The sequence below is a fragment of the Sinohyriopsis cumingii genome, chromosome 19, assembly GCF_028554795.1.
Source record: "Sinohyriopsis cumingii isolate HCF-2022 chromosome 19, ASM2855479v2, whole genome shotgun sequence".
Classification (NCBI taxonomy): domain Eukaryota; kingdom Metazoa; phylum Mollusca; class Bivalvia; order Unionida; family Unionidae; genus Sinohyriopsis; species Sinohyriopsis cumingii.
Window position 1 is genome coordinate 62,119,422 of NC_142979.1, and position 72,089 is coordinate 62,191,510.

At 34.9% G+C, this 72,089-nt stretch overlaps 1 protein-coding gene across 2 annotated transcripts; it reads left to right on the top strand.

Moving 5' to 3' along the window:
- The first annotated feature begins 5,281 nt into the window (after nt 1–5,281).
- On the top strand, nt 5,282–38,609 carry LOC149775816 (uncharacterized). Of its 2 annotated transcripts, none has more exons than XM_089943687.1 (5): nt 5,282–5,387; nt 20,951–21,118; nt 28,694–28,959; nt 35,914–36,764; nt 37,467–38,609. In XM_089943687.1, the coding sequence occupies exons 2-5, from the start codon at nt 20,968–20,970 to the stop codon at nt 38,392–38,394; spliced, it is 2,196 nt and encodes a 731-aa protein (XP_089799813.1). In that variant the 5' UTR covers nt 5,282–5,387; nt 20,951–20,967; the 3' UTR covers nt 38,395–38,609. The 2 variants fall into 2 exon arrangements, with proteins under 2 accessions (XP_089799813.1, XP_089799814.1); XM_089943688.1 differs by lacking the exon at nt 5,282–5,387 and adding an exon at nt 9,072–9,336.
- The last annotated feature ends 33,480 nt before the right edge of the window (nt 38,610–72,089 follow it).

Sequence of the window (72,089 nt, forward strand, 5' to 3'; positions counted from 1 at the left end):
CATAATTTAATTAATATATATTGGAAGAACCCCACCCCAATGCGTGCAACCGTCACACTGTCCCAAATAATGCCCACTTAACACACCCACAACATGAGATGAAGTTTCAGAAAACTTAGTAAAAATTTTCAAATAACATTTTGTGCATGCGAAGCGCAGATGTCCACACTTACCTGCTGGACTATTCAATGTAAAATGAAATATGTGTTTTGCTATCTTAAGTATGTTATTACAAACTCGAATATGATTAATATTCCTATATATGGTGCAGCAGAATACGATCTACATATAGTACAGCAAAATAATATGTACATGCAGTACAGCACAATAAGGTGTACATATAGGACATCACAATAAGATGTACGTACAGTACAGCACAGCAAGATGTACATATAGTACAGCAAAATATGTACATATAGTACATCACAATAAGGTGTACATATAGTACAGCACAATAAGGTGTACATACAGTACAGCACAATAAAGTGTACATATAGTATAGCACAACAAGATGTACATATAGTACAGCAAAATAATATGTACATATAGTACATCACAATAAGGTGTACATACAGTACATCACAATAAGGTGTACATATAGTATAGCACAACAAGATGTACATATAGTACAGCAAAATAATATGTACATATAGTACATCACAATAAGGTGTACATATAGTATAGCACAATAAGGTGTACATACAGTACAGCACAATAAAGTGTACAAAAAAACAACACTTTGAATTAATACAAGTCTTTGACAATTCCATAAAATATTCAGAATAGTCATGGAATCTTTGGTAATTTATCACACTATATTTAACTTTCCATATTGTCATTAATTTGCATACATCACCTATATCAATATATATATATATATATATATATATATATATATATATATATATATATATATATATATAGGTATATATTTTTTTACCGTTTACTGATTATACATTTTTATTATACCCAAAAACAACATCACGCCTTAAGTAATTCTTCCTTTATGTACTTTGACCAAGAAATGACCATCAGTAAGAGAAATATAACAACATATACACTGGGTTTCTTGATTGTTGGAAGCGCGCGAAACTGACAGGATTAGATTTTTGGAGAGAGCGCTGATATTGGTTATCTTAAAATGAAGCAGTATTGAAAAGCTAGAAGCTACCACTACCAATGATAATAATAATAATAATAATATTATTATTATTATTATTATCATCATCATCATCATTATTATTATTATTATTATTATTATTATTATTATTATTATTATTATTAGCAGTAGTAGTAGTAGTAGTAGAAGAAGAAGAAGACGAAGAAGAACCAGAACAAGAAGAAGAAAAGCAAGAACAAGAAGGAAATTAATTATCTAAATTGATATAATGGTATGGTGATGACAACTGTGATGATAGTGCTGCTGATGGTAATGAAGATGATGTAGCTGGAGTTTGCTTATTTTGTGGGTAAACATTATTTTTAACCTGATTGTATATATCCATCATCACCAAAAAAAACCCATCCAACTTTTCTCTTAAAGCACTTTTGGGAACCGAAGAAAATTGGACTTAAATATTTGAAGAGGTACAGTGCTTTTGTGGAAACTGGTTTTTATATTTGTGTGTATGTGACACAATTACACAAACGTGTCAATCATTGTTTCTCACTTCCGCAGATTCTCACATCATCAGCCAAGGGACATTCACCATAGCTACCTTATGTTTCAACGTCTCTGAGTACATAAGGATAATAATGTCCTACTTAAGTTCAAAGTTTGAATTGCTTTTGACTGAAATGGGCTATTCGATTCCCGTCCGAGTCATACCAGAGACTTACAAAAATGGTACTAACAGCTGCATCGCTTGGCGTTCAGCATTAAGAGGTTAGTGTTAGGACTGGTCGGCCTGGTGTCAGGATAATGTGACTCGGTGGGACATCATGCTACATGTCTGCGGAATGACATCACTATAAACTGCCACACTGCAGACATCGTAGCGATATGACTGAAAAATTGTTAAAGCTACGTTAAAAATCAAAATCACATCACCTCACATTAAGAAACCTTGATTTTAGGTCTAATGTGTCGGCAGCAGGAAGTAGATAATATCAACTTGTATGCAGTAGCGTACTAAAGGAGGGTGGGGGTGCAGACGGAGTGTTTACTCCGGCGCGAGTGGCCATGGGGCACCAATGCCGTGGATGGGCGCCAGAGGTGTTGTGGCGCCAAAACCTCCTTGGCTATCATCGCTGTCCAGGGCGCCATTTACCCTTACTACGACACTGCTTGCATGGAAATTTAGAAAGTATTTATACTTTAGAACAAACATTGCTCTTGTGGCCAGGACAATTAGTTACTTTTGACATGACATATTATTATTATTATTATTATTATTACAAGTAAAATCCGTTATAACGCGATTCGTTATAACACGATTTAGCTTATAACGCGATGGCAGCATGGCTCCCATTATTTAATTTAAGATGACCTCTCATTTTAAAATCCTAAATACATGCTCTTGGAAACACCGATTATTCGTATCCCAAGCAGATTTTTTGTTTATCCCAGAACTGCTTTTAATGTTGCCTTAACTTCACAGTGCACCGTTTCTGCCATATTGGCATGTATACAATTCAGAACTGAAGTATATTTGATGTCTGATGAAATTCGGCGAACAAAACAAACGATATATGATCAAGAGGTTAGTTAAAACTAATGACATTGAAATTTCAATGCACATTTTCTGTGAAGATGTTTTTCGAAAAAAAATTTATAACGGGTTTTTACCTGCATTATAATAATAATAATAATAATAATAATAATAATAATAATAATAATAATAATTATTATTATTATTATTATTATTATTATTATTATTATTATTATTTCTTGTTGGCACTGCCAATGACATCAAAGTAGAAAAGTGATACATATGCCTCACTTTTGCTTCGCATGTAAGACAAGATAAATTCTTTAAATTGCCTGTCAATGTAATCAAGTTATCATACTCAAAGAAATCTGCTTTCTAAATTATACAGTGACACAGGAGAGTAGTGACTGACCTAAAAATACACAAAATATGCACACACACCTATATAAACACATATCGATACATAACTATTTACATAAATACATGGAATCCTCGTCCTTATATCATTCATCCTACATGAATCTTTTCATGGAAAGAGAGAAGGAAACTCTGCTTTTAAGTTTATCGCGGAATTCTTCAAACTTACGACAAAAATATTAATCAAAATGAAGAGTTTTCAGTTCCATGGCCATCAAACCCTTTAGGCAACTGCTTATTGTTTCCATATTAATTTCCTTCAAAATTTGGCTCTCCCATCCACACACGCAATTCTCAATACGTATGGAAAGGAGAGTGTGGTGCTTCAAATGCGCTAAGAGGCGTGAATCAGGATTTCTAATAAAAATTATATTTGTTCTTCCAGAGGAAAACTAAAAGAAAAAAAACCAAGTAATATGTCAATGCATACTATATTGAATGGAGGAAAAAGAAGAATTGTTACATATAGAACTTGGACGAATAATGCCTATGTACCGCTAAAGAGAGACATACAAAAAGTGGCGGGTATCAAATTGTTGGTTTAGTGTGTATGCTACGTTAGGTAATTAAACATGGTAATTATTATTGATCAAATAAGATGAAGATTTTATCTCCTTAGCTGATAGATCTAGCTTTGTTAAAGCCTTGAAAATTCGCGCAGTACAAGGCAGATTAAAAATAAAAATAAAAATACACGCACATTCATTAATGTGGATATTCACTTTATGCTGATTGGAAAACATAGTTCTTGTTTATATCAAATGAGAAGAAACACTTACCTTAGCTGTTAAAAGGTCGTCTGCAAAAATCTCAGCCGAATGCTGTAAATACGCCTGTAGATTATAAGTCTGAAAAACAGCGCTTCCCCCACCCCGTGTTTGTTTGGATTTTCGCTAAATGATTTGCAGTTTGACCTTAAATTGTTGTCAGAACGTTTGCTTTACATACATTTCATTTAATACCACGTCATTTGGAATATGAATTCATCATTCCATTCTGTTGTTCAAGCCTTTTCATTTGATACCAAATCATTCGGAATCTGAATTGATCATTTCTTTTTTCGGTTTAAATTATTTCATTTTAGACTACATAATTTCATTTAATACTACGTCATTTTGGAAGCAGATTTCATCAATCCTTTTTGTTCTTAAAATCATTTTATTTAATACCACATCATTTGGAATCTGAATTCATCATTTCATTTGTTGGGTTTAATCATTTGATTCCATACAACGTAAAATCATGTTATACCACGTCTTTGGAACCTGAATTCATAATTTCATGTTGTGGGTTAAATGATTTCATTTAGTAATACTTAAATGGATCGAATAACAAGTCATTTAGAATCATAACTCATCATTCCGTTTTATTCTTAAGTCATTTCATTCAATATCACGTCATTTGGAATCAGATAACATCATTCCGTCTTGTTCTTTAAGTCATTTCATTTAATACCAGATCATTTAATTTAACACCACGTCAGTTGGAGTCTAAATGTATTATTTCATTTCTGGGGTTTAATCATTTCATTTCATGCTACATCATTTCATATCACACAACATCATTTGGAATCTGAATTCATCATTCCGTTTGTTGGTTTAAATCATTTCATTTCACACTACATCATTTCATTTAATACCGGTGGCCTAGTGGTTAGAGCGTCCGCCTCGGATGCGGGAGGTCGTGGGTTTGATCCCTGGTCGAGTCATACTAAAGACTTACAAAAATGGTACTAACAGCTGCATCGCTTGGCGCTCAGCATTGAGGTTAGTGTTAGGACTGGTCGGCCTGATGTCAGGATAATGTGACTGGGTGGGACAGCATGATACATGTCTGCGGCATGATGTCCCAGTGCTACACATCACTATAAACTGTCACACTGCAGACATCGTAGCGATATGACTGAAAAATTGTTAAAGCTAAGTTAAAAATACAAATCACACACACACACACACTCATTTAATACCACGCCATTTGGAATCTAGATTTATTATTTAATTTGTTGGGTTAAATTATTTGATTTAATAAAATTTCAGTTTTCATTTGATTAATGTAATTTTGGCTGTGAGGGCTGCCCATAATCGTCGGAACAAAATATGAATACCGGAAGTAAATAGCTTCTTTAGCTTAAATACGATTATCTTTCACGAGGTACGATTGAAATGTTTATTTTGACAATGTTAACATGTCACATGACTTGGCACATTGCCAAGCGCCATGTTTGAGGACGGAATTATCTCTTAAGTCAATATCATGTGCATTTGATCTAATCTAGTTATTTTTATTCGTTTTGCGTTGGATTATGGCATGTTGATGATGGTAAGTAATGTCATCAAACTATAATTTTTAATAACGTGCACATACATCAGCATTAGACGTTGGAGATGTCTAGCTTCACATAACATACCTTAGTCCTACAATGTAAGACATAGCACATGTTGTTTTTGTTTAAGTGCTGTCACCCTCCAGAACAAAAATGTCGGGTAATGTCTTTCATTGTAGGACTAAACATACCTCTGACCCAGGGCCGGCGCTACCATATAGGCAAACTAGACAGCTGCCTAGGGCGCTGATTTCAGGGGGCGCATTTCTCCAAATCAACAAAAGTATTGAAAAATAAAGAAATAAATTTCAGTTTTATTGAGGGTCGTTTTTTTTAATCCTGATTTATTTCATACAGGGACAAATAATCGGGTAGATTCAGTCTGACCGAAACACCAGGCTGACCGGAACGAGCAAAATGAGTGAGTGAAAATCGCGCGTATACGAAACTTTCAAATGTTGAAAATTTTTTTTTAAAATTTATTGTTTATAAATTTTGAAATTGATATTTTCCCGGGGGGGGGGGGGGGCGCCAGAATCTAACCTTGCCTAGGGCGCCAGATAGTCCGGCGCCGGCCCTGCTCTGACACAAGCCCATGTAGCTGGTGATAAACTTCGAACAGTGGTCGTAATCATACATATACATAATCTACATTCTGGGACGTGTTAGCATTTGAAATGAAATTATTATCAGTGACGGTAATATATAACCACAGGAGTCTGACGTTTTATAAATAAAGTACGGCGAAATCTCTGACAACATGAAATCACCTTGTTTGTAATAGTGTTCATTTATATTACCGATTAGGTAATTTCTTGTCAGAGATATCGCCGTACTTTATTGATAAAACGTCAGACTACTGTGAAATAACGTACCTCGAGACGAGCATGTTGGGCTAAGCGTTCTTTACCAGGTAAATATGTGTTCCTAGGTAGATGTGTAAATTCCATATTTCTATTCTGATATGAAAATATATTGTTAAGTATTCTGTTCTGTCTCCTAAATTAGCAAATCATAAAGCTACCATGAAGTTCAAGCGAGAATTTTAAAAATTCTAAGGATGGTCTGCTAGGTTGGAATAGTTTACTCTGTAATTTGAACAAACTTAACCTTTTTCTATACAGCCACAGAGTGTTAGAAAAATCAGAATATGTCAAAAATGTGTCACATCACGCCAGGTAAGTTCGTAATGATCTGTAAGCAGAATGTGCATTCATGATTTCCAGTCACTGGAATGAAAACTTAATGACAAAGTTGCGATAGTTTCCATATACTGTGTCCGAATTAGTTAGGGTTTTCTATGTAATATGCGCTAAAGTTTGTGATCTTTTTGTATATAATCTTACTACAACATTTTGTCATCGAATACTTGGTACTGTTTTCTTAAAATACATTTTCATGTATATGTGTATTTTGTTGACTCCTAGATGTTATGCAGGGACCGTGTTAGCTCACTAGTTAGAGCATACAGCTCCTAATTCAAGGTTTGGGGTCTTTTGGTTCCTCTCTCGACTTGTTAGCATACATGAACTAATTAATGGGGTTGATATAGTTGACATTAATAATGGAACTAATATAGAGGTGAGCATGATAGCAGCACGATATACTAAGTACATTCCAAAAAATATGAAAAGTTCTACTTTCTAGTTCACATTTTAAATATTTTTACGGTCTCTTTCTCTTACAGTAAACGCTTTATGGACTTCTTAAGTTCTGTGAACAATTCATCTAATGTCATCTATATGTTACATGACACATTGGCAGTTGTATGACTTTTGCAATTTAAGTTTCATTGTCGTCGAATGACTAACATGTCAACATATTACTGATTACTGATTCCGTATCCTGATCTATTTGGGATTTACTAGTAATACGATGTTTGTGATCCGTTTGTGTTTATAATATTACTGAAACGTTTGGTCATAGAATCTTTGGGACTTGAGATATATTACTTCCTTATGTATCTGGGTATTTCTTTCCTGACTGATATATTTTATGCTGGGGCGTGTTAACTCAGTTGCGAAAGCGTACAGCTCATAATGCAAGGTTTGAGGGCTTGATACCCACCCCAATCTCCATACCAGCTTTTGACATTTCTACAAAAATGGTTATATAAATAGAAGAAGAATCAGAAACAAGTTTTCAAATTGGCCATTGTTAATTGTATTCTTGTTAAGCATGTATGTAACGGAACATTATAAACATGCAAAGGACAAAAATCAGAAATAAATAGAGAAAACGAGAGAGAGAGAGAGAGAATGTGTGTTTAAACAGCAGAATGATCAAAAACAAGTTATCGAATCTGCTGGTGTCACTGCATATTATTAAGTTAAGCTGTTATTGTTGTTGGTGTGAGTTTAGCGCTATTTCAGCACACAGTAGGTTACGCATGGCATCTAATATAACTGGTGGAGGAATAATTTGTTAAAACCCCGTTAAGAACCAATGAACCACGGGAAGCTATTGGCAAGCTTTCAAATACACCCACATTGGTCGAGCCAGAGACTCGAACCCATGCTGACAGAGGTGTGATGGGAGTGATCAGTAAAGGCGAGAGATTGAGACCACTTGGCCACATATACAATCTCAAGGTCTAAATACATAGGCAAAAACGAGAAAACAATAAAGAAGGATGCTGGCGGAAAGTTGATATTAATATTGGTAGTTTTGTATCATTTTATATGGTGATATGTATTTGAAATGAGAGTGAAAGTACCATATTTTGAGACCGAGTAGTATATACAATTAATTTATAATCAGTGTTAGAAATGTATAAGGTATTAAATTAACCACGAGGCATGCACATTGGGCTATGCTTTCTTTAACAGGTAAATATGTCTTCCAAAGTATATGTGGCTAATTAATTTGTAGCTTTCTATTCAGATAAGATAGTTTATCTATTTATAATTCTTATTTGTCTCCTGGATTAGTAGATAATATCAGTAGAACTACTTTGCCTGGCGATTGCTACATTGTTGTATATCTACACCTTTAGATAAACGTTCATTTTTAGCAGTCGTAGGTAACTACGGAGTCTTACATAAATGCACAGATGTGCCTTATGTGTATGTTCAAATCCGTAATGGTATTGTTTTACATTCCTACACAGGTTTAATGTCAGATTGTATAACAATCTAGTCCAGGCATATCTCGACAGGGAATTTGGGTTACAAATAAAATATAAAGATATAGTCTCCCGTAGTACCAAGCAATATTTTTGGTAAGTTTTAAATATGTGTGCACTCTTGAGGTATATTAATCGATTTGATCAGTGTAGTAGTTACTTGCAACTTGGATTTGCTGAAAACAAAACGACCTGGCTGTCCAATCTTTCTCAATGTCAGCCACATTTAGGCTGAACCAACATGAAATCTATCCCAACAACCATCCAATTTGATACTGGAGTATCGTCATTGAAGATTCAGATAAATATCCGTTGATCATCATACCTGGCAATTTGTAGGAATTCTTCCAGGTAGTACAGTTGTTCTGTTCTATTATTCTCCTAAATATAATTTTAAAAGGACCAAATTATCTAGGTGATGCCAACACATTGCATATCAGTATGCTGGGGTACAGGCTTTCTTGGTACACTCAAACTTGTTCTTATGGTCAACAATTATCACATTTTTGAGACTTACCTACATGGGTAATTTCCTACTCTTTCTAATTCAGGTGTTTTACAATTGTCGGCTCCTGAACAACGTTTTAGTGAACTGCTGTCTTCTCTATGGTAAATTGTACTAGAGACTTAAGAGTAAAGTGTCATGTTCACAACCACCGTCGTAAACAGACGCTTGACTCATAAATCATTTGCGGAGTAAGTCAACCGTAGCAACATTCAAACCTCATAAGTGAAGGACCTATGTTGCCCAGTGCTTTCAACGAAATGAACATTTTTTTTGATGCAATTGCAAGGTGTATGGAAAATAGCTGGAACGTAAGGTAGGTTTATATTTAAATGTCGTCATTTATAATTAAGTTAGTTTTGGACATAACCTTGTTGTTTTTCTTTTCCTCTCACATTATAAAATCTAATATATTGCATAATTTCTAACTCTTATAGTGAAACAATAATTTGATTCTAAGTTTTGAACCACATACAATAAGTTACCTGTATTTGTCACTGTGGTTTAAATATTTCACTGAGAGTAGCTTCCAAGTAAAACTATCCCAGAATATTATTCTTTTATTTCATAAAGGGAATGCATGGAGACGTATTTTGCAAAAACAAAATTTTAGTCTTCTATTTGATAGATGGACGGAAGACAGATTGAAGGATGCGAGTATGTGGCGCAATGATATCATAATTTTCATGAACGAGAACAAGTTTGATTCTATAATTATACAATATGGCGAAATTTTAATAGGTTTTCATTATAAACGAGTTATGAAAGATATCAGAATTGTTATCATACTAAATATATAGAGGTACTTTTAGCCTTCACGAATCATTAATTTAGTGAGGTGGAACAATCTTCAGAAGCTAGTTAGGATGTGTAGTACTGTAGTGGTAGCAGTCATTTAGTTAGTACTAGTAGTAGTTGATGTTGTTGGTGCTGCTGTATAAATTGGTACTTACCAGTTTAGCATATCTCCGTTTGACTCTTTTGCGTGTGTAACAAATACAAAACGCATCTTTTACAGAAGATTAGAACTAATCATTTCAGTAAATAAAACAAATTGTTGTCAGGGATCATTTTCGAAGTGCTACACATATACACTAAAATGTGCCTAATAAGTTGCTGAAAGGCAAAATGTGAAGTGTATACTCTTATTAATTGTATGGGATTTATGTCTGAATAAGAATAACCCTGTTTGTCAGCACGGCGTTCGCTCTATTACTCTCAATCAGACATATTGCTAATGTTGGTTTTCGTCTTTAGATGATCATGTTTTGACTTCTTTCTTTAATTCCTGTGTTTGTCAATACTCATCATAAAAGAAACATAATCCATGAAAAATATGATGTTATAAAAGCAGTATCTGACTTCGATTACCCAGCAGCACTATATCTTTGCATAGGTATTTCCACAGCATGTGAGCCTGACGCGCTTGACGATACCTCTATGTACAGAATTGTGTGCTGTGTGCTGCAGAAATGTGTGATGATAATCGGCTTCTTAATTTTCTTTCTATAAGACAGTAATTGCCGCTAAACATTATGAATTTTGATTTTTGAGGAAACGTTTTAATACACAGCTGATTTCATACTATAATGTATGTGTATACCTCAAGCGAATGGTAATATTAATGGCGATCCTTGATCTCAGGCCACCCTGGATTTCCTACCGTTTTTCGACGTGTACGAAATTAATGGAGAGATCGATGGAGCATTTTACATGCAATAACAAATAGGCAGAAGGGAGCTTGTATTAAAATTCTGCAATGTGGACATGTTGGTAATTTAATCGTAAAATTGATTTTTTAAGTGTTCCTTTATAGTAGAGTGTAACTGGGAATGTTTATGCTCCTGTTCTTGATTGGTATATTTTTTGTGATTGCCCTCCTCACTTATTTCATTACACCTCGGATGGTGTTTTACATCCAGTTAATCTTGCGAAGGTTCATCGAACATTGTCTCCCATTTAAACAACTTTGTCAGATTTTATTTCATATTGACTTTGCCAAACAATTCTATACGTAACCTTCACTGGGTAACTACATGTTACTGTTATTTGCTTTATTGGCTGATGTCATTGATTAGTGTCCACAAAATTGCAGTTGTGTTGTATTCTAATGTAAATATAGCACGTGTCCTGTTGTCGCGTGCATCATTACTCGTGGTGTATGTTTTACTTCTGTCGGACAGGTGCGATGTGCATAATTTTACTCATTTGGTTGAACAACTTGCTGTGGCACATACAAAGTGAACGTAGATTAGGAACTTGCCTCATGTTTGCCGTCTGTGGATTCAGCCACTTATAAGTTTGAATATTTTGATTTGGTCACATAGCGTGATGTGTTCTCGGGATGTTATCTCCTTTATGGTAGGTTTTTACAGCAGACCGGAAAATATGGATTAGTTCCTTGTGTTACATCCTATTGCAGTGCAATTGGGTGACTTCATGTCCGTTATATAGTGCCACAGGGTGACATCATGTCCATTATTTGAACAGCGTGGCAACATATACTATATGATAAATTCATGTTTTCATATATGCCATACGAATGGTGCAATCTAATAGTTCCATGTTATTTTACCAGTTCTATGAATGGGAGATGCGGAAGATCAGTTTTTAGAGCATCAGATTCGTAACCCAATGATTACGGGATTCAAATACGACCTTGGCCAGGCTGGATCGGCCACCCCAGTGTGATTTTGGGAAAGACACTTGGCTCTCATTTCTTCGACATGATAGAGCCAATAAAGTGCATGATACTTTTTAAACCAACAACCAGCCCAGATCTAATACATGAATAGTACAATTTCATTCATACACCCATCTATGTTATGTGAAGTGCATAATTTATAAATTCATGTATCTAATGTGAATAACATAGTTTTACGATTTCATGTCATCATCATAGTCTTAAAATTTAGTATTTGTAAGTGACCAGAACATGTTCGTTTCTGTACTGTTAACATAATAATATTACATTTCATGCTTGGTACGTGAGCAACATTATGTAGGTATTTTGATATAATAGTGGAAAAACCCAGCAAATGATTGGGTGTATACTTATAATTGATGTGGTATCCATGGCTTTAATACAGCTGACAAGTCTAGTCGTGTTTGATGGATATTTGCACTGTTATGACATAAAAGTATCTTAAAATCTCTGAGACTGAATGTTACAGATATACAGCTGATTCCCACGGAAGCTAAACATTGGTAGAAATGTTTTATTTTCTTTATATCTCTTTATTTTAACATTGATGGTAGGATCCAGACCTTTAAGTATGTGAGGGTATATATATATATATATATATATATATATATATATATATATATATAGTTTGATAAGTTACAATACGTTTTAATAAGTATTGTTCACACCTACATTCTTGCCATGGCCTGTGCGATGTAAGAAACAAAATGTGATCCCGCTATAGCGCGCTCCGTTATAAGCGAATTCGGATATAACCAGGTAGTGGCGTGGCTCCCGAAATTTCAGATGCATGTATTTTTTGTGCACAAAAAAATTCTTCAAAAGTACGAAAAAACGTTAAAAGTTGCTTATCATTTTGGGGAAGAGATCACGTATGAATAATACAAGACGATAGTGGCATGGGTCCTGAAATTTTATATGCATTTTTCTCGTACACGAAAAAGTATTTTCTTCTTCTTAAAAGTAAGAAGAAAAACAAAACGCATAAAAAGTTTATTCAGGGATCGTGTAGGTCTTCGCCATCTAAACGACGGCCAATTCCTTTTTGAAAATGTACCCAGATAAAATAGTTTGCTGAAATTTCAAAGGAAACAGATTACCTTTGAAGCACCGACTGTTATGAAAACGTACTGAACAAATGGAAAAAATACCAGTCTCAATCATGCAATGCAATTATTTGATGTTGCCGCCACAATAAGAAATGGGCATTCGTTTGGTTCTCCAAAGCTGTCCTTTAGCGGTCCAATAGCGCATGCACCCTTCATCAAAGAAAGCCGACTACAGTCTTTCAATAACAGCAAAGAACTTTTCTTCAAAGGAAGTCAGTACCAATTTTAAACAAAAGTGATGGAATCTGATGGACTTTTGCATTTTCCAACGTGACTGGAACACGTTAACTGTGCTGTAAAAGTTTCCTTTTTTTAGGGAAAAAGTTTATGCTTACGAACGCTACCAACGGCGGCTTAAAACGCAAACTAACTTTTACTGACTTGGAACGTACTGTTACACGCACACGGGTATTTACTTAACCGAGCGGTTTTCAAACCCTGGCGCGATTCTCGCTAGAAGTCATAAGTTTACCCCGACTTTCCAAAGACTTCCATACAACCTCAGTTGTAAATTAGAAAGCCCGACGTGTCCATTCTATACCTAAATTTTCCTCTAATTAATGCAAGACCACAGATGAACCAAACTGCCAACTATCTATCAACCGTACATCTGCGTGTTTTGGCTTCATTATGTTTCCGTACGACCAACCGTTCACGCCTTAGAACATATATGAGTACTCCCTAACAATGGGGACTATTTTAACTCCGCCACCTTAGGCCAGTCAATGTATGCTTTCCACGCACATTTCGCCGATATAATTGCACCATATTCGCCCACATGGCGACATAAACGGTGTCTGTTAAGTCCCTTTTTATTTATTCCCGTGTGTAATTTACCGGTTTAATACCGTAAGTACTGTCCTTGCAGTCACGCTACCAATGTATACCACTAGATTTTAATATGTACTATTTTATTCCAGGGACATTCATTCGGTTTTGGTCGGAATTCACTACTAATGTACCAGGACATCATGGAAACACACTAACACTTGACTCCGTGACGTTTGCTCCTTTTAATTAGCTCATCAGTTCGGGCCAGGAATATTTCCATAGCGCCGAATTCCAATAATCAAACAAGTAATCACACAAATCTAAGAATTGCTTAAAACGGGGGGCTATAACCAAGTGCACATACTCTAAATTTACTACAGTACTTTAAAGTAAATGTTTTCATTATTCGTCACGTGATTGTGCTATGTTTTTCCACTGAATTCAGACCAATATGACCTGTTACAAAATTATTGAATATTTTAAAGCTGTGTGTGTGCATATTTTCAATGGAATCACTTGTATTGTGGATTCAATGTACATGATGAGGTTCGCAGGCGAGTACACGGTGTTGATACTCTATTCATGCTATACATTAGACATTTATATATAAACAGGATTCACGTATATGTACCAATTCATGGTTTTCTAAATAAAGTAAACTTATATTATGTCTTCTCTGTTTTCACTACAGGTGTATTTCTCATTTAATATGCATCAGTTTAAGATGGTAACTGTGCCGACGAAGCAAGTATTTTACCGCCCGCATTTATTACCCACCCCCCACCCCCATAATTTTTTTGGGGGTACATTTTCTTCAGCTATCTGACTTGGTTGCATATAGCACGGTTCGGTATATAACGCGGTCGGGCTTTATGGCTCCCAACTACCGTGTTATAGCGGGGTCACACGGTATATATGTATATAAAATATGTATAGTATGTATGCTATATCAATGATATGCCACAAGATGTATAAAGTTTTCATTAAAAGAAAATGAGGCTTGCTGAGTTTCCCTTTAATAAAAGATTTAAACAGCTATTAGTATATATTTGTTACAGCGTACATACTATACATATATTTTATTTATATCACATACAGATACACATATTTCCCTTGTGAACGGAGTTAAGACTGCCTAAGGGCAACTGTGTATATTGACAGGGTGAATAGACTTGCGTCACTGCCGAATATGTCCACTACAAAATGTAGTTCTATGCCTTTTTGGCCATTCAAAATTGCATATTGATTAGTTGATTGTTTTCTTTTTTGAGTTTCTATTTTTGTTCACATTGATTAAATCAATATAAGACACGCTTATGATTTATACATGAAAGATGGTTTTAATGAAGAAAGTAGAGCACTACAAATACATACTCACATTCTCGAACACTGAACACTCAGTCATTCACATACAAATGCATAGAATCTAGTGTGGAATAGAAACTTAGCGACATGACGAACCAACAAGAGGTAATTAAAATATTTCAATTTTACAGTTGACCTAAGTCATTATTCTGCTTTAATTAACATTACTACCGACCATACAATGTTCTCTCTCTCTCTCTCTCTCTCTCTCTCTCTCTCTCTTTCTTTGGTCGGTTTGACTTAACATTTACCATCATTCGTCATAGATCCAGAGATACCGTGGTATGACACAAGCGAAAATCATCTATGCTCGTCTTTTCGTGGAGTTTTCCCCGTATCTTGCTATGGTGGTTAAAAGAGAGTGCCACTATTGTCAAGAGAGAGAGAGAGAGAGAGAGAGAGAGAGGCTGCCTTTGGACATTTTTATATACAATGACGGGTTTAGACACAGCGAGGCCTTAAGCTATGGGAAGCCGTGGAGGCCCTATTTGGTATAAAATAAATTTGAGAGGCCCCTTCAGACTGTGAGGACCTAAGCTGTAGCTTGTTTAGCTTATGTCTAAATCCTGCACTGTTCATGCATAATTGATAACAATCGAGTTTTAGAATCTATTATAGGTTTAAGAAGCAACAAGTAAAGCATTAAATACATTACGTGTGCCCCGTAGTTAAGACAGGCTATTGCAACTTTGCATCATTGATTATATGAACACTGTTGATAGATCCAAAGGGAAGTGTGCACATACCGTCACGACAAACCATATTTCTTGTAGTTTACTTGGTACAAGTTCAGCTTTAAGGATTTTCTTAAGCCCACATTCTTTTTTTTCTCACTCTAGATTTCTGCGTATTTTGTCCCATATGCGTGAGATGATGGGGGGAACTGAAAAAGAAATGACTGCAATGAAATTGTGTACCATGTTAAATGCGTTTTTAAAACGGGGATTATTATTACTTTTTATCGTTATTTTCATACTTCAGTAATGATTAATGAGTGGAAGTTCATCACTGATATATAGGAATAGAACCGACAGCACACAGTTCCATAAATATTTATATATTCGTATTATGGCGCCATGGGCGGATCACAATTTGATATACCAATAGGTTTGGTATATCAAATCGCTTGATACGTCTCTTACCAGACATAAATTTAGTAAATATTGCACTTTACTATTCATCTTTGTTTGCCAACTTTGTCGAAGATTTCGTATATAACAAAATGCAAGGAAGAATTTGATATTGAACGCTCTTTCAATTATTAAATTACTATAAAAAATTATATTGGTACAACCTCACTAACGGTGTGGTAAATAATGTAGCACAGAGAAAAAATTACTAGAATATATTTGTTTTATTGGCTTGCGTTCCTAAGCTAGTAACAGAAAGAAGCAAACCAGCACGTTTATTAAAATCAGCAAAGAAATTTATTTCTTTAAGTTACCAAGCAAACATTGAAGAGGAAATTACAGTGTTTTATATTAAACCCCAAAGAATCCTAAAAATGTTATATAACAAGTCAAAATGTAGAGAATGTTCCGAATGAACTCCACTATCGAATATATTGATATACCACTAGTCTTGAATAGGCTGATGTGCCAACTGTCTTGATGTACCACCGTACTATAGCCAAGAATGTCCTTGAATGAATTCACGATAATACCAAAATAGTGATTATGTCCGAAATGTCAGTGAACACTTTGTCAATCTAATGCATATAAAAAAATTGAGTCATCTCAATTTATATCTAAACATAACAGTAAATGATTCCACAGACTGAACTTAAAGGGGTAATTAATACTTATTTTTTTAATCAGAACCTTATATATAATTTAAGACACAATTAAATGACCTGGATGGAGGTCAAAATTATGATTCCAGAAGATTCTGAGTTGTAAATAAGACTAGACCTTGAACTTAAATATCAGTAAACAGCATTTAAAAAATAAATCAGGTACACCATAACTACCCTAACCTCGATTGCTTGCAAAGGTGAAGCACATAATACAAATAAAATGTACAAAACAATATATATATATATATATATATATATATATATATATATATATATATATATATATATATATATATATATATATATATATATATATATATAGATAGATAGATAGATATATATATAGACTGCAACACAATTATTAATGTGTATATGTATATCCCAATTGGATGGAGCTTAAGCAGTGCTACTTAAGGAATTGTTGTTTAACATTTGGCAAATTCTTAAATGATATAACTTTACGATTATGACGCCCCTGTTCAAGCATATACATCAAGAATGCACCCAAATACATGCACATTGATATAAACCCAGTTAGTACAATACAATATGAGCATTTAGTTACTGTCTTTTGTTTACCTGCAAGTAACATACAAGTCAGTGTTACAGAAGATCTGAATTCACTTGGACAAAAGATACAAGCCTATTGTAAAGAAGGGTGTTTGCTTGTAGTGTAGTGTCACATTTCCATCTGACGATTATGTAGGTGTTAAGGAAATTTACTGGGACACTCTTAAAATTCGATGTGCACTTTTAAACACATCCCAGGGTTTACCCTACGGTTAAACTTTAACAACAAAAACTTGTATTACTGTCCTTTGATAAAACAATTGCATTAGTTTCACTAGAATTGACCAAGCTTATAAGGAACGTGTGATATTATTCTTGCACGTGATGTTCAAGCCTCATACTTTCATAGTTTCTCCTTCGTACAAATTTCCCACAAATCTGTCTCTAGGTAGTACACCACAAACAAAATGAAGTACGTTGGACCATAACAGCATACTGTTATAGCTGAATCTTGTTAAAAGCAAGGTAATTTATTACAAGAAAACACTGAAAGGGAGCTTGAGATTTTCTTTGTTGAATCCATGTGTTAGTAACGTCCCATTTGGATATAACCAGACTCTCTCTCTCTCTCTCTCTCTCTCTCTCTCTCTCCTTTTAATCGTAACATATGCAGAATTTACTAGTATTTATTGTTTGTAAATATCTTATAATGAAATAAGTGAGGAGGGCAATCAGAAAAAATATACCAAGTTTCTTCTGTGTGTAGACCGATTGCAAATATAATTAATGTGCAGTTAGCATACTTTCCTTTTGTCTTTATCTTTAATGAAAATATAAAGCTTTAACATGACGCAACAAAATGTTCCATTTATCTAGACAGGTTAACATGTCAGCCACAGAGGTATCTTTAAAGTGTGGTGAAATTATATCCAGCCGTTTAGGAGAATATATAGCTAAGACAGACAGACAGATGGAGGATATCATAAAATGCTACCGCTGAAGCACTGTGCTAACAAGTTTATTTTTGAATAAATTTTTTTTTGTCCATATGCTGTACGCCACTATATTAGGCCTCAAATGGATGCTTGCGTCATGTAAGGATTTGAGTTTATCTTGGAGATGTTAATTTAAGCAGAATAAAAAAGAGGATTAGTTAAAAACTTTTTTTAGTGGTACAGTTTGAGATTGAACCGAAAATAAAGGTGTGTCGTGAAATGGAAAGGGTGTTGTAAACAAAGAAATATATATTGAATGTTTTATTTAAGAGAGAGAGAGAGAGAGAGAGAGAGAGAGAGAGAGTTAGTTACAAGGTAACACACGTATTAAAATATTAAGCGACTTTATTAAATGTTCCCTAAGGTATGCGAGTCAGAATATCCTAATTCATAGACAAACAATTCTGAATATCTACATATATAAATGTCATGACCGTTTGCGTGAGACGGGATAGTAATATTGGAAGTCATTAGAGCACTAACATTTAGTCTAGTTACTGATCAGTTGGTACGTGATATAATCCCTCTCTCTCGTATGTTTCTGTTAGAGCTTTACAACAACACAGTAGTGACAATATTGTGTAAATTTCAGGTACCTGTTTGAAAAATGAAAGCAGTTGATTTCACAGAAAGCACCGGAATATAAAACCTTACAAATAAATGTATTTGTGAAGTAAAACAAGATGAAATATAAAACATAAAGTTAAAATTATCAAAAATTGATAAGAAAGAGCGTATATATATATATATATATATATATATATATATATATATATATATATATATATATATATATATATATTCTTTATTACGTTATTTGTGGGCAATGAAGGTCAATCATTATTCCCACAAGACACAGTTTTACTATTAACAACAAACAACAATTACAAATATATTTTATGCACAAAAGTAAAAAAAAAAGTCATTTAAGAAACTCCTAAGTAAATACTGAATTGTTTTTTAAAAAAAATCTGAAAAATATATACAAATTAAACAAAGGTGAAAACAAAATGAATGTTTAAGTTAATTTCAACACAATATATTGATGGTATTGATAAAGGGAAACAATCTAATAGCCATAAAGAAGCTGCAAAAAAGGTTTTAATTTATGATCTCATCGGTTCAATATTTCATGGCGATGACTTTGCACGTGACAAGGAAATTAATCAATATTTCTTCTGAACTCTATTTAATATAAAATCAATTGAATTCTTCAGAAGTTATTATTTCTGTATTATTGTCATTAGGCATCCTTAAAAATAAATTTACAATTGCATACTTAGGATACTCTAGTTGTCGTGAAAATAAATTGGCCATTTATAGAGAGATGCCCTTTATATACAGATCAAATTGATCATAAATATACAAGAATGGATTCTTGTACTATTCTAAATGAGCAGGTGGTGTCCTTTACAATGTATTTATATATCTAACTATTTATCTAACCCTCCCATCAAGTAGCACTTCATCCATTCGTGCGAATATAAGCATATACCGGTATTGAGACTTTTTTCAGTATGTTACCATATTTGATAGGATTTACTGGGTAGAGATAAGAAATTAGCATGTCTTTTGCACACTTGGTTCAGTAGATCTTCCCGCCTTTCTTCAACAAACTAATTGCATTGTTAGTAAGTTAGTATATAAAAAAACCCAGAGGATCTTCGTTATGTAACCAAAACAAATCACCCGTTCTCCGAATTGAATCCTCAGTGAAACTTGAATTTGCCACTGCTTGGCGCGGCCTCTGTAAAATTTAGTAAGATGCACGAAACTGACGATCCACTCAAACTACTTCAACATTCACACATCGGAGTAATCTAACAAGATATCCTCATTAACTTCAGAACATACAAATCAAATGAATATTTACCTGAAATAAATTGGTCCTGTGCTGTGTATCTCACGATATATTAATGATAATTCTTATGGTATGTGTTCAGGTTCTAATAAACAGTAACAAAAGAAAGAGTGAAAACAACAAGCTTTGAAAAATTTAACAAATAATTTATTTCCCTGGAAAAACATTGTAAAAAATAAAAAGATAACTTACTGATTTCAGACTCAAATCCAAAAATAATCCAACAATAATCCACAAATTAAATTTTAAAAGTCCTAGAAATGAAATGTTCTAGTGAATTCAAGTTCGAGTCCCGACGAAAAATCCAAAATGGAAGGCGATGACGTATACTGTAGCCTTTATATTACAGATGTGTTTACAGTTCTTTGTTGATTCGCAAACAATATTCCGGTGTTTGAATTTCCAAATAAAATTTAAATAAATGTCTTTGTCCAATAATACTATATGAGCACTCAAATATTTCTAGGAAAAAGAGTCTGGAAAATATCAAATTCCTGGTAAACAAAATTACATTACTTTGACATGTAATTAAAACAATTTCTTTTTTAAAACTTACAAACAATTGAATTAAATAAAATGTAAATTAAATCTAATATACATAACATAATCAACAGAAGACTTTACCAATAAAAAAGAAAAGAAAAGAAAATAATAATAAAATAATCATTTCTATGGAAATAAAAAAATTCTAGCTCGAATCTCTGACTAAACGAACACCTAACGTCCTCAAAATAGAATGTAAACTGATAACGATTCTTTAGTGACATGCTGTATATAGAGCATAATAGGAATTCATTGCTTTCCTATTCGTGTTTTTCAGAACGTTGAATGTAACGAATGGCTTACTCTAAACATCCTTCGTCTGAGATCGGACTTTACGATGACACGTTTTACACTTCACTTGAAGTTTGTGTGGATTCATACCCAAGAATCAAGTACTTTCAATATGAGTTGCAGGACCTGTTTTGTAGATTGGAGAGAATTTACGGCAAGTATATCATTTGTTTGCGCATATGTGTCAAGAATTTCAGTATGATTTTAATTAACGTTTGTTACAATGCAACTAGTGAAATCTAACATGTGTTGGGATAAGATAGAACTTACCTTCTTCAATGTACCATATTAGTTTAATAGTTAAAATAATATTTATCAACTGTGAAGAAAATATTGAATTAGTAGGATGACCTGAACAATACATTGATGCAAACAATAAAATTTAGTAAATTTACATTCATAGCATTTTTGCAAATATTTGCCAGGGGTTTCAAATGGTGGCAAAGATTCCAAAATTAGATGACATAGGCGTACATGCTAAAACTGGTACATTGAAGTAAAATAATTATTGCATCAATTTATTTCTTTATAATGTGTTTATTAATCCTTAATTCATAATACTGAAAAAGGATACATAGGACCTGACAGATCCTGACACCTTACACAGCTTTTATTTCTTCATAAGAATAGAATGGAAAATGCACCTATAACAATAATATTATGAATGTCTTTTTTCATGACGATCCTTTAAAATAAAACAGTTTTAACCCTATCATAATTAAATTGTACAATATTGATAAAAGCAAAACATTTTCATTTGTTTCCATTTGTTTTCTTCTAAGTAAATTTTTTTCATTGATTCTAGTACATTTTTTTCAACAGTTTTTAGTAAGAGGTTGAATGAATAAGTGATGAATATATGTTCAAACAGTAAATATGTTCGTAAAATAGATACACGGTAAAGATGTGCATTTTCGCAAGATTCTCAAAAATGATATGTTGGGTGCTTTACAAATATCACTAATTTTGACCATCTTTATATTTCCGCATTTATAATTTTGATAAATCACTTATAGTTTAACAGATTACCCATATATTTTCTTGAAAATGCCTTTTTAAAATCAAAATTAAGTCAGGAATATCTTGCTTTCTTGTTTCTCATTCGAATACAGTCCATGATCACATTAAGGATAGGACTATAAGCCATACTACCTCCCGAATCCAAAGGCGAAACTTTGTCTTTCCCGTCTATATGATATAGACAAAGGGCAATAACTCTTGCCCATTACACTCTTGCTGCTTACAGGTTGCACTAGTTTTAAGCTTTCGCCCATGAACTGATAACATCGTTCCCTTCTATACAGTTTCTGGGGTTACATGTGCGTCGTTTGGTACAACAAAAAACAACCTAGTTAATTAGGTCTGTCCAACTTTTCCACTTTATTCCATATGTTTCTGTTTTGTCCAGAATTTCTACACTTTGGCAGAGTTTACATCCAATTCTAGGCAGCCCTGGTGGCGTTAGTGCCCTTTGCCGTTGCATTTCCACTCAAGGCCTTTGGACATGTACGTCCAGGTGCATCGGATTTATAGATGACTTAAATGAGCTCTGCTGTCCGTCTCTCGCTCCACACCGCCAAGCCGCACCTCAGGTTTGGAGCGGTCTCTGCTCCTGATCCATACCGTCTAGCCGCACCAAAGTATTGATGTTGCCTCAGATACCTTCAGTACCTTGCAGCTATTCGGCTTTTGGTCCATAATGTTCTTGGACTGTATGGCTTTCATTAAATAGCGTGCTTTGCCTTATTCTTCTAGAGTCATGGAACGTTCACATGGCCGGGGATCTAATTGATAGAGCCAACCATCCGCATAATATTGCCATTACTACGACAGTGTACACCGTCGTCCATAGCCTGACACGGTACTGGCCGTTTTCGATTTCGACAGCCATCTGTACCGATTCGAACGACAACACCTTGCGGATAAGGCTAACCATTTACACAGGGTATACCCTCATAGACAGTATCGTGACAGTCATAGAGATGACAGCCGCACCTCATTTATGCCCTCTTAGGAAGGTAATATCTGGATGTCGCTAGTGCTCTGGCCAGGATGACCGCACACTGAATGTAGAGATAATCCTGGAGATGATCCTTACTCAGATCCCACCATGGAACGGACTGCGTATAACTTTCAGTAGGCTGTTGATAAATGTATGGAATGTGTTGGTCACCCCCTTCTTCTACACTGGCATACAGGGTCACGGCCTCAATAGAGTGGGGCAAAGGGAAAGGCGGCCCTTCTTTCCATCTTCCTCGCAGTGGGGAAAATCTAGAAAAATTGCCAAGATCATTGATCCAGGGAATTCCATAGCTTTTTTTCCTAAGAATAAACTACCGGCATCTTGTGTCTCAAGTCGTTGTAAGACCCATTTTGGAGCCAGCTTTACAGACTTTTCCCTGTTAGACTTTAATTACAAAGGGTCAAACTGATTTCACCGGCTTCCCATACAGTCAGCAGTCAGCTTCAAAGCTCGTTGGCAGTATTGTGGCCACATCTTTGTTGTTGGACCTCTGATGATTTGCATGCTTGCAGACAAAGTCGACCATGCATATGCCTGGGAGTCAACATATATAATATCAAAGGTAACGCACAGGGTGGCACACCATGGTGTGATATATTCTTTGAAGGCCTCAACTAACCTTGATCTTGTGCGACCGGGTGCATGTTACGCTTAACATCACTCAAACCCCATCATGCTCTGAACCTGGGAATCATCTCTCGTCCGATTACCTCTACTGCTAGAGGTGCGGAGAGTAAGGCAGGTTAGAGGAAGTGAGGGTACAGGCAGCCTGCGAACTGTCCCTTCATCTCTAAGCGCAGCAGCCATCGCCTAGTACATCAGTTCCTACTCAAGCGCAAGACGTTATGACAAAAGGAAAGGGGATATAGGACTGTTCCCTGCAAAAACTAAACCCCTTCATTGATCTTAATCCCATCTATGGAGATAGTTTGCTAATTAGTCTCGGATGATGTCTTTTATAAAGGATAAGATACTGATTTCTCTACCTCCTGACTGCCCGCAGACAAATATCCGGTAGGCACCCAAATATTTTTTGAAGTGATCGTTTTCAAAATATGGTCATTTTCTTTATGTCAGACAACACTGACATCAACGTTCATCCTAGAACAGGGCGGTACCAAATGATCCCAAATCGGCTTTCTGGTCTGGGAATTCCACCCTTGGCACGCACATCACAACATCGACATACAGTAAGATATATTTCAGCAGAATCGATGCCTTCGCTGATACTCGGTCTAGTGGTGGACAGATTCTCCATACAGAATGGTCCCTCCATCCATCGGTCTTTCTTCAGATTTGCCAGCAATGGGGGAGCCTGGTGATCTATCAATTTTTCAGCAAGGTGGAACCCAAACGGTTCATATTCTTTTTACCAGTACCAGATCTGGAGGCCTGGACCTATCGATGCTATGTCTCTCAGTTGGGAGGGTAGGTGAGCCTTGCCTACCCTCAGTGATCTCTGTTCCAAAGATTTTACAGAAATGGAGGGCCAAGAATTGCACAATCTTCTGATTCCCCCCCTCCCTCCCGCTGGAGCACACCTTGGATTTATAGATGTGTTGTTAGATCTATCCAGGAAGATTCCGGCCTGGCCTAATCTTCTCAACCAGCCTTGGACCCAAGTGTTCCATATTTACTCGTATCGCCGCCTCCTTCATGTTTAGCTCCTGTCCGGAGAGACGTGCAACAGAAACAAGTCAGTCCTCCAATTGCAGAAAGAGCTGATGGAGCTCCTTTTATGCAACACCAGTTTAGTGATAGCACTGGCTTTGTCATGCAGAATCAGTGAATTACATGACATCTCTGTTGATCCAGCCTTCCTTCAGTCTCAGTCAAATGGCCTGGCGATCATTATGACGCAGCATGTTTCATCTCTAGGACTCGACTGCGATCAGTGGGCTATCAAAGAGTAATGGGACAGCATCTTCCCTGTATTGTCACACGACAAGAGGCTGCCAAATTTGACCTGGTCCGTGAGCTCAGATTTTGTCTGATGCGGAGTGAACCATTTCGTGGAGCTGGTAGACGCCTCTTTCTCTCAGTTAAACATGGGCAAGAGGACATAACCCCTCAAGCATTCTCATCGTTGTTGAAGTGGATAACACGCACGACATACATTTACATCTCACGAGAACGGAATCGACTCAACGGAAAAGCAATATTGACGAGCCCTGCTTTTGACCGTAATGTCTCTTTGAAATAGTCGAGGTCATCTCTTGGCATGCACAGGCAAAGGTCTTGTACTTTTATTTAGGAGACTTGGCTTCGCAGCTACACACCCTGGATCTGTAGGTCCTTTTCAGTCACACAGGCAGCTACCAGACCCGTGTCACATCAACACAACCTCTGGACGGGCACCCCGCGCAGCTTCTGTTTGATTCTCCAGGAAACGTTATATGGTAAGATTTTTTCTCCTTCCCACGTACCAACGTTGCCTCCGATTGTGCTGCAAGGAAGTTCGGAGAGTGGGTTAACCTTAATAAGGGAACCCAATCTTCTTCCCTCAGAGGTTCACCGATATATATGTAGGATGCTCAACATTCCTTCCGCCTACTACCTATTCACTTTACATTCGAATGCGAAAACAATTTCTTCAGTTACATATGTTTCTGTTCGAATATTCACCCAATCACATTACTTTAATATCCTCTTGTCCACCCTGCAATGCGAACATCCTGTTACACCATTTTCCCCTCAGCTTAAAACTGGTACCACTTGTCGGCAGCAAGGTGAGGAAATGGACAAGATATATTACCCTTTGTCTACACAACATAGTCAGCAACGACGAATTTTCAGCTATGGTAGGGTTGGCCTCGGGGGGGGGGGGAGGGAGGGTAGTAGGGACTAAATTCCTAACGTTAATTTGATCATGTAAGTGTTCTAGGAGAAAAATAATTGAGTGAAAAATTGCTTTCAAATAGAATGTCATTTTGTATTCTAATGTTATCCACACTAATCTCAATTAATCATACTTGGTATTTATGCATTAAAACATTAAAAACACTTTTTATTCTATTTTCTACATAACCTGAAACCATTTTGGAACATATATGTAATAATAATCTTTGGTCGACAATTCTTAAAAGGTATCCTTCTCATTTAGTTTTGTTAAGTTTGCTATGATACGTTTTTGTTTTCAGTAATTGATAATCAACAGAATGTATGTCCATAAGTTATTCGTTTCACTATAAATACCCCAACTGCTTTCAAAACCAAATAAAAACCTACATTAAATACATCAAGATCTGTATTTTATCAGAATATGTGTCTTTAAATACAATTGCTAATTATCAATAAGTAATTTCACTTTCAAAACTTAGTGACATATTTACTATGAGGCATACGTTTTCTTGGATCTAATTTATCTTCAAGATCCGTCTCTTCAGAAACGCTAGTTTCATCGTGTAGCTTATAATAATATTTTTGTTTTTGTAAAATAACTTTCTTATCAGTATATTGTTTCCCAAATGTATCAGTTTTGACGTTATTTTAGTGCTATAATTACCATGTTCTAAGTTAAAGTTCTATTTTGCTGATTTTACCCCCCATATTCAAGTATCTGGCTTTTTATCTGATCACCACCCCTTGTATATTCTATTATTCCTTGTTGATTACAATTATACTTTTTTATTCCAAGTATTTTGTCATTACTAATGATATTGTAATCTTGATTCATTTGATTTTCAAAATATATTTTTTGCCCTATCTTGCTTTATTGACATCTTTCGATTCTTTTCGCATACGATGTATAGTTTATGAAGTTCCCTCTAATTATAAGTAATAATTTCTCTCTCTCTCCTTATATATATATATATATATATATATATATATATATATATATATATATATATATATATATATATATATATATATATATACCCTATTCATCACAAGTTTGCCTTTCTACTTTCAAAAAAAATCCATTCATCTTTTAAGTATTTCTGTCACAGTCGTAATGGTATCATGAACACTGTATTAACGACGATGCACTGCTTATATGGTTCGTGAATTACAGTGACACTAGCAATCAAAAAGATAAATGCATTTTCTGACTCTAAATGATCCCTAGCTGAACCCTTCCTTATAACGTATAGGTTATTGCTGAACAAACTAACACGTTTAATAAGCAATTATAGCATTTCTCTTTTGTTAGTATGTCGAGAGAGATATAGTATATACAAAAATGTACAAGCACATGCAGTGATGTAAACTAATGTGTTGTCGATCCCTTCAGCTTTTGCTCGCTTCTTATCACATTCATTTTCAATGCTCTTAGTCCGAATGTGCAGTATCGGTCTGTTTGCAGTTTCTTTAAATGGCCATGCTCTGTACCAGTGACCATACACCCATATTCAAATATCACTCCAAAGTTTGTTTCCCAACATTTGTATGGCCTTTTCTTCCTTTCAATCGAAGACTCGTTCTTGTTGCTGTCATCCAGTCCGTATATCCAGACCTTGCTCACTCTAGAATATTTATTATTGACCTATTGTACATTTTCTAAATGCTTCTTTATAATGCACGTAGCTCTTGTATCTTGTCAGATCTTTCCTCGTTTGATATTTCATGAGTTTCGCTGGCACTTGGTCTTATCATTTGCAATTGGCAGTTCCAACACCTTTCAATGCCTTTACTTCTTGATCACTATATTGAATTTCTGTTAAGATTTCATGTTAAAGCCCCCCCCCCTTTTAATTGAGGTTTTCAGGCATTCATTGGTCAATATTTGATGTTTGTTATTTAGTCATGCAATCTTTGGATATCACATAGACAGTATATTTAATAATTTGATCTAGTTTGGACTCAGTTGAAGCCGGTTTTTTCTTTTTTGCTTGTTTTCTTTGTCAGATGCTGTTTCAGATTGCATTTTTAAATGTAAGAATTGTCAAAGTGATGTCTGCATGCAGTTCACTGAGTTCGTGCTGTCACCCACATTCTTCTCATAACTACTATCCTTGGATTCAGATTGATTCATTTTGAAGATATACCTAATGTACACCCAAATACTATTTAGGTATTATCTCTTGAAGCAACAGTGTTTGTTAGTGTAAATTTAAAGATCACGTACTTACAACTAGATATTATGTCTCCAACCATAGCAAATTCCTTAGCTTTATATACTGCAATATAATGCACAGTGAACAATAACGTGTACATTCATCCCAATACTCCAGAATAGTCAACAAATTTGACTTTCTTCAATTGCACACGCGACATTTAATCAAGTCTCGCTACATACTATAGAGTTGACGTGATAGAGGTAGCCATCAAACATGCATTTAGATGAATGTTCAGCTTCATTTCAAAGCCACTAAAGAGTCTCATAGTGAAACATGCCTATGGAACTTCAAACGTTACCAAAGAAGAACACAATACACATTCTTCAAGTCTATGTTCAAACTATTACATACATCCACCAAAAATTTAGAACTCTTGTATTGACTTCACATCACCTCTTTCTCCAGTTTCGACCACTTTAATTCTCGCAAGTCATGCAAATGAACAGGGTGAAAATGGAATAAATATTGTGAGTGTTCTGCAACTATTTACATATATATTCATGTTAGTCCAATATTTTAATATGTGTCTGAATTTCTTTATGCATGCCATTAGGCAGTTGTATCTGTCTATATCTCTACGTTGTAACTAAAATTGTGAAAGGTTAATTCCGCAAAATAATCAGTTAATATTTGCTTTTTATTGTAGACAAATTGCCACAGAGTCTAAAACTCTCAATGAATATGTTATGTTCACTTCGCACTGCCGTGTGTCAACTGACAGATTCCAGGCCCATGCTGTTTCTATTCGGTTCGACACATTCCAAAATCCATAAAATGGATTTGGCAAAGAAAGGTAAACCGAGAGAGATTGGGACTCACCAGTTTGACGAAATGCGTCCCCTTGATGAAAATGAGAAAATGTACAAGTTGGAAATGGCAATTTGTACACTAAGAATGATGGATACAAAAAAGGTGCCACAACATTTTTTTAAACAGCTTTTGTTATTTTCTGATCTTTACACAAGATCACCTGCAAAGTTTAAAGTTCATAATTACTTCTTATTATAACAAAAGTGAAAAAAGTATTAGCCTGAAGCCTGATTTTGTATACCTCTAGTCATACCTGCATGAAAGCTATAGGAAAATGGTTTATTTCTGAGAAATTTTGCGAGTATTATAATTGTTATGTATTTAATCCACCGACAGTTGAGACGAAATTACAGCGTTGATGATATTTTGCTTGATGCTTACCATTTGCTTTTCTAGTCATGTGACTAAACAAATCTCGCAACCTACATGTCAATGACATCAGAGGTCAAATGGTCACGTGATATGAGCAATAAACGCCCTTTCCAATGTAGCTGTGCAAAGATAAGAAACTATTAAAGTTAAATGCTGTTTGCAAACGAATGAAACGGCGCATGGTTCTTAACATAATATTCCGAGAACAAGGACCAGAAACGTGTTGCTGTTGCATCAGGTTGGATAAAGTCAGAATCATCAAGAACAGAGTACGTGCAAGCAATAGTTTGGTTGTATGACATAAGTACTGCGCTGACATATACTCTTTGCTTGATAAATCTGGCTATATCTGAAACCTGGAGTACGCTAAGGACAATCAAACTATGAAACGTTTAAGCATCTTTTCATACCTTTATGTATACCATCAAACAATAGAAGTTTAATTTGCATACTTGAAGCGGTCACTACTGATATGCTTTAGTGACCGCAGAAGAGAGGCTGAAAAAAAACTGCTTGGTTAAGAAACACTTGGCCGGTGGCCGCGGAAATCATGAGTCAGCTGGTATAGCATTTATATAGGACGTTTGCAGGGGGGGGATTAGAATCGCCGTTTTGACCAGGAGACAGCTGAAATCAGGTGACCGTTAGGACAGGTTGGACTATGTAGTTTTCTAATCACTATGATAATATTATATTATTCTTTCCCAGTAATTTCGCTTCACAGTACCACACATCCGCCTTTTGAACCACGAGATAGTACCTTTTGCTCTCCTAGGTCTCTAGTTGTAATGATGACTTAAATACTATGCCTTGCTTTTGTGCTAGAGGAGAATTAATTGCTGGGTTGTGGATGTAGAATTAGTCGAATATGTATTGAGTTGTGGTGTATAATCTAGGCAATGGCGTCTATAAATCAAGGACATGTCTTCAGTTATCGGCAGGGCACAAACTTTCTAGTCTGCATGATAATATTATCTGATCTGAATAATAACTTTCTCTTGCCTGTATCACAATATTTTACTCGCTATATGGCCGGTATATGGGGTTACCAAAGAAAATTAGAGTTCTAGAGATGTGACAGCATCTCGTAAAGATGCAAAGTATATTAGACAAGGACATTTGTCAGGAAATATAAATGTAGGAGGCATTTTGAGGAAAGGTTGGCAACCACATTTTCGAAAGCAGTAGGATATGTTGAATCTGAATACTGTGTTTGTTATGACCTATTTTGATATTTCCTAACTGAAATCACAAAAATGGCCGCCATCCGAAAATTCAGACAAAAATTTGAACAGGGGCTAAAGAGCCACAATCTTTGCGTTTAATACACTGTTTTTGATGTCTGAAAACACTAAACATCTAGGTACAGCTATGTTCAATATTTCTGGGTGGAACCTATTTCAAAGACAATTCAATTGAAAATAGTTATGGGTGTTGAAGTTTCACTTAGTGGTCATTTTCTATTCTAGCGACATCGGTTTGAAAACAGTAAAATAAACCGTGCAGGCACAATATATTTGGATATAACATTCCCAGAGCCTTTGGAAAAAAAAAACAGTTTGCTAATTTGTCAACGTTTTCAGAGTGTGATCAGAAATGTTTATACGCCAATACGAACAGCCAAAATCTACCTGGACATATTTAAACCAGAAATACAGTTGGATCCAGAGAAAACAACAGTTGTATACATGCCAATTATCGCAGCCTCTTCACATGACATATGAACTTTGAATACAATTGTTGAAGAAGTTTTACATGCAGCAGCCTCTCTTAAGCAAAAGCATGCCATGCTTACAGTTGAGCAAGCTCTCATGTCTGCACTGATGGAACTGAAATGGACAAGACCACAGTACGAGTATGTTCTGATTTCCGAATTAGGAGGCTTTTATATGTCAATATTTACTGAATATCTGGAGACAACACACTTAAGAATCTAGACTGGAAGACATATGGATAAAGAATGAAATCTTGCGACACATTTCAACAGAAGCAGCTATGGGTGGACAATAGTTTACAAAGGGAATACGTGCTTAGAAGCTCACACTGAAAGTTATTTGGCCACCACTGCTTCCAGAACTCCAGGCATATCTTGTGTAGCTGGACTATGGGCTGAAAGAAGATTTAGCGCATGTAGCACAATCTGGTGATCCACAAAATTTTGTTGGGCTACTCAGCAAAGAGGAAGACGGAAACTTACAATACTGGTAACAATGATGGAACATTTTCTGTAGTCTACTCTTTATCATCAGGTCCCATCGTGATGTCTCTGGAAGCTTCACCTCTTTGCTTTTCGGCAAATGCTTCCATTCATTTATTGCTTTCATCACACTGTGTATTCAAGATAGGGTCCTGTATAATTGGCTCAGAAAGCCAATTATATGATGATGTCAAAGATAAGGTCTACATGGTATTTTTGTTGCAAAGTAAACAGACCAAAGAATCAGACAAATTGACTATGAGCAGATCCAGGAGTTGGCTGAATGCAGTGGAAATAAAGGTGGTCATACACAAGTCACGTTCAGACATCCATTTCACAATAGGCACTGACCCTTTCATGTCAAGTAAAATCGGAAGTCAAGGGCAAAAATCCACTAAGAAGACAGGAATATACTTAAGCGTCTCATCACTATCTACTATAGGAAAGTGGATCTACAACTGATGTTTCAACGTGATAAGATGACTGAATATTTTCACTGCATACAAAAATACACATTATATTGAATGGCAACAAAGCTTTGCTTGTCGACGTGATGACTAAGGGTGTGACCTGTTCACCAAAGGTTACTCTTAAGAGAACGTCTGAGTGGCTGAGTGGTCTAAGTGCTCACCATTTTGAATCAATGCCATCTCACGTCTGTTTGCGTGGGTTTGAGTCTCAGGCTCGGCTAACGTGGGTACGTGAGAAAGCCTGCCAGTAGCTTATCGTGGGTCGGTGGTTCTTCCCTGGGTTTGTCAGGGTTCTTCCTCCACCAGTTATACTAGCCGCCATGTATAGCCTATCTTGTGTTGAAAAATGCTGTTAAACTCTACAACAACAACAACAACAACACCGTCCTGCCTTAGTATTGTCACTTGGGAAACCTGCAGGAGCCACGAACGTTAAAGAACTGGCAGATATATTAGCTGAATCTTTTGCTTATGTGGGAAGGCTGTTTGACGGATCAATATATGAAGACTTGTACCAGGAAGAAAGGCTGTAAACATTCTGGTCTAATTAGACAAGTAGTGGAAGATAGACCTTTGCAAGTACCCAGCAACTGGATTGACTTCCAACAAGACATACATAACACTTCCTTTTTAACCATCTAATCGCAAGTACTCTTGCCGCAAAAATTACTAGTAGCTGGTAAATTCCAGAGCGAAGACGAAATACAGACATCCTACCCTGATTTGGACATTCAACAGCGACATGCCAACAATGACGGAATGGACCTATACAAGGTTTGACCTGCACCATATTTGCAGGTAATGTTTTTTTGTCAGCACATGTCAATGATAAGTTGGTGCTACAGTAAAATCTGTCTTGAAAGACCACTGCTGTGTGAGACCACCTGTTTTGAGAGACCATATTCTCAAAGCACAAATTTATTGATTATATAACATGTGACCTGTTTCCAGAGACTACCTGTCTTCAGAGACCATAATATATTGGCACAAGAGGTGGTCTTTCAAGACCGGTTCTACTGTACTAGTAACATATTTCCACGAAATGTAGTGCTAAACGATGTGTATTAAGGAAGGCATATCCAAACGTCGCAAATATATTCTAGTGCAGGAAATCAGGCACAAGCTTTCCTTCATCGAGCTGGCCTTTAAAGCCATCCTCCGTTTCCATGCAATAACAGGATGTGTCCTACGTTTCTGTACATAGCAAGAAGACTGCTAGGAAAGTGGTCAATTCAATCACTTCCTAAAATAAATTTTGTTAGCGTTCTAGGTCTTAAAATATAAAACAGAATGGAAGCGAAAGTAACAATTAAATTAAAATATTTTAGAAAACAATTTTTTCCCCTAAAATACAAAATGAAAATTCAAAAGATGCAGTTATTTGAATTAAATTCTAAATAATCCTAATCATCCTCTCACACAGTCCAAGATGATAGAATGTTCCAGTGAATTACATTTGTATTGAATGATATGATAGCAGTAGTCTTTAATGTCTTGATATACCAATGATGCAATCCAGAATGTCTTTGAATAAAATTCACACAAATCCAATGTCCTAATCCCAAAGTCAATCAGCTCTTGATTAATACCAATCAGTAATTTAAATGAATACATTTCTTTCGAATTATGTCTGGTTCAGCAACAGATGTCCAGAGACGGATCTAATACATAATGATTGCTTGTTTACCACAGGCACTATATATACACATACACACTTGACCTACGGTGCAATAGAATGTTCTGGAGAACTTATTCATTCCAAAGGTGAAACCAGTTTAATTGTAAGACCTTGAATTCAATTCTAGTAAACATTTTATTTACAAATTACTATTATGCACAACATTTATGCAAAAAATCCATTAATAACTTATAGTCATGACAAACGTTAGGTACATAACATAAATTAAATATGCATAATCACACAGGGAAAGGAGAACAGACATGTACAATAATAATGGATGCATAGAAGTATGTGTGCAAGTCTTACATTGTACCAGACAGAAGCAAGCAGCTTTGACAAGACTTACATTACACTCTTTGCAAATGCAAGTTACCAGAAGCACCGCCTCCATCAGCTGATGCGGTATAATGTCATGTTCAACTAGCACACAGCCAAAGTAAGACACGGAAACAGGGAGCCAATACACATACTTTTTTACCATCACCTGCAACCATTGCTTGCAAAAATGTAATTGGACAGCTGTCACCGAAGCTGTATCACTTGCTCCAATTCCAGAGTTGTGCAATGATATTGTCTCATTTGTGGATACGCAAAGAGATGCATTTAGCGTAATTACAACTGTAGTATCAGGAAATTAACAACCACTGAAACTTGCTAGGATGCAGACACTGGCATCATCTATTGGGACAAATATAACTGAAAAGAATACATGTTAATGTTATGTGGAGAAAGTATGTATATATTCTCTCTCTCTCTCTCTCTCTCTCTCTCTCTCTCTCTCTCTCTCTCTATATATATATATATATATATATATATATATATATATATATATATAACACAAATAATAATATCATAGAGGTTCGATAATTTTTAATTCGTACTCTACAAAGATGCGAATTCAGGTCCGGGGTTAAATGGCACCCATCGCTTTGCCTGCATGCACCAGTCCATATTCCATCAAGACTAAGAATACATAACCAAAACGTGAGGCTACTGAGTTGGTGTTATATTCACTCGTGCATAGCAGACACACTAGAATGGTGACAGTATTTATTTTACATCATTTACACCGTCGTTCCGGATTCCTATGAAGGAAATCATGGTATATAGGATTAATAATAGAGAATTACAAATATTCACACTTTCCGTTCTGTTTGGTGTATATTTGTATTTCTCTATAATTAATACAATACACCTTGATGGAATATGGATTGGTGCGCACAGGCAAGGCAATGGGTGCCGTTTACCAGCGGTCCTGGTCTGAATCTCCGTAGGGTACGAATTAAACATTATCTGACCTGTATGATATTATTTGTGTTCGAGATTAATTCTGACTAGTATTGTCATACATTCGCCTGTGGAATCCAGGGATATCACTTTCCGTTCTATTTGGTGTATATCTGAAATTCTCTCTCTCTCTCTCTCTCTCTCTCTCTCGTGATTTAAATTAATATACACAGAGATCGAGGATCAGAACTATTTATATTTCTTACACCATTTTCCATGATTATTTTCAACACAAATTTACTTTCATAATAGTTTCCACCAAACTAAGTTGGACATTTGCATACTCGAGTGTATTCAGCTTGTTCTTTGGCATCAAAAATGGTATTAGTCGCAAAGATGATAGCTTCATTACTCCCGTTCAGAAGGTATGGGTGTTTGAGGTTTTGCATGGCAGCCATGTTGTATTTGGGCGATTTCTTGCCCTAAAGTATTAGAAAAGTCAATGACAAACAAAATATTTGGTTTCAGCATACCAAACTCTTTTGAAAAATGTGATTTACCAGCTGTTCCTCAGAAATGGTACATAAATGTTATGCAGCAACATGTCTGGGAAATTGTCGTAATCTTTGTGTAATTATTTGACATTACTTATTTTATTTATAAGTGTTTATTCCTTACTTATTGTAAAATGCAATGATAATGGTCAGACTTAGATCGTATATTGTAATGTTTGAAACAACTACTAGTATACATTTCTTATCAGATAATACAAGGAACACTATTTTAGAGGCTCGATTCATACTATCAGATGTTATTGTTACATATAGAGTATTTTGATCATGGGAACCATGTACAATCTAACACAAAATATGCCAAGAAAAACTAAGTTTGTAAATTATCCCCTGTCCTCTGACCTTTATCTAACTTTAACATGGAGATATTTCTTCCTATCTTTAATGCGTGAATTATACACCTTTCTTATTTGACCCAGGAATTAACAAATCTGATTTCTTTGAAAGAAGTGTATTCTGTTCAGGACCACAACATATAGCAAACGAGCATGTTAATTTTTATCACTTACGAGTAAAATAACTTAATTTTGTTTCTAGGGATTGGTAAATTTGCAAAAGGTTATGGACTGCTTCGGAGTGGAAAATATGTTCTTTGTTAATGAAGCACAAGAATGTGACAAGGACGTGGTGGACAACCATTTGGCCCTCTTGGAGGATGTACTCAAACAGATAATAGAGCGACGGAAAGTTGTCAGTAACAAGCAGCTTTCAAATGAAATTAGCAACCATATGGAGTATAAGTTTGTTCACGTTTTCAAGTCGCTCAATATGTTCCTGCTCGACATTACCAAGAAAAGAAGCCGTACATGTGGGTCTAACTTTGGAGATAAAGGCACAGGGGGGAGATTTTATAAAGAAATTAAAAAACATTTTGAGAATTCGTTGACCATCATAGACGTACTAAAGACTTCAAGAGGCGAATCTGCTGAAGAGAAACTAGCAAAAGCAATCGTTACCTTTACAAAAACGTTGCTAATCAGTGAAATATCAAGAAAATACGAAATGCAAAACATACAAGTATTTGAATACTGGCAGGAGAAAAATTATGAGCCAGTCTGCATACAGCTTTTAAAGAAACATCTTTTTACAGTTCCGTTGGTCAGAACATTTTATAAGGTCATCGAAAGCCCTAATTGTGAGTTAGCAAAATGCTTCGTACAAACACATTACACGTTAGATGATGCTAAGACCATTGCCAAGGGAGTTACAAAGGTCTTAATGGAATTCTTTCTCCAAATAGGACAAAAGGTACAGGAAATCAAACTTAATTTGAATTGTCTGGCACAACTCAGAAAGGAACTTATGAGTCTTATAGAAGAAACAATTGATGGACAAAAATATGATGAGGACATTCCCAAGTTGGATAAATGGAAACAGGAACTAGAAGGGTTTGTTTTATTCTTGCTGTTTCTTGTTTATTTTTAAGTATTGTATTTATGTTGAATTATATTAAACTCAAATGAAATCATATTCAATCAACTTAAATCGCTGTGTTCCTCTTCCGCATGCTTCTTTGATTAATTTATATAGTATATACATTATTGATCCCTAGGTATGGATATTCGTAGTAAGTATAGTTGTTCTCTATCACAAAAATGACATTTTCATTTTTAATTTATGTTCATTTAGGTTGAAAGTAGTAATATATGTGGGAAACCTTTTCTGTTGACGTTGCTTGAAAGGTTTATGTCGAAAATGAAAACAGCGGTTGATTCTTTATATGACTTTATCAATTGGTTGCTGTTGTTAATGGCAAATGTTCGGAAACGAATCAATTCAAACACATAAATCTGAGTCACAATCCAGACTTAAAATGTTTCATCATTTATTAATGACAATAAAACGCGGCATTGTTTTCAACAAGATTGTAAAGTGTGCAAAATGTCGTTAATAATAAGGTGTTATATACTCGTTGTATATTCGTTATTATCCTATTTGTATGAAAAAGAAGTAAAGTGTCAAATGTCAATCGCACAAAACATTTGTTCCTTAATAAAAACAAAAAACATCACATTGAAGTGAAGATCACATTGAAGTGAAGTCATTGGCTGGTTGAATATTTTTGGTAAAGCATGATAATTTTCTTCCAGGATAAAGGAAATTGAAGCCGTTGGTCATGTTTTCGGAAAACTGATGGTCTGTTTGAAAAACGAAGAGTCTACATATAGCGAGGTTCATACGCATATAAAAAGGACATTGAGGGATTATCCAGGCGAGGTTGTTGTTCAGTATTTCTCCAGCAATTGTTTTACAGTAAGAGGTGGAGGTGAGAATAAAGCAGAAATAGTCATGGGCGATGCTTTCCTTAGTGAGTCTGGAAATCGTGGAACAATCGGTCTTTTCATGCACAAAGATGGAACTAAGCGCAGGGACCTATATTTTGTCACAAGTAGTCATATTGTTTTAGGTTCAAATGTAGTAAAAACCAATGACCCAAGACCAGTTAGTCTTGGCAGGACGAGACACTCGTTGCAGCTTGAAGATGGCCCGTTTAATATTGCTGCTGTTCAGATTGAACGCAATGTACAGAATCGTTGTAATGTCTTCTTCGAAGATAGCGATGGAATTTGTAAGTGTACAATACTTGATATGGATGGAATTAAGGGCCTGAAAGAAGGAAAGCGTGTATATAAAAGAGGTTCAGCAACTGGTGAAACTAGAGGATGTATAATCTCGGAGGATTTCAGAAGAGTTGGTGTAGAAGGCCACAATTTTCTTGTTTGCCTGCCGGTTGGAGTGGATGACGCTACACGCCAAAACAAATTTGCCCGAGAGGGTGATAGTGGGGCTGTTCTGTATACTAAAACACCAGATGGAGAAGTTCAATATTTAGCTGTACTAATGGGAGAATTCATACTAAGAAAAACAGAAGATACATTACATTCAGAGTTCCTAAACTTGACAGCTAAGATGGGTTCGCTAATTCTGACCACATGTCTCTGGGAAGGACTTAACAGAATTGAACATTCGCTTAAATTGAAATTGAACTTACCGTCAAGGATAGAAGTTGGGAAATAATAATATTGAAAAAGTAGTGCAAGATGTTGATTATGAATAAATGGTTTTCTTACATCTACATGGCAAAATAAATGACATTTATTTTGTGTTGTAGAAACAAACAAGTTTGTTTAAAACCAGAATAGAACAGCTTTAAACATTCTTCCTACCCAAATAATAATCTTTTAAGAACAAAATGAAAGTGTATGTGCCCTAATAAAAAAGATAAATTAAAATGATTGTAGTTCACGGGGTTGATTGTATAGCTTGCAAAATAGTCACCCAGGAAGTATTGGTATATATCAGAGCACTTTCGAATTATCTATCGCAAAGTTATATTAGCTAAAAGCGTTCAGAATACAGTTTGGACTAACACCTATAAAAATTAGAATGCAGTAATTTCTAGTAAGAATGTTACTATTTGTACCATATTTACCGTAGTGGAATAGTATTCAAACTTAATGTTGTTGTAGCGAATATTATTAATCGCAAAATTCATAACCTATTGCAAAACACTGAAAATATGAAAATATGTTCAGGTCAGTGATAATATTAAACGATAATGATTTGCTAAGTGGAGAAGGTGAATTCTGTTTTATTAGAAACATATTATCAGATATTGTTTTAATTTGTATATTTCATCTACGTCTGATACTGGAAACGTTCTCATAATATACTAGCTTTATTCACAACTACTTTGTGAACTCTTGTCAAGCTAGAAGGATACAGAATTACGTCAATTACGAAGCAATCCTTGAACATTTCACCCCATCAGCATATATATATATATATATATATATATATATATATATATATATATATATATATATATATATATATATATATAATGGTGTTAAACTATTGGCAATGTCATGTAAAAGCCTCACATTTAATTCAGTAAGCGATTCGTTATTGCTATAAAATTGTATAGTTGTGGCTAAAACAGTGTTGAATATTTCCTCTAAACACAGTAATAGACCCAGTAACAAGCAATACTAACATGGCTTCCGGTTAAAAGCTTGACATAGTAATTGTCCTTCAACTGTTGAAACCAGCATCATATAGAAAATTCTTATGTCTTGAATAACTGCTTAATGGCTCACCCACACCAAAACAGTCTGCGTATGTACTAAGGTACGGACCTACGCTGCTATTTGAAACAAAGCTTTTCATAGTGTATTGCATCAGAAAGGCAGCAAAAGCCCAACTAAAGACACGACACTGTGACAGTAGGATACAAAATCTGACCGCTAAGAGGTAGGTCCTTTTCAAAGTCAATAACTGGTTGGGCCTTATTGTAGGGAAAAATCAAGCTTTAGCTGGCATATTGGGGTAAAACAACGACTGATGTAGCACAGTACTTATAGGGTATAATGTGACAAAGATGACATTTGTTTTGAAGCCTACAACATAAAGTCCTCACACGTGCAGGACAACTCTGATGTGAGGAGCGGGTGGATATGACCCCAATACTTTAATTTACATCCGCTAGCTCTATCGTATATACACGCTTATATGTTTGATTCAACTGCAAACAACATATTCACTGATCTGTTCTCTGATGATACGTTAGCAGATCATGGTCTGTGTTGTTTTTTGCACTAATTATTTCAAACAAATCGCAAAGACCTCGATCTGCAGGTGCACTATGCGACGGCAGATCTTGGTCAGTGCAATTTGCAATTGGATCTAACTGACAACGATGGATCTGGTGGTTTTATTTCTATTCTTAGTTACAACCATCTAAGTCAAAGGATTCGCAAAGAAAGAGATATATTTCTAAAACCATTCTTTTACCACAGACCATCTTTGAGAAGGTTATGAACCTTATTTGTCACCAAAACTCACAATATTCTCCAAAATCTTGCTACATTTGTTCCTGTAGTAATGAAAACAATATAATACGCTTTCTGCTATCTGTGGAAACGTACATTTTCCATGCCTCACAAGAATATAATTTGTTTTCTCTCTTACAACTGTTGCACACCCCATGAAAGACATTTTGCTTTACGAAACCAATGTTATATTTATGTACCCAAATTATCTTCAAAACGTCCAAATAGTCTTGCTGTGATTGCTGTGGTATTTTCATATGCCACCTTGTGTGGCCTGAAATGTATTTGTATTAATAAAAGTATTGTTCTGTTCTGTTTAAATACTCCATATCATTCATAATGTTCACAGCTCTAGAGCTTGGCTTGAAGGAGGCGTGGAGTACTGTCTGCTTTGTTCTTAGACCCTTCCAAATATGAGTTAATGAGGCCATTTTGTGTCATAATCAAATAAAGCGCATCCTAAGCAATTGTAAAGTGACTTTATCTGTGTATTCGACTTAAAACGTAAGATTATGTATTTGAAAAGTTTACTTTTAGAATACTTCTTTGTCAAATGTGATGCCACATGCCTGGTTAATAAAGTCCTGATATTTAATATAAAAAGCAATGTTCCATTGATCATGTATACAAACGAATAGCCCCAACCAGAACTAGTTAATAAGCAAAGAAACATAGCCTTTCTAAAATGGCTTACCTACAACCATTTATTTATTATGTTTAATTTTTCTCGTCACTGTGCTAGAAAATGTCCTGGTCTCTATCATATGTTGACAGGTTTTATAAAAATTATACATACATGGTCCAAACAAAACTTGCAAAACAGAGAATATCATTTATCTCATAACATGTAAGATCTGTAGCCTTCAGTATGTCTGAGAAACTGAGAAGCTACACAAAAAGATCAACCGTCATAGATCTGATTGGATGACAATGAAGCTGTACAGAAGCCCGCTCGCAGAACACTTCTCCTGCCCTGGCCACACGTTCAGTGATATAACACTTATTGCTATTGCTCACAAGCCCAACTGGAGTCCCCAAACCTGGAAAGAAAAGGAATCTTACTGGATACGCCACCTTAGAGCATTGAAACCAAGCGATTTAAACCAAGAAGACTAGAAAACGACAACCATGCACACAAAAAATTATCTTTTGCAGCCGACACATTTTCTTTTAAATAATTCTCTAAATTTGCTTAATAGCCTATGACTACTATAACAATGACTTATCCGGGATTTAAATAGCGCTTACGTAAATTTACATAAAATAATAGATGTCGTTATGGCTCATGAATTTCTAGATCAATACAAATATGTTCCAGTATCGGCAACAAGCTGAAATAAACTAGTTGACACATAATAGAGTTAAAAGGTTGAATTTCTGTAGAAAAAGCCATGTAAAGTTTCACAAACGTAACCATTTTTCTGTTTTATATGTTTGTCTTATCCGTGTTTTGTATTTGCCTTTGAAAAAGATTCTGTTAAAGGGTCGAAAGCGCTCGGGCTAGCCAGATACTAGTTTCGCACTGTTCGTTGTCAGTTTATTGCATTTTTCTTAGTCAATCAATTCCTGACACACGTGATCCCTTGCTGGATCCATTGTACTCGAAAGGATTGTTATTCGCCACATGATTTGTATTCTTTATATATATATATATATATATATATATATATATATATATATATATATATATATATATATATATATATGAATGGCTCACATTTACTATCAAATGCATAGGTATTTAAACCTCTACTTGCGTTTCCGGAACGTTGATTAGCGTGCATGTGGGCGTGTGTGTGGTAATCAGAAATAATTCCTTTTTAAAATATTACCCCATATGCTTTATATGCGACAAAATCCAATGTATTGTTGCAAACTGTCATTGTAAAACTGAATTTAACACACCAAGAATAATTCAACTTTATTTAGACCATTATAATCCTCTCTTTCTGTTCCTTCCAAGTAATATTGTATGCATAGGTTATTTTATTTCATTTCTAGCAATTCTGACATATCATTACATACACGTGCACACACACACACACACACACCTGTACATCCTCTCTCTCTCTCTCTCTCCAATCTATGTCTTAATATCAAATTAAACCCAATTTATAATAAAGATAATAACACTCTGTCTCTTTTAACCGAAATTATTTTCTGGAGGCGAGCAGAAGTAATGTAGCAAACGTTTTTTCTTCACTTGTATGACTTACAAAAATACTGGTCTGGGAATACATCTTTGAAAAACTTATTGTCGTAGACCTCCAAACTGAGAAGAAAAAGAACATTTACAGTTGCATATTATGCAGATATGATATTACCTTAATAATATATCAAATATATGTTGAACAAAACTAATATTCAACGAGAATCTTCTATATTTCCAAACCAAATAGCTAAATTCGTTTCTAAGGAAGTCAATTTTTTTTTACATAACTACCCCACCAAGTAGTTATCTAAAGAATTATTCAAAATAAATTGCTGAATCATCCATGAATTATACGATTTTGGGGTTATGAATCTGTTGAAAAATAATTTCAGAAAAGAATCACAGAGTTAATTGTGTTAAAAAAAAGTATTTTATTGTTATGCAGATACAAGAAAATGTGATTTTCCATTTGTGACTACAATATCACGGATTATGCATAATATTTACTTTCCTACAATTTAACTCCTTTTTCCGCCCAGATAACTTGGTTCCTCGTCTTTTTTAAATTCTCTCTCACCGACGATAACATCCATAATCCATCCGATTGAGACATTTTGTAAAGCAATATGAAGATATTATTTTTATTGTTGTTTTGTTAATATATATATATATATATATATATATATATATATATATATATATATATATATATATATATGAAATAATCTTTAACTGCTTTGTTCCATGTTGCCACCTATCGGTTTAAAGGGAAGATAACTGGTTACGGTCCCTCATTGGAAACAAAATGTTGTTTGATATCACTGTATCTTTTCTGCCACTCATCAGAATTTGTATATGGCGACGGCCATACCCTAGACCTAAAATGAACAAATAGTACAACCATGGGTGCCTCGTATTGAATATTTCTTAATGTAGATATCTGCAAACGTCCAAGTAAAAATTTCATATTATTAACTCTTATATTCTGGTACGTAATAATGTCGTAAAGATAAATTGATCTTCGAATGATTGTACATTTCCATTTTTTACACCCTCATGAATTTAAGTTACGTTAACAATCGTGGTGTCGCTGTCAAGAGCTATTTCTGAAAGACCACTATGTCCTCTTATTACAATTGATAATAAATGGGCCTCTCTATTTGTGATATTAAGACACACAGTAACCCAAATGTCCCGTTATTCTGACAAATTTTGACCTCGAGTCGGATGGGGATCATATTAAAGTTATTTGAATTCCAGATTTATGACACTATCCCGTATGTGACTCAAGTGTGTGACCTCGTTATGTATACCTCCTTATAATTTCTCTGGGGTATCCAAAACCCTTGTTTCAACCATTCTTGTTTCATGTCTAAGGAGTATGCAGGAGGTCTCGTATTTTCCTTAATTTCAACTGCATCAATGTCAATAAGGTTTGCATACACTGGCCAGACTACACTTATGTTGCCTAGATGAACCCACTTGTTCCCCATGAATACATGTTCTTACCTTCACTACAGAGTTACATACACGCTGTTAACAAAGAAGAGTCTGCTTGGTGCACTCTTCTCTTTAGAGAGAGGGCAAATGGTACATCGTATTCCCCGAAATCTGCACCACCGGACATTTCTGTAAACAGCGAGCACATTCTGTTGCAGATTCTGAACATTATGTCCTTTGGCAAACTACTTGTACATCAGTGATTCTTACGTCTTGTTCATTTGAAAAATTGAACAAAGCTCTTCCAATCTTCTGCTAATGTTTCTCCTATCCTTCGTTCCTTTTGGGGTCATCATTGAAGACACAAGTATCCCAGTTACCGTACTCGCCGTTTTACTGAACACTCTCCAGTTTGAAATACTCACCCAAAATTCTGGTATAAGCCTACATTTACATATGTTGTAGGAAATCCTTTTTGGAAAACCAGATAAATTTTTTGATGCATTTTTAAATAAAATAAAATAAAATGTAGATTTCACACAAATTGCCTAATTTGCAAAATTTTCAAAACAGAAGAAACGTTTTTCATCAAGATTTTATTTAAATAAAATAATACCATAGTAATAAACAAACATTTGCTTCATTAACAATATCAAAATCTGAAAGAAGAAAATTACGTCCTGCTGTAACTATTGCTCTAACGAGAACTAAAATGATTAGGGAATGAAACTGAGAAAAAGTTGTTGCAAGAAAACTACAAGATTCGCTAAAGAATCATTAAATGAACGCATATTTTGAGCAGGACAGTAGATTAACAAGAACATTTTAAAAAGAAAATCATATTGAGCCACACATACAGAAAATAATAACAAGAAATGAAAATTAAAAACATAATGATCTTGAGATAATGAAGTATAATGAAATGTTTATATTTATTTGTTCTGGCACACAAAGTAATCGTTTTTGCTGTTGTCTGTACATTTTCTTTTAGGCACACACACTCAAGCATCGCAGTGTATGATGAGAAATCTTATATTTTCACATGTGAAAATATCAGTATCCATTTTCACATGGGATGAATTAAATATTTATGAAAATTATTTTGACAGTAAGTCTCTAGATTTCACACTGAAGTATTCAACAAAAGTGTTTATCGAGAACTAAGGCCTATTAATGCTGCTGATACTTATTAATAAAAAAACAACAACATTACACCAATATGTGTGATAAGGGCTTGAAGGTGACGAAGAAAACCGGAAAGTGATAATTATCATTTAAGTGGAGAATATAGCGGTTGGGCAAAAGAACAGTCTATTTAAAATTATAAATAAACAGAATATGTTCTGCTATTCATTAATACTTTGTCATGATACGATTCTCTTCACATCGTCAAATCTTTGGTAAGAAAAAATTCAGATAAAAATCATTGTTGATAATAACTAAATATTAATAATACACATATATCCAATTTTATTAATTGACAGCTTTCTCTACGTTTTGATGGGATATAAACGGTCACGTGATACTGATCTGGAATTTTTTACACATCGATAAATTCAGCGGACTACATTTGGTTCCCAGTTTTCAGGTCATTTGAAGTGAAGTTTCATCTATATCAACGCCTTACACCCTAATAATAACAACAAGAAGCCCCCACCAACCTACCCTTGTGATTTGCGATCAAAATTTACAAGCCCTAGATTAAAATCGACCATTAGAAGTTAAAACAATGTAATTGTACAGACCTTCCTTCACTCCAACACTGACCCCTTTTGCCGATGAAGGCATATGGCAGGCTTTAGCAGCCAATCTTCAGAAATTATGGCATGTCGCCTTGACAACATGTTCCAGCAGCTATTATTAAAGGCCAGGGTCATATGCCAAGAAAGGGATCTCACTAAATATTTGCACGATTTGGTTTTGAAAGATCGAAATGCGAGTAAAGTAACAACAACGGTTGTTATAACACTTGCCATAAGCAAGCGTTAATCTGTGAATAAAAGGAAATAGTCTGGTTTAAACAGCATCAACCATTTTTAAACATATTAAAACAATGATCAAAATATATCACTGGAATGACCCGCTATGACAGTCAACCCCAATTACTTATTCGTAGAAATAGTAGGCTAATTAACTCCTTAAACGTAATATCCTAAGCAAGGGTTAGAATAAATCTGTGCCCCACCTGATGTATTAACTGACAGTTAAATATAAGCTTAATATAACATACGAAGAAGAATTAAGTCATATGCTTGAGAATTTGAAAATTTAATGAAGAACTTAAGTGTGTAGACATCAACAACACAGCCACGAAATAATTATATCCTTCTGTCGCGATGCAAAAGCAAGCATGAAGAGAAACCTGACTCAGTGGGCATTACAGTAGAATAATACTTATGATTACAAAGCATTTTAATAACTGTGTATATAAGTGTATGTAATGCCAATGAGGATAAATGGAGACATGACAACACAAAAATTCATGATAAAAGTATATTCCAAGGTTTCATACCAATCTTATGTCGCCATAATGAAAACTCATTGAAGTCAGAAACGGTTTTCACTACAATACGTACACGAAATGATGTCTTCAGATAATAAACCACTGTTTAATCTATGCAAGTTACAATTTCTAAGGCCACTGTAGCCATCATCACCATCAAAGTTAGGTATCATATATCGGCATATGATTAGCAGGCTAAATAAGAAATGGACTCAAAACATTGGTAATAATGCTAATATTGCACCGGACCATATTTTTAATTGTGCATTAAAATTGGATATTGTGTTAAAATCATAAGGTATTTCTAAAACATTTAAATTACGATCACTAGGTTACATACATTAGGTACGGAATCATAACCGCTTTATGAAACTGATATCAAATATGATAGTATGTTTTTTTAATGAAAACAATAAAACAATCCACTTAATTCTAAATCATATGCTTTAGTACATATTAGCGTTTCATTGCAAAAATATTGGTAAAAACCACGAAAATAAGCAAGAGATGAATATAGCCTGTGTTGCCTGCTTGGCAATTATCATTAAGTTAGAACTCCAATGCGTTACAGCAGCCGCTCGAATTAGCAAGGAAAGAATATGAAAGAGAGGTCGAAAATAAAACACGAAACAACCCCGCCAAGGATAAGCGGCAATTACGTAAGGAGACTCATTGTACCTCAGGGGTGCATGAAATGCATATATTACAACATATCCATAACTGTGCATAAAATCGGCTTGATATATAGAGGAAAATAGGATATATGACGCCACACAAACTTGATATGATACATTATTTTCGTTCAAATACCTTATAGCTCAATACTTTTAGCTCAATCAAAACATAAATGTTCTCACTATAATAGATGGAGCTGATATTGTGTTTTGATACAACATGACAAAATGAACATTTCGTACAATTAAGAAATGCTTTTTATTATAAAGAAAATCTTTATGAAATGCACAAAACGTGCATGTTACGTCATAGAGGACAAAAAGAGAAATGATTAAATAAAAGAAACCTGATGAAAAACCCTTTTCCAAGGTTGCCGACTATACGCTATTTCTCAATACTGAAAACTCAAGTAATACAGAACAGTTTCCACTATAATACATAACTATATGTGTCGTAATACGTGATGTTAACAAAATTGCCTAAATCCAAGGCAGAACAGATAAATACAACTAGCTGTGAAAAATTGATTGATGAAACTGAACTTTGCTATGGCAGGCGTGGCCACAGTCACCGCAATAAATAGTCTTCAGATATATATGCATCTACAGTGTAAACACGATAATGACTAGTAATAGTTATTTGGCCATATTTTTAATTTTGCCTTAGAAGTGGATATTGTCGCAAAACCTTATGTCGTAAAATGAGTGAGTTTATCAGAAGGTTCGTAGTTAATGCATCAACAACATTGCTTTTAATGAAAAAATGTTTCAATTTGTTCAAGGTAAATCCAAACAAATTCGACTGTTAGAGATGTCCTTGAATGTTTCATTATAACCCAACAAAATTAAATAAATATCCAAGTCCTGGAATACAGTAAGATACACGGTCTGTTAGAATACATGGTTTCAGTGCCGCAATTTCAATGAACAATAACTAAATAAATATAAATTCTCGAATAACTCTTACAAGAATAAAATATGATTGTAAATTAGAAGGCGGTGCTTTATTCTCTTAATATAGTCGCCTAATGTGCATTAGATAATTTGAATTACTAGAATTATAGTTATTTAAATTATTTCATATTGCGAACTATCTTCTCAGTCAACACTTGATTTTTTGTATAATTAAGTCAATCATCAACTAGGCTGCTCACGATTTATCTAGCGTAAAGATGTTCTCCTAGAATCACGCGATGATAACCTTGACCTGCATTCAGCTCATTCATGGCCTAATTTGACCGAATTAGTTGTTGATGTGAACTTGGCAATTCGACCTTGATTTATGAACAGAAATATTGCAAAGTACTATACACTGATTCTAAACACTCAACACGACATCCCATTTAAAATGCATTCTATAGTGTTAAGATACCAATCATAAGAACATTGTTATTAACCCAGATGATTCAAATCAAATTATATTAAAACATAATATACGTAATATAAATATCCATAATATAAGGTCGAATAATAGTAATAATTAAAACTTATTCTTAAATCTCCATAAAAGTATATCTTGTACCATAGAGGATCATTGGAGAAATGATAAATCCTATGAAAATCAATCCAAGTTTTTGTCACAAATGTTCTAACGGAATACTGATCAAATATCAAAGAAGAAATATAATATATTATTATATAACACATTGCATAGTATATATACTTAGTAATGTGTTTGGTAAAAGGCACTGCAAATGATAACTTCAAAAATACTAATATTTTCTGTATGTTACAAAGCATTGACAAAGTCAGCCATTTATTAGTCCAAAAATTTAAGTGAATATTCAGATTTAATGTGCAAAAAGGTGATGAAATTTGAAGCCTGTAATGACTATAGGTCTTAAGATATGGAACCGAAAGATGTGAAACCAAATTTTATGTAAAATCGACACATTTATTTTTTATTTCTCGCCAATACAAAGTGTAAATACAAGAGACACTTAGAGTTTGTGTGAATTGAATTTCAAGTAATCCTAAATGTTTTATCACTTGATTCTAACAGATTGATATAAAACAGGAATTAATTATTTGCTTATCAAATCCCTATTTACGAACAGCTTTACTTGACTTCGATGTGAATCATTTGAGCGGATAATTGTAAATACGATTGATCCTAAAATTTGAAGATCTCAAATGCTATGTAAACATTATATTTACAAATTCAAGCAATGGCAAAAGTTACCTATGTGAACATTCGGTTTACATTATCTAAAGTACTAATTACAATCATGAACAAACATTCCAGCAAAGATTCTGATAATATCCAACAATTCCCCCAAGACGCGTAAGTTTCTTTTTAGTAATAGGTACTGGGAATTCAGAGATAGGTTTGACCATAGCTGATACAGATATACTTGACTGTGTCCAACGATATGTCCAAAAAGATAACATAATCATGGCAAAACTCACTTTTCCATAAACTAACCATCAGATTTACATCACCGAGTTGATGAAAAAATTTCTGAATGGTTTCCAAGTGATTTTTCCAGGTATCAATGAAAATGATGACGTCATCAATGAATGCACCATATTTAGCTAGACCTGATGTTAACATGTTCATTAAACGCTGGACTACTGTTGACGATTAAGTCTACCTGGAATTGGATATAGCCAACATTTGTTTGCTCCTTTCGTAAGTGGAATTTGCCAGAATGTTTTGTTTTTTTTTTTAAAAAAAACAAATATGGTGAGATATTTCGCAGTTCCAATTATATCGATGCATTTTTTGTATTCCTGGCATTGGATGTGATGTGATGTGATTTGAAATTTTTACGTAGCTTTAACAATTTTTCAGTCATATCGCTACGATGTCTGCAATGTGGCAGTTTATAGTGATGTCTAGCACTGGGGCATCATGCCGCAGACATGTAGCATGATGTCCCACCCAGTCACATTATCCTGACACCGGGCCCACCAGTCCTAACACTAACCTCTTAATGCTGAGCGCCAAGCGAGGCAGCTGTTAGTACCATTTTTGTAAGTCTTTGGTATGACTCCGCCGGGGATCAAACCCACGACCTCCCGCATCTGAGGCGGACGCTCTAACCACTAGGCCAACGGAGCGGTTCCTGGCATTGGAAATTAGTCCGTTATGGTGATACTGTGCTCCTTTCTATAGTCAGTACACATGAATTCATATTTGATACATTGACTCATGGTGTTCATTACCTTGACACAGCCTGTTTCATTTTATGGTCAAGTAACAAAACAAATGTTCGCAGGTGAAGTTAGTCTGCTTATGTAATGAAAAATATGTATTTTCAATTCAAGGTTCAAAAAATTTACACACCACAAAACTTTTTACATTATAATTTAGGAAAAAACATTTCTGTTTTAAATTTTTAGACCTATTACCTTTTCTAGTTTTCATAATATTTTAAGAACTTTTAAGCTTTATTGATTTATTTTGTTCTTTCTAAGCTATCTCTGTTCTATAGACTCAATCCAATTATATGATATTCAACGCCAACTATGCAGGCACGTGCAACTGTTCCGGTAAATAAAGTAAGGTTTAGTGGTCATAACAATTAATCTTCCAATCTAAAACGACCTAGCAGTGGGAACCTAGGGATTGCAATACATCCACAGCACCCTGATACAAATCACATAACATCATACATCAATATGAGATATCATCTGTAGTAATACAATTATTCGAATATGTGGATGTAAAGTTTGATTATCTGTGCAGGTAATTCTAAGAACAAGTAAATATCATTTCCATATATTAAGCGTTGTCTCAAAATGGTTGCACACTATCAACAACTAACAGCTTGCTTCGACGAAAATCAGCTGGTTGGAGGAGGCGAAACAATACCTACATCCACATTGAGTTCAGTTCAAAATATAACGATATTTCAGTAATATATGATATATTGCTTCATGCATTAAAATGATCATATAATGCAAACTGCAAAAATATCGTTAAGTATCTGGTGCATTGTCTATGACAGTACTGTCCTACCCGCGGGCTGATTTTAAATGGCCCGCCAGAGCTCGGGCAGCTATAGTGTCGTTGCTTTTCAGTTTTCTGCTGCGGCCCTCAGCTTCAAGACAAACATTTTTCAGTGGCCCATGGTGTCAAAAAGCTTGGACAGAAGTGGCCTATGACAAGCATACTCTCAGTCTCTATCTCTCCATTTGTTTCTTGTACAAATTTCTTTCTCAGCTTATTCAAAGTTCCATTTTTCACACGTGATGTAGAAAATAAAGAGATAATTTGCGTGAACATTTTCTTACAGTCAGCTAACCGCTCAAGGTATACCAATACCTTCATATAGCCTTAGATCATCACTCTGGAGTCTTGCCACATCATGAAACATGTGTTTCCACTGAACATTCACTGTAAGTCCATGTATGTCGAAAAATGCAAGAGTTCTTAACTGGACACTCAACTATACAACTTCTGCTAATGCATTAAATTTAAATTTAGAACACTGAACACTTAATGTCAGTTAGATGACACAGTTGCAGCACAGATATAGCTATGCTATATATGTTAATCTATACTGCAAAGAAGATCTAATGTTGGTCCATGTATATGTTTTAAATTGTCCTCTATACTCTGACCATATATAAAATATATGAAGGTCTAACTTCCTATATGCCAAACATTGTCAGATCTGGTGTCTTGTTAGCAAATATCGACAGCAAACTTCTTAGTTATGTTTTGTACATCTTTTAGCTGTCGCCTATTGAAAACCAGTTGCTTATTTCCTTTTTAAATTTGGATGTGAATTGAATCACCTGTTCTATTGTTGATAAATACAACAAACGTTTTGAATCATTTGATGAGGGATTCCACTGATTAGTATATTTCAGATGTCGTATTGCTTTTGTTAAGAAGTCGATTGATCTGGAAGCTACAAGACGAAAAAGATCATCAGTTTTAAGTGGGACACCGTGTTGGATGAAAAGATAGTAAATATCACTCTTCCGCTGAATGAAAGCAGTTTCTAATGCACCATGTGCATCATGACAAGTTGGATCCCATTTGCCGTTGTCCTGCAAATGTTTAATTGCCTTTACAGCAGACTCAAGTGATCTCCATATCACACGGGGAAGATTTGGCATTGTCAATGAGAAACGCTCCTTAATCAAAAGATCACAAATTCTATATGTCTCTTCTCTAAAAGAAATTTCTAATGCTTTATACGTATCAACGCATTTGGAATCTAACTTGTCGGTGTCTTTTAATTGTTGTATTACTTTGCTGACAATGTCAAATGATCCCCATTTTATGATATCAGGAAGACTCTTCATTTGCAATGAGACAGACTCTCCAATTAGTAGGTCACCAATATGATACTTCTTTGTTCTATAAGCATTTTCAAATGCTTTCGATGCACCATTACAGTTGGGATCCCAGCTGTCCTTTATTTTCAAATGTTTGTACTGCTTTTGCAACAGATTTTTCTGATCCATTATTATATCAGGCAGATTGTTTCTTCATTGTTATTGAGACTCCTGATGCTTTTAGTACATCACAGATAGCATACCTCTTCTTAATATAAACAGTTTCTAATGCATGAAATGTACCATCGCATTTAGGGTTCCAATTATTAATTTTTTTTGATATATTCTATAACTTCTGTAACAGCCTTCTGTGAACCATATTCGGACACGTGTTTAAGTATGCAGATTGACAAATTCACTCCAGTAGCTAAAAGATAGTCTGCCATATCAAGATTCTCCCCACAATAGGCTACATATAGTGCTATGGATAATGGGAAGGCGTTTATTATCGATGCAAATTGTCTGCCTTCACCTGAATACATTTGAGGAGGTAAGAGATGTTCAAGAGTTTGACCTTGCTCCAAATGCGGAGTCCATTTATCATGATCTTTCAGATGTCCAGTTACCTTTATTAATGTTTCCATATTTCCCTGTCTCACAACGTCAACCACATGTTTTCTGTCCAGTGTGATCCCTTCCTGTAACAAACATGCTATCAAATTATTTTCCTGATACATAGGCTCTGCATAATGACGTCACTGTCTCATCATATGTCGGAAAATGTTCTTTTCTTTTAATTTTGCTAAGATAGTAGTAACTCTTCTGAGATCACGACTCTTGAGAGCATTACAGAGGCTGATATGCGTCGGATATGCATTCGTGATAGTCAGTCTATCTCCCATATCATCATGGCCAGAGTACAGAGATAATTCAAGCAAGTTCTGTTTTTCTTCACATGTCCAACACCGTTTGAAGTCCTGTGCATGGTTGCATACAAAGAATTCCAAGACACTTTTGTAAACTAAACTGACAGTTTTGTCATGTCTTTGTAATACATTTTGTAGAAATGTTTCACATGCCCCCTCAGATAAATCTTGATCAAAGAGAATACATTCAGAGTGTGAAACTGCAGTAAAACATTCCCTGATTCTGTCACATTTGCGCAATTTGTGCAACTCTTTTGTCAGCTTCCTAACAAACTCTTTTTGTTGGAGAGCTGGATGTTCGACAACACTTTTTATACGTTTGTTTTCAATAATGTCATACATCATCCTCTCTGCCAGATGTTTATATACAGTGTGAGGTATAAACACCTTCTGAGGAATTTTTTCATTGGTTTCTGCAGTGTGGGTGTTATGATATAAATACTGAGATGTACAATATTTTACTAGCATCTCTGGGCAACGATCACCCAGGACATGTCGCACGGCTTCATACACTGTAGGATGAAAGAACTGGTTACATGATGTTCCAACATTCTCCTCAGAATCCGGCTCATATGAAAATGCCTTTGTGACGTATAGTCCAGAGAAATGATCAGTGAGCTTTGTCCTAAGTAACATCACAAATGATTCTTCAAACATTCTGAGATGTTCAGAAATGAAGCCAGTTCATTCAACAAACGTTTGCAATGATCTGGAATGGTCAAAGGTGATAAATCTTCCTCACGTATCTCACCTTTACAAAAAAGAAAAGCCAAAGAGAGGAATCTAGTGGGTTTCAAGTTTTCTATATTTTCAAAAACTATGTCTCTGGAGAGGTGAAGAAATTAGACCCTATAGGAATTGTTGTCATCCCATGCAAAGAGGTTACAACACTGAGGAAAAGCAATCAAGTCCGTAAAAAAGAAATACATTCTTTTTTGTCATCTTCTGTTATAATTCTGTTACATCTGCTAAGTTCTCAATTAAAAATATGTAGCTTCTGCTCCATGTGCAGTATCTCTGAAGAGAGTGTCAGCGAGAATTCATCAGACACTATATTAATTGACCGAACACTTGAGTAAGCCTTTTCTAGTATGTCAGATCTGGAGGTAATACTGATCTGTACCTCTCCTGCATCAAGATGATCTCGGATGGAAGGCAAATAAGGCTTCCGCTTATTTAGTAGACCAGCATCAAAGTCATATCGCCCAAATATATCTTCCAGAACCACAGTGTCTATCCTGACTGTTGATGCTCCTCCAGTCTTCTGGACATCTGACCACCACTCTTCGACGACTGTACTCCTCACGGTCAATCAAGAGAATCCCTGCTGTTGTTGTACCTTCGCCTGGGTTTCCCTTGATGACATCACGTCTTTTATCCTGTAGCAGCTTTCTAGTTTCTTCTGTCTGTGCTGTTGGTATTAATCCTAGTTTTCTTACTGTTTTAGTGTGCTCTCAGTTTGGTCTTGAAAATAAAAGTTTTCTTATAATAATGATAATAATGTAAGACACAAACAAAATATTATATGTATATATTCTATACTATCTGAACGATCATCTATTGTCCGTATAAATATCGTGTTCCTTCCCCTAAGCTCCAACATATCTCCGTTCCGTATATCTATATATATCACCTTCAAACATATACCAATACTTGATAAATTAGTCATAAACGGTATAGGAAGGAATTGTGTAATATTTGAATGAAAGAGTAGCCTATCAAACGCTACATGGGTCTCTTGCCAAGGGTACAACTATATGCAATGAGTTTTGCTGTGGAAACGACAGCTGTAGCAGTTATTTGGTCAAACAAAAAGTTGCACGAAGCAAATATAATCATGTAAGTACCGAACCAAACCAATTAATAAACCAATATGTATTTATATTTGTATTTTGATCGTCCGCATATGAAATAATTTACAATACATATTCGAATTCCATAAACAATGTTTTCCAATATATTTTCGATTTGAAACCATTATCATTTTTGGGCTGACTCTGTCAAAAATTAAATTAAATGTTCTACATTAATTGTGTTCATCAATAGGTCTTGTTCTGGACGCCTTAACTTTCCTTATTTGTTCTGCAGCACTTGCACATTCCTCCATGAATAATTATGATGTAAGTCATCTAAAAGCTCGATAATTGCTTCCAATGACTTTATCATCTCAGTCTTTGAGAGACCCATATCTGCAGCATGCAGTAACTGGTTTCTGATGAATAACACATGTAAAGTCATCGGTTTAAGTGGTTTACGGTTAAGAAAACATAAAAAAAGTTCTGAAAATTAGATAAATGTAATTAGAATACCTGAAATACAAGTAGAGAGACTGTTATTTTATATTTCAATAATATTTCAATTTGGGGTCTCTAAAGAGGTTACAAAGGTGAAAGGTATTATTAAACAGAAACTAATTGTTTATTAAATCTGATTATCAATCCAGCTAAACAAACGTCACGGACAAAATGGTGTATATTTGAATTGTGTGAATTTGTTTTCTCATTGCCAGCAAAGTCATAAGAAAACAAAATATTAAATGAAAATGAAACGATAACTCTCTCTATATATAATGTCAGAAATCATTTGTAAAATTAATTAAATGTGGACACCTTTAAATTAATATGCCTGTTATTTATGAATTTGAGATATTATTGTTCCCCAAAAACCACATTTGCAAACTATGACATCTGCAATATAAAAGAAATAGCTCAGCCTTTCCCCTATTCACATCCACATACTATGTAGCCTCTGTAATCAGTTCACGAGGTAACAAGCCATCAATTTATTAATGTACAGATGTAAAGATTTTTTTTAAATATGGTGTTCACACGCGAATATGATGGTTACTTAGCAAGCGCAATTTATTAATAGAAAATTATAATGTTTTTGTTAGAAGATATTATTATTATCTACTAATTTTCATCTATAGTTTTTTCATTCAATCCATTAACACATTGGTTAAAAGTGATCTAAAGGTTTATCTAAATATCAGGCTTACTAACCAGAAAAATATATTTCATTCAGTAAAAGTTTTATGATTAGCACTGTTTAACAAGATTAAAGGATATATTAGTTAAAATGACAACATCCAAGTTTGTAGTGATCTTTAGAATCGTGCAACACTGTACACAGTATCTTGCATTAATTCTTTAATGATGAAATATGTTCAACATCACTGATAGGTAGAATTATAACATTTAAAGGAGCAGATGTACCAACAAAACAAACCTTAATTTTATCAATTAACGATTCCAACATAGCCAGTGATGGTTAACGGTCTGTACGAAATTTAACTTTAAAGTAGTTGATGACCTTTATAATTATTAACTAAGGAAAAATATGTGAGATAGTTACGAATGTAGAACTGTTTGTGAGAACAATTACAAACTTCATCTAGCTCGTTAGTATAATGTTATTATATAAAGCATGATGCTTCATCAAATATTTTTCATGGATGTCTTGAAGTGCTGACAAACCATGTCATTTTATTTAGCGACCAGCAGCAAATCGTGTTTAAGATAATACATTTTACTGAGTATCTGTGAGTCATGAAATACACCGTCCCTATAAAAACGTGTGCTATCATTTGATGAATAAAATTCACTTAGCGAATCTACAATTGAGGCAACCAAGGAAGGCAATACGTCTAAAATATGAATTATCATACTTGGATAGCTTCAATTGGATACCGGTTGGAAGTAGAAATACAAATTTAGTGAGAATATAATTACATAAAAAATGTTTTGTTTTGCTCAAGACTGTAATGTTCATTTTATAAAGAAAGTTCTATATTCAGAGAAGCAAGTATTATATTAACTTTCAAAACATGCTGGGAAATACTTTGGATAACTCTGAAAAGTTATGATGTGATGTTGCTAGGTAGGAAGTAATTTTTAATGCCCCACCCATTCCTCATCTCAATCAAATATAAGACTAGTCCTTGATATTTACTACCCGTCATTTTTGAAGTTAACATTAGTTGCAAACACATTTAAAATTTGTGCTTAGTTTCAGATCTGGATTTTTGGTTATATTTCTTACATTCAAAAGATCAGAAGAAAAGAAGAAATCAAATACATTACAATCTGAGATCCAAAGATGGTTTTTCGTGTGATTCACCGGCGCCCTACCATCAGAGATATCGACTACATGTACAAAAACGCTGTACGTCTAATTAAAAGATACATGTGCTAACACTGTCTAGCGAATGACATGTAGTTCCGCTCAGCAATCACATTTTAAGTGTCCAATGAAGTATTTGTTGCTATATTTTGGGTGCTTTACTTACTTCCTATTGAAAATTTTTTACAACATACTCTTTTCTTTTGAGGCAAACATAGTTTATGTTTTATAGTACTTTGGAACACGATCCTTATCGTGTTTATCCCATTGAAATACAGTACTAATCCAGGTTTAGCATTTTAATGGTAATACTGTTACAAATGGAAGAAAGATTGACTGAATTAAATCGTCGTATATGTATTTTGGATTTGACATTACGCTTTTGATAATATCAAGTAACATTATAGGACATGTGTGTGTGTATGTGTGTGAGAGAGAGAGAGAGAGAGAGGATGAGAGAGAGATGCACAACACGTAGATAATACCATACCGTATGTCTCACAACATACTTGAGTATAAAACGTTAAATCCTTTTCTTATAGTTGACTTGTATATTCACCTATAATCGTCTTAACTGTGGCATCTTTTATGTAATAACTTAGCAATGTTAGGTACGTTAAACAAAAATATATTACTACATATGGAGGCCTCACAGTTCTCGTTTATGTTTTCAGCAATCCACCCTAAAGTTTTTCTTCAAAACAATGACAGATGAAAACATTTATTATAGAAAGCAATAATGAAATGAACAAGATCGTTCGAATTATGTTTAATACTGTTGTGTCCTCTAATTATTATGAGATACGTGGCTCTATACAATATGAAACACACTGCAGAAAGTAATCAACAGTTATCCACAATCATTATATTATTCCTAAGGACTTAGTCAGGCGCTCTAAACGTGCATGAAGAGAGAAGTTAACCATGTCATGTTCTATTTTTGACGAATCATTTTTACTGGCTTTGAGAGATGAGATTCCACGTTGTAGGGCTGGTCCAGTAAAATAAAAACAAATTAAAGAAGGTATTAATACTGTTTGTATATTTGAATGTAACAATGTACTTCTCTATTTAAATTTCTCCGGCGGGTAGAAGGGGGTAACCAGTTGTCCAGGTTCTCAGCAGTTTTATTGAGGAAAGTGATTCTTGTACGGATTTTGAAAGACATCTGTATGAAAACATATTGTTTATATGTTTGATAGAATTAGTATGTATACATATAATATATTTAAAAATACCAAACGTTACCACCCACTCGATGAAGTATATCCGATAATCACTTACAATAAACAAAGTGTCTTTATTTATTTTCCAATGTGTTTGCTATATATAGTACAGGTATATTGTAGATTAAATTAGATCACTTCTAGCAAAGGCAGATATTGAGTGTAATTCTCTGCTTGGTTTGTGCACCAGCGCTTAGACAATATTTCTAGTAACAAAACTGAGAAGCGGGCGGGACGAATGACTAAAAAGTAATCGCAAAAGATTCAAGAGCAACATTTTAAATTTCTCACTTACTAACAAATAATATCGAACTGAGGAATATGACTGTCTCTTAAATGGAAGAAGATATATATACCAATAGTGAATGCGAGAAAGAGGGACATAAAGTGTGGAAACTAATACTGCTAGTCTAGTAATCATTAGACACATGGTTTTATACAGTAAATTCAACTCTGAAAAGAACGACATATATAGAGAGATGCATATTTCTAAGTAATTTGCTTTATTCTCGATATTTAATAAAGGAAACAATAATCGCCGTGATGACCGAGAGACCGATCCAAGTCATCGACATATTATTGTATAAATGAGTACTAGTTTTTTGTTTTTTGGGGGGGTTTACCATGAGTGTTTGTTAGTTGGTCATGACTGTAAGGTGTTTCTTAAATGAAATATAAATATCGTTCTTAAAGGTTGTCAAACAATCCAAGATAGCATCAGAGTCACCAGTACTTAAACAGGTATTAAGATTCACTCAATCTCTCTAAATTTCTGATATGGTCTGTCTTGGCTCAATATTTATTTAGATACATTACTTACAATGAAAATGGTTTGGTCAAAATGTTTACAAATAGTTTTCAAAAGGTATAGGAGATTTATTTAACGGCTTGACAATCAAATCCGATCATCAATTAGTACAAATACGCCTACCAAATTTCATTGGTCTGCCTCACCTTAATTTGATCTTCTTTACAAGGTTTATTCCCGAAAAAAATAAAAGTTCCCTTTTATGCCTTTTTGTTGTTGCTTTATTTTTTAAGATCTCCGTTAGGCACTGCAGAAGACCACACGGGTTTCTTCTTTTCAAAGTAGTTCCAAGCGTAGACACAATGACTGAGACAACCGACTGAACAAACCACACTGAGATAAGAAACGTACGGTTAGAAAATCACTGAGATTTCTCTGTCGCATGGCTGAGAAAAGAAAACAGTATCAGCCACCATCCTGAAACTTTCCTCTTTTGAAACAGCATTAACTCTATACTGGTCTACAAAATGATGGATTGATACCCGAGCACAGAACCTTTAAGACGATATTATCAATCATTCTGAAATGATGCGAACCAGTAAATGTCTAAGATTATTCTGTTTCTAAAAATAATTAAAAATTGTTTCTCTCACGCTAGCACTCATGCGTAATGAGCTGAATTTTGTTTATAGCTTCAGATTACAACACAAAATGTCCTGAATGAATTCTAATATTGAATGTGATGATCTACCAGTAGTCTTGATTGAGCTAATGTACATATAGTCTTAATATATCCCAATTATATAATTCAGCAATGAAAAATGAAATAATTCCTCTCAAATTATATCTGAACAATGAATCCACAAAATCAACTTAAAGAGAGAAGTAATATTCTTTTAGAAAACATAATCTTATATAAAGTACTAAGATATAATACAATGGCTGGGATGTGAGTCACTAGTTGGCCTGAAGAACATTTTTTGTTTGTAAATAAGGCTAGACTTTGAACTTAAATAACAGTAAACAGCTTATTTGTAACGTACAAACATGACTAAAATCAGGTACTCACGAAACTCTATCCTCCATCATGGGCAAAGATGAAGCAAACAATATGAATTAAATATACATAACAGGTTTATATGTCCAAACGTTGGACATTACTGATGCAACTGAACATTGATGTAGACATATTATATTGCATCAGTCGTCAGTTCTTACACGTAGTTGTCGCCGGAATATGCCTTTTTAAATTTATTTTAGCCATTAAAAAGAGGTTTAATCTATGTTAAGCTAGAAAATTGTTTGTTCAAAGTGCACTAGTGGATACATTTATGAGTTGTCAGTGGCATAGATAGCGAAACTAGAATTTCAGATAAGCCAATATCTTATTTGACCCAAATATGAAATATTATTACAGTTTATATTGAGGAGATAGGGACAAGATTATCTGCATTTCATATGTCATTGCCAACAGTTCTCTTGGAACAGCTGGAGCAAGTTTTAATTCCTACTTTGTAATCTCCGCAGTTTTGCAAAATTAGCACAAGCCGTGTTTGCTTGCTGCCGCTTGTGTCATAATTTTACTGGAAGTTGTATGTAATCAGGCTTGTTAATTCGGTAAAGATTATATGCAAACTTCTCTGTTTTCTTTTTCAGGACAACATTATTAATGTATCCATCATTATTTAAAATGTATGTCCCAATATGACTTTAATGTATCCAATCGTACTCTTAAAATGAAAGTTAAATGATAAACACTGTATCTGTTCATTTTTTTGGCAATGTATATACCTGATAAAATTTACTAAAATAATATATGTACTTTTATTGTTTTTATTAACTTATGAAATTAAAATCACAGTTCTAATAAGATACATGTACAACGCTTTGTTTACAAGGTCATCAACTTAAATTAAAGAAACAAATCAATATGGAGCAACCGCAGGAGTTTCCCTTACTATAGTACATAAAGGTTATGCATTTCTAGGGGTGTAACAAAATAACGATTCTATTTTAATCTTATATTGATTGGGGTTGGATGCTTTCTATAGTTTGCTTATTATATCAGAATGTTGGTAATGTTTAGCAATCAAGTAAAAAAAAACAATTTATTTGTTCATTGCTTCAATTGTACGCTATCATCTATTGCTTTTGGATCATTCCAGTTTTGATCCTGCTTTAACATAGGCGGTTTCACACATCACAGGTTTGGCAACAAAATGTGGACAAATACAAGATTGTATTCAGTCACATCTAGATTCATATGAGGTATGCTCTTGACTAAATTGTTACGTGTACCTTAAATATCAATTTATTCTATGGGTTCTGACGTACATGTAATTGCCACATTTTTGCACTTATTATAGCATTAACACACGACATCGATACGAAGTAATTGCGATAGATTAGTAAATGTATCGTGTTCTGTATGCCTCTTTTAATTATTAGGATTGACGGTATAGTACAGAAGAGCTACGTACAAAACATACGACCTGAAATCCAAATGTATGCTATATAAGATTGCACAATTCCGAGTAAATTCTGCTTCAGGTAAAATAGGCAATGAATATCATTTTAAATCTATTAAAAAGAATATTCACTCAAGCACCTCTCGGTGTCATTGATTATGTTTTATTTTTATATTCATTTTCTTTGTCGTTTTCTGTTATTTTACTCTATTTTCATTACCACGCTTTAGAGACAGAGATCTCCTCCTATTGTCTCTCTGTCCGGTAACAAATGTCCCACCCCACACGGGAATCGACTATAGTGTTATTTGTCCAGTCGATAACCATGTGCAAAGGAGTATTATTGAACAATTATTCCTTTTTGGGTCTATGAGAGGCAGATAAAGGTTCAGTTTAAGAAAATTTTTATTACAATGACACTTTCATATATTTTGACAAACTTATAAAAGTCGCCAAAGCAGATGGAACCATCATCTATTTCCAGGATACGGGTTTATAAAATACGTGCGTGGTGGGGCCGTTACTGGCGGGGGATCATTTCTGATACAAGTTTTATTTATCATTTTATATATGCCCTTTGAACTTTTATATGGCTGAAATCTTTTCTTACATGTAATCAATACGTTATTGGTTTCTCTTATATGCGGGTGCCTATATCAAGCTGATTGGATTCCAGCCTTATAATTATTTATCTGTAGAATTAGGTAACAATTATGAAACCGGCATTGAAGTATTGCTCAGTTCTGGGTACACGTATTTCTCCCTCTTCGATTTAAGCGTCAGACAAACAAATACATTCTATATTTTTGTTAGATATCTACATCTTAAATATAGTTCTTACCAAACTTGTCCTTTATAGCGATATCACTGTATTTTTAAGTACTCCTTTGTGAAAGTATTTATTTTAAATTTGCTCTTTGAAATCTGCACACAGTAAATTAGTTTTATGATAGTTCTGTGTGTATTTCTGAAACAGGAAGCAATAATTATATTTCAAAACGGAACAAGGTTCACAGCTAATGATATTTTTTTAAAAGTTATATGATAATGAAACCAATGCATTCGAATTTGCATGAAAATTATTCTTTGAACTACTTACTAGCATTTTTATTCACATTTTATAGGCATGTGATAGGTATAAAACGGTATAAAAATACTAATTTCAATATCAACTTTCCACATCCAACTGTCTCTAATTGTACCTCGTTTGATCGTTTTCACCACTGTATGAAGATATCTAGATTAGACAGATCCATTATTTTAATATTATGCGAAGCACCAACAAATTATTCATGTTTGTAATCACTCGGCCAGGTAGACAATCTCGTCTTTTTCTCATTTTTATACGGATAATACTCCTCTCACACAAATTTCTAATTCTTCTGCTGTTTTTATGATCCTTTTTGTTGCAATACTAAATATTAGGATTATTTAGTTTTTATACTCATGATTTGTGCAATGAGAACAGTACTTGTGTTTAGGCCGATGATGTCATCTACTTACAGAATGCACTTTGTTTTGTTGCTGACATGCCCCGTCCTGTTATGTCTTAATGTCGTTAAAGCCATTCTTTTATTCTAGTTGTGCCAAACAAAAGGCTGCTGCACTTTTATATCTTCGTGCTATAGCTTTAAGGTCAATTCTTGCTAAGCAAACACAAAATACTGTGTTATGGTTAAATTTAAAATGATCAAGAATGTCTTGTGTGCCTAATGAGATATTGGAATAATACTTTAATTAATTAATTTTTATATTGGAAACTTTGTCCTGAAAGCAGTATATTTTTCACGGCATAATATACATCGCAAACAAATGCGTTAGACAGGGATATGCATATTGGCACAGATAAAATATAGGTCGGTTTTGTAAATACATGTATTCGAAGTAAATCAGTCGTAAGCGATCAAAACATATCACAAAAAAACCAATGCCATTTTTAAAAACTACTCCCTGTTTAACACCTGCTCTCCAAATGTTGATAGGGCATCAGGAGGAGTTTCTGTTATTGTGAACAACAGAACTCGTCATAGTTTCATTCCTTTAAACACCAATTTACAAGCCATTGCTGTAAGCGTCACTCTACATCGAGTGATTACATTTTGCTCTATTTATTTACCACCAAACACTAACCTAGTACCAAACGAACTCGATAATCTTGTTCAACAGCTTCCCGCACCCTTTGTTTTACTCGGGGATTTTAATGCCCATAACATTTTATGGGGATCGAATCATGTAAGTGACAGAGGTCACAAAGTTGAAGACTTTATTTCTAGACACGATCTGTGTCTATATAATACCAAAACACCTACATATTTACACCCAGGCACGGGTACATACACAAGCATCGATTTGACAATTTGTTCTCCTTCGCTGCTTTTGGACTATGAATGGAAGGTCGCTGATGACCTTCACAGCAGCGATCATTTCCCAATCTCCCTTGTAAATCATAACTCTACAATTGATGAAGTAATTCCACAATGGAATTTAAAGAAGGCCGACTGGGCCAAATTCGAAACACTCTGTAAAACCAGGCTGAATGAGGATACAGTTTTCAATGTTAACGACCCCATTCAGCATTTTACATCTATTTTAGCCGACATTGCAGAAGAATCTATCCCCAAGTCCTCAGCAAACTGTAAAAGAACCCTAAAACCTTGGCTCACTAAGGAATGTAAGGAAGCCATACGGCAACGCCGAGAAGCCTTGAAAAAATTTAACAATCATCCGACGCCCGAGAATTTAAGTAAATATCGTATTCTCCGGGCCAAAGCTCGCCGCACAATCAAAGAAAGTAAACGAGCATCATGGATGAAATATGTTTCCTCTTTAAACTCTCGTTCCTCAATTAAGAAAGTTTGGGACACGATCCGAAAAATAAATGGAAAGAGAAAACACAATTCTTTCCGACATCTAAAAGTGAACAATAACAATCTTAGCTCAAAACGTGACATAGCAAATGTTCTTGCTGATACATTCTCTAAAAATTCGTCATCATCTAATTATTCCGAAGCCTTCCAAAAATTGAAAACTCAAAAAGAAAAGTCACGTTTAAAATTCACATCCAACAACTCGGAAAGCTACAGCCAGCTGTTTTCACTATCAGAACTTATGGAGGCTTTAGACAAGGCCCATGATACTTCCGCTGGGCCTGACAAAATACATTACCAGTTTTTAAAACATCTTCCAGAATCATCTTTAACATCTCTTTTAAAACTCTTCAATGATTTTTGGATTACTGGTAACCTACATAAAATATGGAAAGAAGCAACAGTAATACCAGTTCCCAAACCCGGTAAAGATAGTGAAGATCCTACCAACTATCGACCTATTGCACTCACAAGCTGCATGTGCAAAACAATGGAACGAATGATCAATTCTCGGCTTGTATGGTACCTGGAAACCAACAATTTAATATCTCCTTTCCAAAGTGGCTTTCGTTATGGACGGAGCACCAACGATCATCTGGTTAGACTAGAAACATTCATTCGCGATGCATTTATCAAGAAAGAACATTTAGTAGCGGTTTTCTTTGATTTAGAAAAGGCCTATGACACAACATGGAAGTACGGGATACTAAAAGACCTGCACGATCTAGGTCTTAAAGGCCGTCTGCCCTCTTTCATATTCAACTTCCTCTCCGACAGAGAATTCAAGGTACGAGTGGGCTGTACTCTCTCAGATTTGCACGAGCAAGAGATGGGTGTGCCCCAGGGCAGTATTTTATCTGTGACACTTTTCAATATCAAAATTAATAACATCACCAAGTGTTTGACTCCTGGTGTGGATTGCTCACTATATGTTGATGATTTTCTCATATGTTATCGGTCAAAGCACATGCATACAATTGAAAGACAACTACAGCAAAATATCAACAAGATTCAAAATTGGGCTAGTACGAACGGTTTCAAATTCTCGAAATCAAAAACGGTATGTATGCATTTCTGTCGATTACGACGACACCACGATGAACCTAAACTCACGCTGGACGGAACACCTATTCCAGTTGTTGAGGAAACAAAATTTTTGGGTATTATCTTTGACAGAAAACTGACTTTTATTCCACACCTAAAAAACTTGAAAGCCAAATGCTTAAAAGCACTTGACCTACTTAAAGTAGTAGCGCACACTGACTGGCGTGCTGATAGAAAAGTCATCCTGAATTTATATAGAACGTTTATTCGCTCCAAACTAGACTATGGTTGCGTTGTGTATGGTACTGCCAGAAAATCGTATCTTAAAATGCTTGATCCAATTCATCATCATGGAATAAGACTGGCTCTGGGAGCATTTAAAACATCCCCGTGTGAAAGCCTTCTAGCTAAGGCGAATGAACCACCGTTATCGCATCGTAGAGAAATGCTTTCCGCACAGTATGCTCTCAAATTAAAATCAAACCCTCTGAATCCTGCTTTTTCGGCTGTTTTTCAACCCAAATACAAAACTTTATACGAAAATAAACCAAACGCCATATCTTCCTTTGGCATTAGAATATCATCCAGCCTTGACACTACAAATATAGATCTTTCAAAAATTCAGAAAACATCCATCTCCGAAAAACCACCCTGGCTAATTAAACAACCAAAAGTACGTTTTACGCTACACGATGGAAAAAATCCGAAACAAACCCTTCTATCTTCCACAACTCTTACCATGAACTCCTCACCGAATTTAAAAACTACACCAGAATTTACACTGATGGATCAAAGGATGAGGAAAAGGCTGCTGCAGCCTTTGTTTGTGGAAATCACACAACGCAAGTTCGCTTACCAAATGGAGCATCAATTTTTACAGCCGAAATCAGAGCAATAGACCTTGCTCTGCAACATATAGAAAAGAACCGTATTTTAAACAGTATCATCTTCTCCGACTCGCTATCAGTACTCCAGTCATTACACAATAGAAAACTGGAGAACCCATTATTGAAAAACATACTCGTCAAAAATACCGAGCTGAGTGTCTCCCACAATATAATATACTGTTGGTTACCTAGCCACATTGGTATTAAAGGTAACGAAAAAGCAGATCGCGCTGCTAAAATGGCCCTTTCTCAAGAACCATCTGATTTTAAAATACCATATACTGATTTTAAACCTTGTATCAGAAAGTTCTTACGTCAGAAGTGGCAGGCATCATGGAATGATGCTGTAAATAACAAACTTCACGCAATCAAACCAACTCTAGGAGAATGGACTCCTTCCTACAGAACCATTCGTAGGGAGGAGGTAGTCATTGCAAGAATCCGAATTGGTCATACTTATATCACCCACACCCACATACTAAAAGGTGAAGACCCACCAGAGTGCGTTTCTTGCAATGAACCATTCACTGTCAAGCACTTTATGATAGAGTGCTTTGACCTACAACCTACGCGCGATCGTTATTACATTGTGCATGACATGAAAGAACTTTTTGATAATATAAACATCACTCGTATTATCGAGTTCTTGAAAGCCGTAAACATTTACTCTAAACTCTGACTTTTATGCTATCACCTTGTGCAGTTTTATGCAATATATATACCGTCCCATTTTAATACCTATTCATCTTTTTTACATCTCCCGTTGATCGGGAAGCTTTATTTTGCACCGTTACCATCTTACCGTTTTTAATTTTAACCATTTGTTCTTTTATATCGCTGGTCGATATAGAACCTTTTATAAGTTTTAAAAGATTATACAAGTAACACTTTGTTTGGCGCTAAATAGCCTAAAAGTGCTGATGCGCCGTTAAAAAACAAACAATCAATCAATCAATCAACCAATGCCATTTTAACGAGTATTGTTTAATAAAATAAAAATGAAGAGAATATAATGCGTGAAATCGACTACAATTGTCAAACAAAAATGTAGATGAATTGGACGACAGAGCTATTTGCAGATATCAAAGATATAAATAGTAAAAATTGTAAATTGTTTATACAAGTCGAAGTAATAATTAGGATGCTGGGAAGATTGCAAGTTAACCATATACTTGCAGAACGCTACATCGCATATTAAGAAGTAAATATATCTCTAAAAGAATCTACATCAACAGATGCTAATCTGTATATTTTCATAGACGTTTATATATTTTCAAATATATAGATGTAAGGTGCACAGTTTCACACAGTTTAGGTTCCAAAGAACTGTAAAGAGAACGCATACACCCCCATGTCAATATGTAATTTCGTTAAGTAGTACAATTAATTGTATCAATGTACATATACTTTTCCTATTGGCTTTAGAAATGATGATGACTTCCAGCTTTTGATTAGTACAGTTGATCTGCGGCATTGTCTTGCCACATGGCAAGTGATTGGACCAGGTAACACAAAAACTATATTACATCAGCGTGTGGAAAAATCACTCCAAACATGATGGCTAGGGAACTTTTCCTTTGATTAACATTAGACAACATAATTAGAGAATATCCGAAATCTATCCCACATATCGATTGGATATTTCAACGGTTACACCGCCACGGCATATACAGGTTTCATTGTGCCCTTAATACGTATCATTTTGAACACCTCAGCCATATCTCTCTTTAAGATATATCTATCACTTTATCTCTCCATTCAAGGCAGCCGCGGATGCTCAGTCGGTAGAACGTCAAACTCGTAATTTAAAGGTAGCATGTTCCATATCCCTCTCTCGGCAATATCAGTTTCGTCTGCCTGAGTGCGTTTTTGGTAAAGGCACGTAGCTCCCATTTCTTATGCATGATATAACCAACAGGATATTAAGGGCACCGTTAAGTCAGTAAGGGGTAATCTATCTATTCAGTAAGATTTTAGTCACATAATGAATAGCCGTCCCTACAATTATTTTTGAGGGGTCAAACCTGTTAACAAAGGTTGTGGGCTATATACATTTTGGGATTCAAGTAGAAAAGAAACAACAGTATCTTTAATTCACCGCGCTGCTCTTGTTTCTTGGAGTTTAAGACACATAAAAACACCCCTATAGCTCGAATCCCATTTCCAATGTTGAGATCAGATATGTCCCAGCTGAGACAGAAATAATGGCAATATAGGATATATTTTAGCACAATTGCAGTACGTTTTGCAAAGTGAATTAAAACTATGTAATACGAGAATGTCGATAATTTTTCACAATGAGCGACACCCTTGTCTACTGCAATGTGTAAGATTTGGGAAAATAAGTGTGTCGATCGCATTGAAACGTAACTTTTAAGTGTTGTAAAACTATTCAGTCTGCAATTTAATATATTGATGACTTTAGTCGATCTGTTCAGAGATCTTCCTGGAATATGAATAGTGAAAATTCTAGTTCAAAGATTGCTTTATAGCAAACTAGAATGTAGACCTCACCATGTATGTGTCTGGACTGAGCTTAGCATATCCTGATGCAATTATGCTCACCTATAAATTGCTGCCAATATTATTTATCCAAGGACCAGTCATTATTTATGTCATGTGTGCTAGCACGTTGAGAAAATAAATCAAGGAAGTACTTCGGGAACGACTTAGACTTATATAACAAAGCGAAACTTAAAACGCACAGGATTCGTCCAAGGCCCGCAAAAAGAGACAGAACGATCTGGATGAAAATTTGGGTGTTCCACCTTTAAAGACTACCAAGGGAAAAGACAACGATAAATGTCAGAATATAGGTCCATTTTAGATGAATTCATCGAAAAAAGCAGGTTTTGATTAAATCAAGGATACAAACCTATCAAAATGAAAAGCAAACATACAGATAAATACCATGAACAGATTGTATCTTGAATACCTCTGCACAGACAGAAGTATAGCAATGAATGCAGTTGGATCGTTCTTCCATAATTTGTGTAAGATCATATTATCTGTATAAAAATGAGGCAAGTCATAAAGGAAAATTAAGTGGAAAGGAAACGTGCAATGCTTTCATTTTCTTGTGAGTTTCTTCATTTTTTGCGTGTACATCAACTTCTAGCAACAAATGTTAAGTAATGTCAGTTCTAAAATAACGTTTGCATTAAATCACCTGGCACATCTCTTTTTCCAGACGCACGAGTATCAACAGCGATATGTACCTTAACGGTCAAGGGGTCGCGGTATTGCATCATACTGGTGGGAATCTCCATATATGCTACTGATCAGACAATCCCTCGCATTCACGTTGAAAGGATTGAGATCGGCATTTCTTTTGTAATTGGAACCGTTGATACCATGTATATGGAAAACCCTATTTACAATGTAACGATCATCAATGTCGAAGGTTGCCATTTTCCAAACATGACTGATTTTAGAGTACCTTTGGTCCAAGATGTTGGAAGGCAAGAGCGGCGAGATATAAATTCATTCCAGAAATTACAGTTCCCGGGGTCTGTGAATGGAATTTCGAGTGACATGTTCATATTTGGGTAATAGCAGAATGGATCGGTGCAATCGGCTGCAGAAAAAATTGCGTCTGGCCCCATTAAGCACTGCAGTGGCGGGGTTAGTTCGAAATTTGTACTACGAAAAGGGCTAAACTATTGATAGTTTACAACAACATAGAGCAGAAAATAATATGAACTGTTGTCCCCTTTAAGTACAGATCCAGATGTTTGTACGTTGTATCCGATTTGTTACTTTATATTGGAACAAGTGGACTTGTTTAAAACAATTTGTGGTAGACATGTGCTTTCATACACCTGTATGTGCAAATGGGATTATTCTCACCGACAATCGCAGTGCCAATCCCACTGTCAGAATTTGCTGTAGATGCATCACTGTGATCCTTTCCAATAGATTTCTATTCTTCGAGGGCACATGTGGTACATTAAAAGTCCTTGACACACCCTGTGGAAAATTCATAATTAAGCCTGTTCCGTTTCCAAATAATAATGTCCTACCACGAAGTTAAAGTTGGCCTAAGCTCAAGGTAGATTGCGAAAATGATGCTATTGCGAGGTCATATTGAAATCTTCACCGACAAAATTAACTGGAATTACTCCCTTGTGGTCGACCCAAACAGAACTTAATTAACTTAATGCCGCCAACACCAAGATGACATTAAGTCATCCAAATCAAATGTAATGTAGCTGCAAAATACTTGTAGAATATTTTCATTCCTCGCAAATTTGGAGGACATGTGATTGCAGAAAATATGAAAGTCTGTTCTTCTATTTATGACATAACATATAAGAGATTAGATTTTGTACAAAAATTAATGATGATATGGACTATAATTGTTAGAATGTTTCGCATTTGTATGCATAAGGTTACAATGAATATAGTGCTCTCATATGGGAGTCATCAAAGGGAAACTGCGCTTCTAAAAGACTTCTATCATGTTCATCAACGCAAATTATATATAATAAATGCATTTTTTAATTATTTCATCGCATATATATTTTCCTATATTTGTATCTTTATCTCCGAAAAGAGGAAGAACAGATTAATGATGGCTTCCAACATCGTAATGAAATAAGTGAGGAGAGCAATAGGAAATAAAATTTAAATCAGGAACAAGGACACACACGTTTCATAATAATGCTCTGCTATGATGGGACACTAAAGAAATCTGCTTAATTAATATCGTACCAGTTTTTCCATGCTATCGAATCTTGCTTCAAGCCTTTTTGTGTCATATCTGCTATTGTATCTATGTTGCTCTATCGATTTATCACCCACTGGTGGACAAGCTGAATGATGGTGGCAAATCATGAGTGACCTGAGGTTCGTCATTATTATTAGCATTTACGTGCTCTATATGCATACATTAAGAGTGAAACCAGTTATATATGAATAAGTTTGCTCGGTCAACAAGGATTAATAATGCTAACGGCTATTACTGTTTCATAAATAGACAATTAGCCACCTGTCATCACACCCGTCAATGCCTACGACTGTCATCATGCGCGCCTCTCATATTCAAGGTGGCAGTCTATCGGTAAGCATAAATGCCTCTTTGGTGATCGAGCTCAAATACTGCACTGATTATGCTTTTCGGATGACAAATGACAAATGCAGGTATTAACGAATAAAATGATGGGGCGAAAAGCAATGTTGACAACGTGTCTGTTGGCAAAAAATTGAGCTAGCGCTGTTTTAATAAACGGGACTATCCTTTCTTCAGAAATAGATCTTTTAATGGCTACAACTGCCCACATTTATCTATCAGCAACGCAGTCTGCACATTTTATATATGTGTTGAACTTCAGACAAATACGATCCCTGACAACGAGCTGCAGTATATAAATACCAGAACAATTCGAATCTTTTATATAGCAGGTGACTTTAATTCCACGTCCTGTGCTATACAAGTAAAAACACGAGACTATGGTAATCTAGTTATTGGTATAAGTGTATAAATGAACTAAATAACAACAATTAATATTCCTACCAGTAATATTAACGATACTTTTTGTAGTCGTAGTAGTAGTAGAACAACATAAACTGCTACTACTACTACTACTT

What these genes read in the sequence shown, in the direction of transcription:
- LOC149775816 (XM_089943687.1), top strand. Translation starts at nt 20,968, where the DNA reads ATGGCTTACTCTAAACATCCTTCGTCTGAGATCGGACTTTACGATGAC. An exon ending in TAGATTGGAGAGAATTTACG is followed by an intron (nt 21,119 to 28,693) that starts GCAAGTATATCA and finishes TTTTTATTGTAG; the next exon opens with ACAAATTGCCACAGAGTCTA. An exon ending in GAATGATGGATACAAAAAAG is followed by an intron (nt 28,960 to 35,913) that starts GTGCCACAACAT and finishes TTTTGTTTCTAG; the next exon opens with GGATTGGTAAATTTGCAAAA.